The sequence below is a fragment of the Lepus europaeus genome, chromosome 7 (genome assembly GCF_033115175.1).
Source record: "Lepus europaeus isolate LE1 chromosome 7, mLepTim1.pri, whole genome shotgun sequence".
In the NCBI taxonomy this organism is placed as follows: Eukaryota; Metazoa; Chordata; class Mammalia; order Lagomorpha; family Leporidae; genus Lepus; species Lepus europaeus.
Genome location: NC_084833.1, coordinates 34,588,099 through 34,649,046, shown reverse-complemented (window position 1 = coordinate 34,649,046; position 60,948 = coordinate 34,588,099). Strand labels below are relative to the sequence as shown.

The 60,948-nt window shown below is 41.0% G+C and overlaps 1 pseudogene; it reads left to right on the top strand.

Annotated features, from left to right (window-relative positions):
* The first annotated feature begins 1,634 nt into the window (after positions 1 to 1,634).
* On the top strand, positions 1,635 to 45,583 carry LOC133763712 (pre-rRNA 2'-O-ribose RNA methyltransferase FTSJ3-like; annotated as a pseudogene).
* The last annotated feature ends 15,365 nt before the right edge of the window (positions 45,584 to 60,948 follow it).

Genomic DNA, 60,948 nt, shown 5'->3' with positions numbered 1-60,948 from the left:
GGGGGTGGGTGAATAAATGTGCAATAAATCAACCCTACTGGGACATCCCTGATTTATTTTCTCGCTGATGGATTCCAATCCCCTCTTGAACCTCCAGCAAGAAAAAAAAAAAAAAATGCCCCCTTCACCTCGTAGGCCGCAAAAAGCCGGAATCCAAAGGCTTTACAAAGATAACCTTGTTCCAGGCAAACAGCAAAGAAACTCCTGCCTCCGCAGAGAAGAAACCGGGCGGCAACGGTTACTTTTTCTGGCCGCCCGGCCCCGGCCGCAGCTCGGGTCGCCGGGTCGCTCCGCAGGCTGCGATCGCGGAGACCGGAGGCGGCAGCGGAGAGTGAGGTTGGGGCGCCGGGGATAGGGTGAGAAAAAGCCCCGTGCGGGAGCGGTGAGCGCGCGCGCGGGCGGCCCGGGGTGGCCACAGAGCGCAGCCGGAGCACAAAGCTGCGCGGCGCCTTCCCAGCCCCTGCACCTGGCCTCGGGCCGCCGCGGGCACCCGGGGCTCGGGCCAACACAATGCACCCGGGCCTAGGCCGGGGCGCCTCGAACACACAACCTCGGGACTTTCTAGTAAACAGCTCGCCCGGCCCTCGTCCCCACCCCCCATCCCCGCTGCCCGGCGGTCGCCGCTGCCTCTGGCGGCTACCCCCCTCCTTCCCTCCGAAGAAAGCCCAGCCGAGGAGGGGGCAGCGAGGTGCCGGACCCCAAGAGGTCGGGGGGCCGAGGGCTGCGGGGGAGGGGAGAAGAGAGAGCGGACAAAATGGGGAGTGGGAGGGAAGACAGCTCCGCCAAAAAGAATTCGCTTTCGCTCGGGGCTGGAAAATAAGCCCTCCCCAGGTCCCGAATCCGCCGCTGGGCGAATGTCAGGGGCAGCGGGGCAGCCGCGGTCCGCAGCCTCCGAGTCCGCCGCACGCGCCTCTGACAAGGCACCTCTCACCCGGGCTCCGCTTTGTGTGCGCATTTTTTTCCCTTCCTCTAGCGCTCGGCACCGGGCGCCCGGCCGCCTCCTCCCCCTCCCCCGCCCTCCGCCTCCCTTCCCGGGGCGGATTACCTTTCCCGGGCTGCGCTCCGGGTCCCGGGGATGCCTTCAGCGCCCGGCGAGCAGGCGATCCATCGCCGAGCGGCCCGAGCCGGCTGAAGGCGCGCGGGGGGCGCGCGGGGGCGGCGAGGGGCGCGGGCGGGCCAGCACCTTCGACCCCGGAGGTCCCGCCGCGGGCTGGGGCGGGGGCCGGGGGGCTCGGCGCAGAAGGGAGGCGGGGGCAGAAAGGACCCGAGCAGCCTCGCTGTGGGGAGAGAGCGAGCGAGGGGGCGAGGAGAAGGGAGCGAGGGCGCGGCGAGCCGGAGGGAGCGCGAGCGGTGCAGTGACAGGGACTGCCACTGGGGTCAAAGGAGCACAGCTCCAGGAAGCAGAGCGGCCGAGGCGCCGCTCCGTGCGCGCTCCCCGGCGGGACCCCGCGCCCCTGCACGCCCCTCCTGCGCTCCTGGCCCTCTCGAGCCCCCACTGGCTCCCCGAGGCCCCCCGAGCTTCGAGAGGAGGAGGGAGCCGAGGGCGAGGCCGGCAGCCTGCTGGTGCTCCCGGGTCAAGCAGGCGGCAGGAAGCTGAGCTGCAAGTTCATCATCGAGTGTGATCGGCGAAAAAAATGATAGGGGACGCGGAGGGTGGGGGGCGGGCCACGGAGTCCCCCGAGAATGAGGGAAATGTCCCCCCAGATGGGCGGATTCTGCAGAAGGAACACCCAGGCCCCCCACCCATCGACCTGCCAGGCGCTGTCAGTGGTCCTGGCACCGCTCCAGGGCGCAGAACTCGCTGCGGGGGCAAGGGAGAGGGCTGGGGCGCTTCGCCCAGACCTAGGAAGGCCACCCTAGGTTCCCTGCTGTCTGCTGAACGGAGGTTTTCGTTTTCCTAGGGGAGAGCTGTGCTCCCTTTCCCCCAGCCTTTCAGTGCAATCCATACCCAGACACACTCTCACCTCCTCTCTGCAATGTTGTTCCGAGAAAGAAAGGGCCGACCCAGCCGATGCTGTCTTGCACCTCCATGAATTAAGACAGGTTCAGGATAGGAAGGTGAGCCGAGGCCAAGACTCTCTAATTGTTTCATTTATTTATTTTTTTGTTTTGTTTTTTACACATTTTCCCCAAAAGACAAACACTTCAAAAACATTGAAAGAATCAAAGTTAGTCTGCATGTCACTGCTCCTTTGGAAAATAGAAGAATCGCATGCAAACAACATCAGGATAGGGAAAGCCGCTGTGAGGCTGGAAGAGGGAAAACAAGGGAGAGGAGGCTTTTGGAAAACTTGGTTGGCAGGGCTGTGTGTGAAGAATGAGATGGCTCTTGTGATGTTATGCCATTGTCAGAGCTGAAGGATTTGGACGGCACCCGGATCTAATTCCTATCCAGGAGTCAGACTTAGGGCTCTAGGCACTCTCCAGAGGGAAATCCAATGTGTGTGTGTGTGTGTGCACGCGCGAGCCCGTGCACCACAAGAGAAAAGTGTGCTAAGTGTACTGTGTGACAACTGACCAGACAGCCTGGCTGAAATTATATCCCCTAAAAATAAAAAAGGAGCCATTTCAAACTGGTCTGTGGCTCTCTCTGCTGAAACTAATTGGTTTCCCGGGTCTGGGGAGGAAGGGAAAGAGGCTGGTAGGAGCCCCTATAAAAAAAGATCAAACGGAATTCACTAGAAAATATTTCCCTTTTACAATGGGCTTTCCTGGCACTTGAATGTTAAGTAACCCATCTCTTAGGACTGGACTGAAATGAAGGGGAAGTAGTCTTCCTAATGTATTTATTTCATTGTGCACTGTGCCCAGAGTGTTCGTACTTGTCAAATACACTGGACTCTACAGGATGGGGCCTTTCCTTGCCCAGAACAAATCACAACAAGTCTGGATGTTAAAGGATGCCAAAGGTGGGGTGAAGGAGCACTTTCGTGTTTTGTTTTCTTTTGTTTTCCAGCCCAGGAGCGAGCGCTGACAGCAGTCAGGTTTTTGAAGATAAGCTTGGTTTTGTTTCCCTCGCCCTCTGTGCTAGCAGTACACTGCTCTTACCTAAATTCTTCGAGTTTTTACATTGGTTTGTGCTGATTTAATTAGTAGCCCCTCCAAATCATCACTAGACAAGTAATTTCTGTGATTTTCTTTCTTTAAAAAGCAAACTGATAAGCAGTCAAAACAGCACAACTAGTCTGAACTTGGTTTTAAATCTAATACATGCACATAGTGAATAATAATGCATTCTACTTTACTGACACATTTTACAGGGTATTTGGTGGCATAAAAAACCAAGTTGGTGATCCTTTACCAAGTTGATGAAAATTCACATACCATTTTACTGACAGGAGAAAATGTGGTAAAAGGCTTAAAATCATACAGTGTAGTGCAGAAAAAGTCAAATCCTACTGTGTCCCTTGCTGATAGATCAGTTATCCAGTGGTGACCAAGCTGGATTTGTGTTATAAATTTTTATTTCCATTAGGTTACTAAAATGAAAAGCAGAGGATTGTAAGTGAATTTAAATAGTAAATCAGTCATACAAACTCACTTTTCAAATAATTCTCATTATACGGATTTGAACATATTGCATTTTGTTAAATTGTATTCTCCACAAACACAGCTACCTACATTAAATCCTACTTTTTAATGATTGGCTGTGAACTGTCCCTTCATATTATCTTCGAAATATTGCCTTAGTATATCAAATTTTAAATGCTATTAATTGAAACTATTTTTTTAAATTTTAGGTGAGTGATTTTTAATACTTTTATTGTTTATCATGGATAAGACAAGAAAGACAAACATCAAACCGTGAGTTCATGATTGGCTTCAAACAAATGATGCAATTGTTTTCCTTTAATGGAATTGAAACTGGGCCCTTTCTCCAGTGATTTTGTTAAAGGAGCTGGCAAATATGCTTCCTGCTAGCCCACTGAAATACCTTTTAAAATGTGTTTTCAGAATACATTGTGGAAGAAACTGTGAAAGAGGGGTGGGGGACATCTTTGTGGAAGCCTGGAACGCGAATGATGCTTGCCTTGGAAGCGCGATATTTTATTTGGAGTTGGCTTTCATTTGCCATATGAGAACAGACTTTCCCATATTTCAAGGACATGCGTACAGCTTAAAATTTGGTTCAATCCTTGTGGTTCTTCTTCAAAAAAAAAATCATTGAAGTTACTGCATTCCATTCAATAATTTCATTGAAATTATGGACACCAATCTAATTCTAGGAATAAACAGCTATTTTACCTTTTTAAAGTTGCGGATATTTTTATTATTTTCCAGCAAAGGCTAAGATGTACACTATCAGAAATCATAGCTTCTTTTTTTTTTTTTTTTTTTTTGACAGGCAGAGTGATAGTGAGAGAGAGAGAGACAGAGAGAAAGGTCTTACTTTTTGCCGTTGGTTCACCCTCCAATGGCCGCTGTGGCCGGCGCATCTCGCTGATCTGAAGCCAGGAGCCAGGTGCTTCTCCTGGTCTCCCATGTGGGTGCAGGGCCCAAGCACTTGGGCCATCCTCCACTGTACTCCCTGGCCACAGCAGAGAGCTGGCCTGGAAGAGGGGCAACCGGGATAGAATCCGGCGCCCCAACCAGGGCTAGAACCCGGTGTGCCGGTGCCGCAAGGCAGAGGATTAGCCTGTTAAGCCACGGCGCCGGCCAACTTCTTTTTTTTTTTTATTAAACTTTTATTTAATGAATATAAATTTCCAAAGTATAGCTTATGGGTTACAATGGCTTCCCCCCTCCCATAACTTCCCTCCTGCCCGCAACCCTCCCCTTTCCCGCTCCCTTTCCCCTTCCATTCATGTAAAGATTCATTTTCAATTCTCTTTGTATACAGAAGATCAGTTTAGTATATATTAGGTAAAGATTTCAACATTTTGCCCATATAGCAACATAAAGTGAAAAAACTACCATTGGATTACTAATTATAGCATTAAATAGCAATGTACAGCACATTAAAGACAGAGATCCTACATAATTTTTTTTTCAAATTAATTAATTTTCTATGCCATTTCCATTTTAACACCAGGTTGTTTTTCTTTTTTTTTCATTTCCAATTCTTTTTATATACAGAAGATCACTTCAGTATATAATTAGTAAAGACCTCATCAGTTTGTGCCCACACAGAAACGCAAAGTATAAAAATACTGTTTCAGTACTAGTTATAGCATCACTTGGCTTTAGACGACACATTAGGGACAGATCCCACATGGGGTGTAAGTACACAGTGACTCCTGTTGCTGATTTAACAATTTGACACTCCTGTTCATGGCGTCAGTAATCTCCCTAGGCTTTAGTCATGAGTTGCCAGGGCTATGGAAGCCTTTAGAGTTCGCTGACTTTGATCTTATTCCGATAGGGTCATAGTCAAAGTGGAAGTTCTCTCCTCCCTTCAGAGAAGGGTACCTCCTTCTTTGATGGCCCCGTTCTTTCCACTGGGATCTCACTCACAGAGATCATTCATTTAGGTCTACTTCTTAATAGAACTATTATTATGATGCCATTTGGAAAAACCTCTGAGTCAATCAACTATTTTTTTATTTTAAATTTCCACAGTTCTTCTTCTTCTTCTTTTTTTTAACTTATTTCAAATATTTTCATCATAAACTCCTGCCCATATGGAAGAATTATGCCCTCTACGTTGTGTTTTCCTTCTTTCCATGCTATGCACATAGTAGAAACTTGGAAATATTTGCTAAGGGGCTCTATGGGTCAGTGAATGAGAAAGTAAGGAAGAGAACACATGGGTGAAGAAGACAAATCCATGCCAAAGCTGCACTGAAGGAAGTGATGTCGTGAGGCCAGCCTTGGAGGGGAAGAGCTAAGGACTTCCCATAGAGTTCTAAAACAGCACATTTTAATGGGTTTGCAAATGTCTGTAGGAACATAAAATAATACAGAAGGCTTTTCAAAACTTAATTTTCTCATAGAGAAACTGACATTATGTACCATGCCCATTTAAGGGTATTCTTCTTTTAAAATTCAGTAGAATGTCAAAATGGACGCTAAGAAAAATTTGTGACTAAGAATTTGCCAAGATGGTATATCAAGATATATTCTCAAAAGAAACGTATGTGACTAATCTGATCTTTGGCAGATCGTTTTTGAAGTTCTCAGAACAAACATATAAATAACGTGGGTGTTTTTTCTTTGTATTTAAAATTTCCTTTTAGTTAGCCAATAAAAATGTTTATGGCTAAAAAAAGATTCAGGAAATACTAGAACAGAAGAAATTTTGTTTCACAAAATAGATTTTATAGTCAATTGACTTAGAAAGGCTAAATTTAACCAGTTCTTCTGGAAACTTAATAAGCATAGAGGGCATAGAAATCTTAAAATTTTGCACTGATTCTTACCGTATTTACTAGTCAATATCTAATCTATGTCATTGAATCAAAGTGTTATGTATGTAGTAATTGATTTTAAAAATCTGAATAAGAAATGAAACAGATTAGTGTGCTTTTAGTTTTAATGTCCATCCAAACAGGCTTATATGATCTTTGTTATCAACTAACACTTTCTAAGTCTTTCCCTATGTCATGGACCCAACTTTGGAAAAGTAAAATTTAGGGTAACTGGGATAGACTTGTCATGGAGGAAGAGATGTTCTTGTTGAAATAAATGCCACAGTAATCTCTCTTGAACTATGGTAGAGAAAAGCAATAGAGAGGAGAGAGTGTTTCAAGTTTAATAATTCAATTTGACAAGCTAGCAAAAGATATGTCAATATTTTGAGAGTGCAATCTATAATGTTATTTTCTTTCTCAGCAAAAATAAATAAATGAATGGATACATTTGTTTAAAACTGAGTTTGAGAGACCAGTAGAATACAAATTGTTCTTTATAATTAATGCCATGATTTGATTACCCTATATTTATTTATTTGAAAAGTGGGAGTGCAGGGGCCAGCGCTGTGGCACAGCGGGTTAACCCCCTGTCCTGAAGCACCGGCATCCCATATGGGCACCAGTTTGAGACCTGGCTGCTCCACTTCTGATCCAGCTCTCTGCTATGACCTGGAAAAGCAGTGGAAGGTAGCCCAAGTCCTTGGACCCTTCCACCCACATGGGAGACCTGGAAGAAGCTCCTGGCTCCTGACTTCAGATAGGTGCAGCTCTGGCCGTTGTGGCCAATTGGGGAGTGAATCAGCGGATGGAAGACCTCTCTCTCTCTCTCTCTCTCTCCATGCCTCTCCTCTCTCTGTGTAACTCTGACTTTCAAATAAAATTAATTAATTAATTAATTAATAAAAAAAAAGAAAAGTTGGGGTGGGAGGAGAAAGAGTGGAGAGACAAGAGACCTTTCCTCCACTGGTTCACTCCAAAATGATCCCAGGGTTCAGGACTGGACCAGGCTGAATCCAGGATCCTGGAACTCAATCTGGATCTTTCACAGGGAAGGTAAAAGCACAGTTCTTGAGCCATCACCTGCTGCCTGCCAAGGTGTTCATTACCAGGAAACTGAATTGGAAATAGAGTGGGGACTTGAATTCAGATGCTCTGATGTGGGATGCAGGTGTCCCAAGTAGTTTAACTGCTGTGCCAAAATGCCTACCCCAACAAGTATTATTAAGCTCCACTCTGTGTCAAACACAGTTATTCAACCATACCAATGGTCTCATAATGTAAAAAGTAGGGAGCTCTTCCTCCTACTATGAATATATGACACTATTTTGGTCAATGAGAGACCACATATACTACAGTGGTCACATAAGATGACATCTCCTAGTGACTTTGGGGCTGTCTTAGTCTGTATAAGTACATTCTCTGATGTGCCAACAGCACATTTCTCAGAACACATCCTCACTGCTAAGCGATGTATAGCTGAATATAATCTCATAGGGATGGGGAGACACTGACTTAAAGCCATCACACAACTAAATGCAAAGTATAACTGTGAAAAGGAGAGGCATTTGGTGCAAAGAAAACAGGAAAAAAGGAGACCTCCTCTCTGGGGCTCAGTGAAGGCTTCTGGGGTGGAGGAAAGGAATTTAAAGATGTCTTCAGAAGAAGAAAAGCCACTTTGATCGGATACTGAGAACGAAGACTTGGTGCGAGCAGAGTCTGGAACTTATCTGGAATTGTGGATTGAGGCCAGAACTGAAGGGCCATGCCAAAGATACTTGAAGGTCACAGCTAAGAGCTTGTTCAAGGTGTTTGAGTTTATCCTGAGAGCCATTAGAAGCTATTTAAAGATCTTAAATAGAAAGTGTGGAATGCTGAGATTAGTGTTCTGAAAAGGTCCCTCTCCTCCCCAAATCAAAGAATGGATTTGGAGATCTAGAGTGAACATAGGGAGGGCAGTAGGAGCTACTAGAGTCATTGGGTTGGAGGTGATGGTAGCCTTTTACCAGGAGACTTTTGGAGGGGAAGATGAGCCAGGGACAGACATGAACGGACTTGAGATTTGAATAAATTTTACATTAAAAAAAAAAAAAAAAGACTACCAGATTCTTAAAGTGCTGGCTGAAGACCCTGTTAGTGCCCAGCCAGAAAGGGTGACAACCACATATACCTAATGACTTTCTTACCTCATCTCCTCTTCACACTCCCACGCCAGTGGTCCTGTGTCCCTGTCATCTCCATTCTATCTTTTATACATCTCTTTTCAGAAAGAACTGCAGCACTAAACACAACACTGGTATGAAATATCAATAACCTAACTTTCTTCAGATCCTAAAATTTCATCCATTCCATATCCCACACCTATTTTTGTCCCACATATGGGATGCAGGAGGTAAATGATTTCTGCTTTCCTTTGAAGTGTTTAGGAGCTACCTCAGTTCCATGACTGTCCCTATTCCCTTATACTTGACATTCAACACAATGTTCTAAGGAATTCCCAACAAGTTTTATTATTATTGAGATATTTAAAGAATCACATGTACTTTTGAGGAAACACATAGACATTAACTGCAAGTACGACCATTTTCTCGGTACTGGAATTGTTCCGTGTGTTTTCTATCAGCCTTGAAGCATCCACTGTATGGATGATGTTCCAGTTGTTTGCTTCCTTATTGATGTAAACGAAGTCACTATGGTCATGTTTAGCAACCCAGACTGCCCTGAAAAGATGCAAAGCAAATATAACAGATATTTTAGGACTAATAGAATTACAAAAACTCTACTCCTTTCTTGGCTTTTCTACATCCTGAAAATTCCATAGTTTCTTCTTTTCTTGTGAATCCTTAGAATGATCATCTATAAACAAAGTAAAACCTGCACACAGGAGAACATTTGAGATTAGGGCATGTGCTTTCACCATATATATAAAATGCAAGGAGGTTTTACTGGATGGTAGCTTTAAAAAAAAAAAAAAACACAGTACTATAACAAAATCCCTATTTCATGCTTAGGACAGAAAAAACTTAATTTTTTTCCTTTTAAAAAGTACTCTATTGATTGCTTTGTGAAAAATTGGAAAATACAAACAATATACAGAAAATACAGCAAAAAGAAAAAAATTAGAAACCAGATGTAATACCAGTGCTCCCAAATATCCCTTGCTATTAGTTTCTTATGTAATTTTTCAGTGACATATACTTTGCAAAAATTGAATAAAAATGAGAATGCACACAGCAGAGCAGTATTTGAATCCAACCTCTGCTTATAACTACTTGTGTGACCTTGGAAAAGTTGCTTAAGTCCCCTGTGTCTTGGTTTCCTTCTTCATAAAAAAGAGATAATAAAAATACCCATTTTATAGAGTTCATGTGAGGATTACTGAGTTACTTTAAAAAATTTTTATTTTCATTTATTTGAAAGGCAGAATGACAGAAAGAGAGAAATAAAGGGAGAAAGAAAGCCAGACCAAAGATAGGAGCCTGAAATTTCATCCTGGTCTCCCACGTGGGTGGCACAGACTCAAGTACTTGAGCCATCACCCACTGCCTACTAGAAGGTTGGATCAGAAATGGAGGCGGGACTTAAATCCAAGGCACTCTGATATGGGATGCAATACCACTAAACATACCCCCCGAAATATATTTTTAAAGAGCTTGGAATAACGCCTGATACATAACAAGAAGTTATTACAGTTTTATTATCTACCTTTAAATATTTTAATACAAAATTCATACATAGTCAATGTAAATAAATATGGAAGTATGTTAAGAAGAAAAAATTTCTTTCTTTCTCCCTCATATCCCATCACCTACATAGCCTGTTTTTTTACCTGAATAAAACCCTGTCTATGCCTTTCTCTGTTATTAAATGTCTTTCTATGACTCTAGAAGTGCTTCGGGTGTTGTTAAGTTCACAATAGCCAACAATTCCTTTTTGATTTCAGGATATTGCACCCATATTACAATTACACAGGTTACTTTCAAGAGATGCTGCCTTCAGAATTCAGTAGTTCTAAAACATAGTAAGAAAGTCCTTCTGATATTCATGTTTGGAGGATTGATTGACTGGATGTTTGAAAGACCAAAAGATGCCTATTTAGTTTGTCAGTTTAGCACTGATTATGTTAGTTCTCTCCCCCGACCCTTAGGTATGAGTAATGTTCTAAAAAGCCAATTAAGGATTTAATGTTATGCTAGCTGCAATCCTTTCTTATTTATGCTGTTTCAATTCATCAGCAAAATAAAGATCCTTGAAAATAGTGACTGATACTTAAGATTTGTCAACAATTGTTGCTATAAAACTTGTTTGCATACTTCAGAGTCATCTAGAGTATACAATGGACCTGAATCTGTAGCATTCATCTGACAAGAAGAAGTTCAAGATGTGACAGAGATAACATGGGAAAGCTGTTCAGAGAAGGGAAGGATTTCAGTATTCTTTAAACTTGGCAGTTCTTTGTCAAACGATATGGCTGCTACTTTTTTCACCAGCTGAAATATGAAATATATGGAAGCTTAGATGGCCAGTGTTGAACTTTTCATAAGATTTGCACATGAAAGTTAAGTACTCTGCAGTACTCTTCAATCTTCATAATAGACATTCGCTTATCAAGTTAAACAAATATGGTGTGTGTACATGTCAAAGCATTGGCCTGGTGAGTTGTAAAGTTTTCATTGGAGAAAAGGCTGTAGTAAGAGGAAAATGTGTTCTACAGCAGCTATTATCTGGTATCTGAATCTGCTGCTGGCAAACCGGTCCTTAGAGCTTCCCTCCAAATCATCAATTTGAGGCATATGGAAATTGATGATGAAAATGTCTAGTATAACTAGAAATAGAATTTGATGAAAACTGAAGCATTGAACTGTGAGAAACTGTTAAGCCAGTGTCATCAAACAATGCTTCAAAAATAATGAAACAGAAATACTAGGTCTTTAGGAGTAATATTGCTTGAAAATGAAGAAAGCACATGGTATGCACAAAAAGTTTAAATACATGAGGTAATGCTCTAAAATTTTTAATTACTATTATTACAAAGACCACTCCAAAATTCTACACCCAGACTCCTTTCCATTTATCTCTAAGTAGACAATGACATCACGTCTCCTCTAAATTATTCAGACTCAGGGGATGGAATTGGCTCGTTCAACAGGGAATGCCATGTTTGGTGTTGGCACAGTACTCACAGCTTCCCTCCACATTATCCCCTGACTGCGAAGCACATTTGATGGTGTCCAAATGATTAAAAATTTTCCCTCTAGACCCTAAGCACTCAGAAAAACGTGAAGAGCAAAAATAGAACTGCACCATAAGGTATAATCATAAAACGTCATAGAAGGAGAAAACTTAAGAAGTAAAAAATGCCGCAGTCATCTGAGGGCCAGCAGTTTGTGAAGTCATTAAAAGTCATTCCATACGGGCTGAGTTGGAGGAAAAGTCAGAGGTCGCTTTGTTCTTGACTCCGAGTGAAATCAAAACCTACCCAGACCCTACACAAAGGCACCGACGGGCCGCCTTTTTCTTGCTCGGGATATTCTACTAAACACACACCAATGACTTATGTTCAGAGAAGTCTGTGATTCTGTTCATATTAATCCATGTCTCAGGCTGGCAAAATGCCTAAACACAATCAAAGAGGGGGGTAGATGACTGCCTTTTCAAACAGGCCAGAAAATGTGTACCAGAAGATCACAAGGCGACAGGGACAGCTGGAAAAATTGGAGCTGGGGCTGATTTTTGTGCCAGTGTTACACCTAATGCAAAGGGAATGCAGCTGATAGACGGTTGTGTGTGTTGTTTAGGTCTGAAGCGCTGCACTCACACAGAGGCGAAAGTGTCACATTTTCAAAGTAATATCATAGTATAGCATAGCCGTTTTTCTGAAACTTTTCTGCAGCAGAGAATTAATACACCAGAATCCAGCAACAAGTTGTTAATAAATGAGACACATACAAAGAATAGTAAGTGAAGTAATAAGGGACATTACTGAAATATCTTTTTATGGGTTAATTTTGGAGCTATTACTTTTCATTTCTTTGGAAAAATAGTTCCTGCAAGTGTTTCTAGACACAGAATTGTCTGTCAGATGGCTTAACATGCGTAGGCCATAAAGGGTTTCCAAATCAGAGCTTTTAGGACATTGGATTCTGAAAAGAACATGTATGATTTTTCGTGGATTTTAGTAGTGGGTTTGTTCACAATGGATAATAAAAACCAGGGTATGAGATATAATGCTTTGTACCATTTATGTTTGGACAGACTTTTGTATGCAAAATGCTGTCTAATAATATTTTGTTCAGAGGAAAAGTAACACCCACAACTGAAATACTGTGTATAAAACAAAGCTCATTGCAAGTTTTACTGAGATGCTGTTGAGAGTCTCTGGGGCCCATGCTGGTTCAGGCTGTGTTTTCAGGCCTCAACACTCCATGGCCTTTGACAGGCAAGAAGAAAAGCAAGACCAAAACAGCTCTCACAACACAGCCGGTGGTCACAAAGAACAGCCCATGGAAATGTCTGTCACTGCAAAGGGTGGCCTCTGGAACATAACCAAAGAGGAAAAAAGGTGGAAATGGAGTTAGAGAAAGAAAGACAGAAAGTAGATGAAGTATGTGAACACTGGGTGGTAAAAATTCAACTGTGAAAACATCAATGGATAAAATCACAGGCATATATTTCTCTCTCTCTCTCTCTCTCTTTTATCACTAAGAGTTTGCTTAAAAACAGTTTAGAAGTATCAGTGGTCAATCACACAATTGCATTTTTAAAAGTTTTACTAAAACTTTCTGACATCTTAGGGGATATTGGTACAGTTCCAAAAGGAGGAATGGAAAATTCCTAGAAAGACAATCTTCTTTTTTTTTTCTTTTTTTTATATTTTTTTATTTTTTATTTTTATTTTTATTTTTTTTGACAGGCAGAGTGGACAGTGAGAGAGAGACAGAGAGAAAGGTCTTCCTTTTTGCCGTTGGTTCACCCTCCAATGGCCGCCGCGGTAGCGCGCTGCGGCCGGCGCAGCGCACTGTTCCGATGGCAGGAGCCAGGTGCTTATCCTGGTCTCCCATGGGGTGCAGAGCCCAAACACTTGGGCCATCCTCCACTGCACTCCCTGGCCACAGCAGAGAGCTGGCCTGGAAGAGGGGCAACCGGGACAGGATCGGTGCCCCGACCGGGACTAGAACCCGGTGTGCCGGCGCCGCAAGGCGGAGGATTAGCCTGTTGAGCCACGGTGCCAGCCGAAAGACAATCTTCTAATCCATTATCTATTTTTGTGTTAGTAAAGCAACATAATATTCTACATATTAACTATCTCATTTGCTATTTTTATAATATGCATTATTTATATTCATGTGCATTTATGTCAAAATTACTTTCTTTTGAAACTGTTACTTTGATGACATATTTATTGGAATTTTTTTTTTTTTTTTGACAGGCAGAGTGGACAGTGAGAGAGAGAGACAGAGAGAAAGGTCTTCCTTTTTGCCGTTGGTTCACCCTCCAATGGCCGCCGCGGTAGCGCGCTGCGGCCGGCGCAGCGCACTGTTCCGATGGCAGGAGCCAGGTGCTTATCCTGGTCTCCCATGGGGTGCAGAGCCCAAACACTTGGGCCATCCTCCACTGCACTCCCTGGCCACAGCAGAGAGCTGGCCTGGAAGAGGGGCAACCGGGACAGGATCGGTGCCCCGACCGGGACTAGAACCCGGTGTGCCGGCGCCGCAAGGCGGAGGATTAGCCTGTTGAGCCACGGTGCCAGCCGAAAGACAATCTTCTAATCCATTATCTATTTTTGTGTTAGTAAAGCAACATAATATTCTACATATTAACTATCTCATTTGCTATTTTTATAATATGCATTATTTATATTCATGTGCATTTATGTCAAAATTACTTTCTTTTGAAACTGTTACTTTGATGACATATTTATTGGAATTTTTTTTTTTTTTTTGACAGGCAGAGTGGACAGTGAGAGAGAGAGACAGAGAGAAAGGTCTTCCTTTTGCCGTTGGTTCACCCTCCAATGGCCGCCGCGGTAGCGCGCTGCGGCCGCCGCACCGCGCTGTTCCGATGGCAGGAGCCAGGTGCTTCTCCTGGTCTCCCATGGGGTGCAGAGCCCAAACACTTGGGCTATCCTCCACTGCACTCCCTGGCCACAGCAGAGAGCTGGCCTGGAAGAGGGGCAACTGGGACAGGATCGGTGCCCCGACCGGGAATATTATTTTTTTAAAGTTTGATCTTTTCTGTGTATGTTTTAACAGGCAGAGAGACTGAGACCAAGGGACACAGAGATGGAGACTGGTAGACAAACAGACACTCTATCTACTGGCTCACTTCTCAAATACTCGCAGTGGCTGGGACTGGTACTGGGTTGGAGCTGGGAGTCAGGTGCACAATCCAGGTTTTCCATGTGGGTGGAAGGAACTCAACTCCATCACCTGGTACCTCCCAGGGTCTGCATTGGTGGGAAGTTGTATTCGGGACTCAGAGCCAGGAATCAATCCAGGTGCTTCCATGTGCAACCCAGGCATCTTAACTACTAGGTTAAACTCCTGCTCTAGAACATACATTTTCATTTAAAATGTGTACCTGCATGCCATTAAGTATTTGAAAAAAAGGAGATTAAAAGAACCTAAGCACACACATAGGCACATATGTATACCTGAACTCGTGTACCTCTAATATGTAAATTCTTCAAGCAAGCCTGGTTAAGATAAAATCATAAGCTAATATGTAGCTAGGCTTCTATTCTGCCATGCTCTCACCACTTTTTTTTTCCTGGTTTTCCAAATAAACAGCAGGCCCTAAGGGCTCTTTGAACTCACTAGAGTGTTTAGTTTAGCAATCACTGGTTCATGTAGCTTATCTTTTTCTGGTATTTCTATGTGATTTAATAGTTCCAGCCTGACCCAGGGAATGAAAACTTCTGGACCTATTTCTAGAAGCATCACACTCCCCATTGCTATCTGTGATAAACAAATAACCTTTCTCTGCCTCAGCTGTTTTCTTATAACTGTTGATTTTACAGCAAAGGAGTGAAGCTTGACAAAATAGTTGGATTCGCTCACCAGGGAAGTACAGATTTTTTAGTTATGCAGGTGTGTCTAGTAATTAATTAATGAATAAGCACAGACCTCTTGATGGTGATATTAATTAAATATCCAGCATTAAAGTGACATTTAATTGCCAAGGGATTAATAAAACAGATCCTTACTCTATTAGATAGGGATTCTTTAATTTTAAGTAAGAGAATCTGACCCTCACCAAGGTCAACACAGGGAGTTTATTGAAAAGTAACAGGATTACATCAGTCAGGAGTCTGTGAGTGCTGGGTTAAATTTTCCAAAAATGATCATAACAGTAGATATTCTATCACACCTGCTTCTCTTGCGGTGTGATGGCTACTGTTGTAATTTCAGAGGTGAGCGGATCTGTATTCCTTCTTCTGCATCCTAGGTGGACTTCTTTAGTGCTTCAATGAAAAGGGCAGCAGCATTGACAGCCTATGACTCCAGAGGCGAGGTCACAAAAGGAGATAGGGTTTCAGTGTGCTGTCTCTTGGGGCATATATCTCTGGAACCTTGGCTACCACGCAAGAAATCCCTCTGACGAACAAGCTGGGGAAACCACATAAAGATTATGAGAAGTTTTCAAGGCACCCACCTGACCTGGTCCCCAGCTGATCAAGTCTTGCCTGACCAGGCACCAGACATGTGAGCAGGTTGAAGCTTCTCCGTTGACCCTTGCCATAAGGCAAATCAAGCTAACCCTGCTGAGCTGTCTCTGCTGATCCTTTTCCCATCCTACAGTCTTAAACAAAGTACATGTTTTTATTGCCATTTTAAGCCATTAAGTCAGGTTTATTATTATTATTATTATTATTATTATTATTATTATTATACAACCCTGGTAACTGGAACACCTGACAGAGTAGGGGGCAGGATATAGAGACAAAAGAAGAGAGACCAAGAGAAATGGGAACTAAGAACTAGAAAAATAACACATGTCACTACTGGTGTGGTGATGATGCTGCCACCAGGATTTCTCAACTCCAAAGGCCTCAATTCTTGAATCATTTGCTTAAAATTCAAAGTCCTAGTGAGCACATCCACACATCAAGCTGAGACTGTAGGTCTACCTCCTGCCTGGACATGAGTCACACAGGAAAGATTAGGTAGAAAGGTCTGTCATGACTCGGCTTCCCAGCAACACCCAAACTAGAGCATGGGAGGAAAAATTCTCTGAAAAGAAATGGGAGTGTTTTTCGGAAGGGCAAGTGGATGTCAGAAAGTCCAAAGCCAGCAAAGGTGTACTGAGACCACATTCTGTTTTTTACTTAAACACTTTTCTGTAGTTATACTGTCCTTGAATACAAATAAATTTTAAGTAGACTATGTGCCTTGTCTGCTAATAGTGTTGGTAAGTTATTGAAATAGTCTTCAAGATAAAGTAATTCACTAGGCATCGGAAGATATTAGACTTTATATCTTTAATTAGATATTAGTCTTTATATCTTTAATTCTTTTTAAAAATGCTCTTTGATAATCTTTAATAGTATTTAGTATACAATCTGTGAAATACTCACAAACATAAGAGAGGAGTCTGCAGATTTTAAAGACATTCAGAACCACCTTAAAGCTTGTATATGTCTGCTTTCTATGCTAGAACAAAATACCTGAGGCTGGATAATTTATAAAGAAAAAGGTTTCTTTTAGCTCATTCCAAAAGTTCAAGAGTGTGGTACCAGTGTCTGCTCAGCTTCTTGGAAGAACCACAGGCTGCATCGTATCATGGCCGTGAAGCAGAAAGGGGAAGCAGGTGCCTGGGGGAGGAGGTTGTGTACAAGAGGGGGTCAAGGAGAGGTACCAAGCTCCCTTTATAACAACTCACTCTCATGATAACTCACTCTTGTGGAAACTACATTAATCCTTTTATGAGAAGGAAGTTCCTATGACCTAATTACCTTTTAAAGGTACCATAACTGTTCAACACTACTACCGAATTAGTGAATTCTGGCTCGGACAAACAATATTCAAACTAATGTAAACCTCTTTGGAAGCAAGGTAGGGGAATAATAAATAACAAATTAATAAAATACCTGAAAGTTTCCCAATGCCATTTCTTCTCAAACTTTATTCTCTTTCATGTGCATTTAACCTGTATCAAACACCGTGGCCTAATACACACATGTACAATTGCCTCAATCATTTTCAATCAAATAAGCTGCTCACTTTCTTGAAAAGAGTTAGACTCACTCGTTGAACTGGATCAGGAGTTTATTTGGCTGAAATGAATTGCCATTGATTCAGTGACCTCATGGATAGAAAATGTAAAGGATAATTTTTCCTGTCATTGCTCATTCGAGTTTTAATTTGCTATAGGTATTTAGCAGGCAGTATCAGTCCTTTTAAAATGATGGTGGAAAATAATACTTGGTCACTGAGATTTCTCTGTAATATTAAACAGAAGAGATAAAAATATTTTTTTAAAAACCAGGATGCCTCCTTTTCTGAATAAAAACATAAGTAGAAGACATAATTTTCTCAGGGATTTCAATCAAATTACATATGTTTATGCATACTATGCACTGGAATGATACATGCTTACTAAGTACGTTTACTATCATTTCCTTAAACATGCATATAAAAACTTGGGAATACAACAAAATATGAATAATTCATGCCAAGCCTGGGAGTCTTATAGGTTCAAACTTTGTTGGTAAAATTTGTGTATTTATCAGAAATTGGGGATTCCAAACTTCTGTGAGGGCTCAAAAAATAAATGGAAAATGTGTACAAAAATATATATGGATTCAAACAATTTTACTCCGAAGTAAGCTTGGCTTTTAATTCTATTTTCCATGAACTTTTTGATGTGTCCTCATATTTTGAGGTTTAAGTGAGTTTTTCTCCTTTTCTTTTCTGCCACTTGTTCTTTTCATCTTAATTTGGAAAGTGAAATAGCATAAAATCAGGAAAGTAGCTTGAATATAGAAAAGCAGTATAAAAGTGAAAAGACCAATGTCATTGCATAGTTTCTTACAGTTGTTCTTAACGATATTTTTGTGAAAGCAAGATTTCCTAATCTCAGCACTACTGAAAATCCTTTTTTTTTTTTTTTTAAAGGAGAGGGACAAAAAGAGAGAGAGAAAAAGAAAGAGAGAGAGATCTTCCATCAGCTGATTTACTCTCCAAATGGCTACAAAAGCTAGGACTGGGCCAGGCAGAAGCCAGGAGTTAGGAGCTTCTTCAGGATCTCCCATGTGGGTTCAGGGGCCCAAGCACTTGGGCCATCTTCCACTGTTTTCCAAGTCCATTAGCAATTAGCTGGATTGGAGGTGGAACAGTGGGGACACAAACTGGCATCCATATGGGATGCTGGCATTGCAGGTAATGATTTAACCTCTTAGGACACAATGCTGGCCCCCTGAAGATTCTTTGTTGTAAGAACTGGCCTGTGCACTGTAGGATGGTTAGTAACACCCTGACCTTTATGCCCTACATGCTAGTAGCACCCTCAGCCTCTTTATTAACATAAAATTTATCATTTTAATAAATTCCATTAAATTTAAGTAGCATCAAATGCTTTTACATTATTGGGCAACCATTACCATTGTCGATCTTGAACACTTTCATCTTCCCAAACTGTAATGCCAAGTCCATTAAACAATAACTTCTTTTTTTCAATGATTTATTTATTTATTTGTAAGTCAGAGTTACACAGAGAGAGGAGAAGCAGAGAGGGAGAGAGAGAGAGAGAGAGAGAGAGAAAGGTCTTCCATCTGATGCTTCACTCCCCAATTTGCTGCAACAGCTGGAGCTGCGCCAATCCAAAGGCAGGAGCCAGGAGCTTCTTCTGGGTCTCCCACGTGGGTGCAGGGGCCCAAGCACTTGGGCCATCTTCTACTGCTTTCCCAGGCCATAGCAGAGAGCTGGATCAGAAGTGGAGCAGCCGGATCTCAAACTGGTGCCCATATGGGATGCCAGCACTCCAGGTCAGGACGTTAACCCATTGTGCCACAGCACCAGCCCCAAACAATAACTTCTTCCCTCCCCTGCTCCCATATGCTGGTATACACCCATCTACTTTGTATCTTAATGACTTTGAATGATTTAAGGATCTCATGTTTGTGTAAACGGGATCCCACAATATTTATCTTTTCATTCCATAAGGATTTCAAATTTCATCCATGTTGTAGTATGTGCCATTTCCCTTCCTTTTTTATGGATGAATAATACTCTATCATTTATGTATTCCATTTTGTTTATCCATTCATCTAATCTGGGTCATTTGGGTTTCTTCCACCATTTGGCTATTGTGAATAATGTTGCTGTGAACATGGCTGTATAAATATCTGCTTGAGGGGTGGGCATTCAGTACAGTGGTTGTGACACTGGGATGCCCACATCCCATGTTGGAGTGCTTGGCCTTGAGTCCCTGTGTTTGAGTCTTGGTTCTGTTCCAGATTCTAGCTTTCTGCAAATGTGTACACTGTGAGGCAACAGGTGATGGCTAAATGGTTGTATATCTGCCACTCACATGGGAAACCTAGATTAAGTTGGGCTTGTTGGCACTGGGGGACTGAAACAGCAGATGGGAGATCCCTTTGTCTCTCTGCCTTTCAAAATAAATAAAACAGAGGCCAGCACTGGGGCACAGTAGGGTAAGCCCCTGCCGGCATCCCATATGGGCACCAGTTTGTGTCCTGGCTGTTCCTATTCCAATCCACCTCTCTGCTATGGCCTGGGAAAGGTGGCCCCAAGTGTTTGAGCCCCTGTATCCATGGGGGAAACCTCCTGGCTCTTGGCTTTGGATCTGCCCAGCTCCAGTTGTTGAGGCCATTTGAGAAGTGAACCAGTTGATGGAAGATCTTTCTCTCTGTCTGCAACTCTACCTCTCAAAGAAATAAATAAAATCTTAAAAAAAATTAAGTAAATATCTTTCAAAATAGACCTCTTTTTATATAATATATAGAAAGAGAGAGAGTTCCTGTCTTCAGTTCATTTGGGTTATACGCCTAAAGGTAGAATTGCTAAATCTTATTGTTACAGGTGAAATGGTGGCAGAGAAAAGATTGCCTTGGTTCTTTGTCTTACATGGAAGAAGAATTTCCAAGCAGACAAGACAGAGAGAAAAGCAAGATATATGTTAAAGCCCGATTTATTTAAGTCAGAGTCTTCCTGGCGGAATGGCCAGGAAGGGGGTTCTAAGAAAGGCAAAACCTGAAGGACTGGTGGTAGTGGGGTTTTTAAGCGCAATCTTGGGGACTGTCAAACAGTGCAAGGAAGGGACAAACCCATCAAAAGACCTGATTTATAATCTTTTTACCATGTCTGGCTTGCTCCAGATAAAACAAAAAGGCCATCAGAAGGGTGGCATACCTAATTTGCTTTACAGTGAACTGGGAACTTGGAAGGAGGGAATCACACTCTCGTGCTATTCTCATAGTAAAATTGGAAATTCCTAAGGAGTGGGACAGGCATGTTTGACCTTGCTAAAGATAGCTTTGGGGGAGGCAAGCACTTTGCCCCCTCAATTTCCAATGAGACCAACCTAATTGCCTATTAACCTGTCTGACTCCTCACATTCCCTCCAGCAGGAGAATGGACTCTAACTTCTGTTAGGGGGTACAGGACAACAACTGAAATTGGACAAGACCCCCTAAAATTTACACTGAAATGTGGCTCCTTAAAGTTCCCCAAAAATGCTATCTGGGGTGCCACATGTGCTACTGGAATTTGGGGTGCCATACGATTTCACCACGGGCTTATTACTAAATCCCCAACATTAATAAGCCCAAGAAGGTTCTTGCCTAATATTTAGAGAAGAATTCTAAATACCGGCACAGATAAGCAAGGCAGCATGGTACGTTTTAAGCTTTTATTTAGTGAGAAAGATGCATAGGAGAGTGACAGCTTTATTTAAGAGAGAGAGGTGAATAGGGGTTCATACCAAGCACCAGGAACCAGCCACGTGGATGAGCATCTAGGTCTGTATCTGGGCCAGGAAGCCTAGAGCACATGGCCCGAAGGCCATGCACCCTGGAGGCACAGGGCTACAGCAAGCCCCCTCCTGACAAGAGGCCAGGGAAGAAGAGCTGCCCGGGGGCTGGCGCCGCGGCTCAATAGGCTAATCCTCTGCCTGCGGCATTGGCACCCTGGGTTCTAGTCCCGGTCGGGGCGCCAGATTCTGTCCCAGTTGCCCCTCTTCTAGTCCAGCTCTCTGCTGTGGCCCGGGAAGGCAGTGGAGAATGGCCCAAGTGCTTGGGCCCTGCACCCCATGGGAGAACAGGAGAAGCACCTGGCTCCTGCCTCCAGATCAGCGTGGTGAGCCGGCCGTGGCGGCCATTGGGGGGTGAACCAACGGCAAAGGAAGACCTTTCTCTCTGTCTCTCTCTCTCTCACTGTCCACTCTACCTGTCAAAAAATAAAAAAAATAAAAAAAAAAAGAAGAGCTGCCCGGGCCACACCGTGTCCGGCTTTTAACTGACTTCCAAAGGGGAGTGGTTAATTAACCTGATTGGCAGGTGGGTACCCAGGTGTGGCCAGGTAGGGGAATGAGGCCACACTGGGGCATGGCAAAGGCATCAGGTAGGGGCATGAGGTCACACAGGGGCGTGGCAAAGGCGTGGTCTTTCGGTTCACAAATCTAACAACTTTAACCTGTATGCCTGCCTACTTCATCAACCACTCTGGCTTCTTCAAGCTGAGTAAGAGCAGACTAGAGAACAGCAGTCAAGTCATGGTTCCAGCAAGAGGTAGTCTCTCCAGGGGACCAGTTTGCAGATATGGAACTAATCAGGGAGATAGGATTAGGCTAGAGGCCATACCCCCTTGCGCACTTGTTTCTACCCACCTGTCAATCAGACTCCCCTTTTGCTCATGTGCCCTCTCTCACTTGCAGTCTCTGGCCTGCTCCTTGGAAAAGGCTGGTATGGAACTCTCCATTTACTCTTCCTTTCTTTTTTTTATGATTTATTATTTTATTTATTTGAAAGAGTTACAGAGAGAGGTAGAGCCAGCAGGAGAGTCTTCCATCTGCTGATTCACTTCCCAAATGACCACAATGGCCGGAGCTGAGCTGAGCCGAAGCCAGGAGCCAGGAGCCTCTTCTGGTTCTCCCACTTGGGTACAGGGTTCCAAGGACTTGGGCCATCCTCTACTGCTTTCCCAGGCCACAGCAGAAGGCTGGATCGGAAGTGGAGAAGCAGGGACTCAAACCAGTGCCCATATGGAATGCCAGCTCTGCAGGCCAGGGCTATGGCCTGCTGTGCCACAGCACCAGCCCCCAGTACTTTCTGATCCACTCTCCCTTAATAAAGCTCTCATGTTCCTGTGTATTTCTCTCACTCTTTATTTTTTATTTATTTATTTTTATTTTTTGACAGGCAGAGTGGACAGTGAGAGAGAGAGACAGAGAGAAAGGTCTTCCTTTGCCGTTGGTTCACCCTCCAATGGCCGCCGTGGCCAGCGCGCTGTGACCGGCGCACCGTGCTGATCCAAAGGCAGGAGCCAGGTGCTTATCCTGGCCTATTTCTCTCACTCTTTAAATAAGTCGTAAACATTACCATGTTCATGTCTCGTTTGAGCTGGTGCTTAGAATTCTTACCTAAGCAAATGGCAAGGACTCTAAATTCTAAATTTTGGCTTCAGTAAACTCATAACAGTTTCATGTGCATGGCCATCTAGAATTTTTCACTGTTTCAAGTCTGGAGAAAATGAATCTTACAAACAGATTAAATTCACAGGGTTTGAACAAAGGACAGAGTCATTATTAGAGAACCTAAGAAAGGTGCTATCCAAACCACAAGAAAGTTTTCTTATTGAGAGGCATATAGAAATTGACAGAAGGGGGCTTGGTAATAATCAGGTGGCTGTTAAGACCTGGCCAGGTATGAGGCCCAGACCTATCTAGCTCTTCACATGGGGTACCAGAAGAGACATCATAAGGGAAGTGTGAACCTCTTCAGGGAACGTACTCTGTTGATTTCCATTACCTAGCTGACCTGGAGGAGAGCTGGCCTGAATAGAAGGTAGGTGGCATCTCTAAAAGGAAATTTATGGTTCTGCCTGCGATGTTACTGACCCAACTTGGCTGTCCCCTCAACAGCAGTGTTTGCTTTGGAAGCTGGGCCAAGTGAAGGCCTTTTTCAGCTTACAGCCAACAGGGTCTGCAGCTCTGACTTGGCAGTTCTTTGACTGCAGGGCAGTTCGGTCTCCAGTGACCCAGCTCTTGGCTGGCAGAGCTACCAGGGCTCTTGAGAAACTGATTTCTGTGTCCATCCAAAGCCTTGACTTTCCACATTGAAAACCAATGCAATTTGGGATGGACTGCCCTGTTGGGTCCCATTTTATTTAACTCAATCTAGTTACCCAGTGGATCACTTATTCCACAAGTATTTATTGTACCTGTCAATTGTCATTGTATAATAAAGAATGTGGCTGTTGTCTCTTGTTCCTGGAAGCTAACCTTTAAACTTTTGGAGTCTTGTGGTGACAGGAGTATCTTTGTTACTCATGGTGGACCCTTCAGATCACACTAAGTTCTACTAACAAGGGGAGTCAAAGTGGGATTATGTATAGTTTCAGCTAAGAAATAAGAAAGATAGAGAAGTAGCCATGCCAGAAAAGTAACCATGCATTTGGACTTTGGGGCTTTGAGTCACTGGATATTAGTCTGACCTCTGGGGAGGGGTGGAGGGCTAGAGGTTGAGTCACATGGGCAGCAATTCACCAATCATTGCTCTACAATGAAACCCCAATATAAACTCTGGACACTGAAGCTCAGATGAGCTTTCCTGGTTGGTTTATTCTGTGCATTGTTCCACACTGAAGTGCGGAGTGGATAACATTCATTCTAAGGGCAAAAAAGTTTCATTCTTGGGTGCCTCTCCCTTTGGCTGCTTCTGACTACAGTGAAGCTGTAATAGTTAAAAACAGTGAATTCATGAGTTTTGATAGCTGTTCTGGAGAGTTATTAATCTGAGGCAGTATTAGGAATTTTGATATTTGTATCCAGATAGTCAGAAGTGAAGGAGGTCTGGGAATCTGAAGGAAAGGCAGAACTATGTCCCTAATTTGTGAAGTTTGGCTTAACTCCAGATGGTATTAGATGTCATTACAGTCACTTGGAGGAGTTTTGTGATACCTAAGGGTTGGTTACAACAGAATTCATTCTTAAACTCAAGGAGCTTATTGCGGAAGGAGGGGAGGAGGAATTGAAAAATAACTACAAATATCACACAGAAACTCTCCTGAGTGCAAATGAGTTAATTTTACAGACTATTCAAAGGTCTTTTTGTTATAAAGGCCAATTTAATTCCATACAAATGATGAACGTATAGATAGAAAAAATGTTAGGACTCATAAAAAATGTTAAGTTTTGCTTTGTTTCTGTCACTGTCTTGTATCACTGACTAGTTTTCATCATTCTCTCTGTTGGTACATTTACTGGACATTATGAGATCAACAGTACTCATAAAGCATTGCAAAATTAAACACAAGCAAAGTAAGCACAAGAGAACAAACAAGGAGAAACAAGGATGAGCATTTGGCACAGCAGTTAAGTCAATGTTTGAGATGCCTGAATGTCATATTGGAGTCCATGGTTTGAGTTCTAGTATATAATTCTAGGATTTCAAGATGCATCTAAGAGTTGCCTATGTATTCTGTCATGTGGATACAACACATTCTATTTTCTTGTTGTAATAGTACAAGATAAGCGTATTTGTTTATGGAACTGGCATTTGGCCTAATGGATAATATGCTGGCTAAGACACCTAAATCCCATACCGGAATGTCTGGGTTCAATTATCAGCTCTGGTTCCTGACTCTATCTTCATGCTGATGTGCACCCTGGGAGGAAGTTTGATATAGCTCAAATTCTTGGATCCCTGCCACCCAAGTGGAATACCTAGACTGAGTTCCCACTTCCTGGCTTTGGCCTGGTGGAACTCTGGCTATTGAAGGTATTTGGGGAGTGGACTGGCAGATGAGAGATGTCTCTTGGTCTCTCTTATCTGTCTGTCTCCAGCTCTATCTTTTGCCTTCCAAATCAATCAATAAGCAATATTTTATAAAGGATAAAAAGAGCAAAATAACTAATAGTAAAGTGACTGTACACCACCATTATCTCTTTAGTCACTGGTGAACATGTTGGCTTGGATGTGTTCCAGGACAAAACTTTGTCTGTAGCTCTGGAATTTCTTAATCTGGACTTCACAGAGAAGACAGATAGGTAGTTGTATGACAGATAAATAGCTAGCTAGCTAGTCTTATTTAGATCAGAGTTTAGGGAAGGCTTCTCAATGATCTGAAGATTAAAGTTTAGCAAGGCAGAGTCGGAAGCGTACTGCTGATGGAAGAAGGTTTAACAGGTGCAAAGATCCTGAGGTAGGAAAGAGCAGTGCTACAACACTGGAGGCAAAGAATTGCTTCTGTAGACAGTATGTCTAGGAAAGGGGAGGCATTTAGGCAAAGGAGTCTGCTACAGAAAGCCAAAGCTGGCACCACGGCTCGTGAATCAGATGAGAATGATGACACATACTGGGAAACATGACAAACCAGTCACCCTGCTGGGATATGAGGCACCTGTGTGTGTGTGTGTGTGTATACCTACTTACTTTTGTGTCCCCTGACTTAAAAGAGTTATGCTAATTTGAGTCACTGTATGCCCATGTGTAAGGCACCAGTCATGAAAATGCAAAGGCTATGCCATTGGATTTCCACACATCCAGCCTGCAATCAGCAGTAGCTGTGTTTTGTTCCTACAACTAGCCTTGAGCCAAGGATCCAGACTTGGGTTTAGTAGGGCAGAGGGTGACACACAAGACCTCTGAAGAACTTTAAAAAAATATTCAGAAAATGAGATTCTTTAGAAGCCTGGACTTTGTTAGGCCAAGTTATGGAGATTTGGATAGTGAAGGGATATTGGAATATTACCAGAAAGACTAGATTTCAACTCAAAGTTAATAAATTCTAGAATATACTGGTTCTAGAATGATATCCACTTCACCATTGCTCTTCATTTCCCTGAGGGTATGAAAATAGGTCATCATCATGGACCAGTATTTAAGCTCCCATCTGCAATGCCAGCATCCCCTCCCAAAGCGCTGATGCTCCACTTCTGATCCAGCTCCCTACTGATGGGCCTAGGAAGGCAGAGGAAGATAGCTCAATGGCTTGGGCTCCTGCCACCACGTGAGAGAACCAGATACAGTTTTAGGTTCCTGGCTTCATCCTTGCCCAGCCCTGGTTATTCAGGGAATGAATCATTGGATGGAAGATCTCTGAGAGAGACAGAGAGAGAGAGAGAGAGAGAGAGAGAGATTTACTTATTTCTCTGTCACTCTACCTTTCAGATAAATTAAATAAAAAAATAAAACTATCATCTCCCACTCTGACCTTTCTCCGCAAAAGTTGAAGCTACTGCTTTAGACTGATTTGATTTCTCTGTGTATATTAATCTAGCATCAAAACTCTCCACATTGAGACCCACCAAAGTTATTTAGCTATACTTCCCAAGGCTTCCTGCGGTTCTGGTCTTGCTGATCATTTTACTGTTCCCAAAACTTTGGTGACAACAGAGAAATTTCAAATGGTTCTACAAAAATAGTAATGAATGCCACCATATCTCATTGAGAGATGCATTCAATTCTTTTTCAATGATTGGATATGGGACAAGTAAATGTATCTGTTTGACATTAGTCTATATTTAGCCCCCATAGAACGCACCAATATACCTGGATAATAATGAAAATCTCTTAGTTTCTGGTTACAGCGTTATAAAATATTTTGCTTTCATTGTATTTATTTTCATAAAATTTTTATAAGGTAAGTAATAGAGATGATAGTCATTACCGTACTATAAAATTTTAAATAAAAATTTAAATTTAAATGAGTAAATCTGTAAAATTAAGTGAGTGGTGGTATAATCTTTATGTGTATTGTTAAAATCATGAAGTAATACATGAATGCACAGTTTGGAAAATTGTTGTTTCATGAATAATTCACAAAGGGAGTTATATATATGTGTATGGGGGTATATAAATATATATATGTATATGTATATATAATATAGGTATATATACATATTTGAGAAGAAATTGTGGACAGTGGAAAGAACCTTGGTGTAGAAGTGAGGACATCTTGGTTTTGGCTGTGGTAAGAGGCCAAGTTGAGAAACCATGTCCTGAGATTTAAATCATGGCTCTACCTTGCGTTAGCTGTGAGAACTTGGATGAATACTTAAACTCTTAGGGCAATGTGAGCAAAATTTTTCAAAATGATGTTCTAGATTCTATAATTTGAGCAGAATAATACAGTTGTTCTATTTAATACTTCAATTTTGGTCTGTGTAATAGAGGGACAGAATTTTGAGCTGCATTTACATTAAGATAAATTGCATTAATACATAACTAGTCACATGTGGCTAGTGGCTACTCATTGGATAATGCAGGTATATCTATAAATTCTTATCTATAAATAAAAAATAATGATAATATTTGCCTCTAAGAATAGTTCCAGAATGCAGTAAGTTGATGTTTGTTAAGTACCTACCTTAGTATTGGCATAAATGCTAGTAACATATATGGCCAGCTTTACAGGCAGCTTCCTTCACCTCCCTGAAACTCAATTGTTACTTTTCTTTTAAAGATTTATTTTATTTATTTGAAAGGCAGAGTTACAAAGAGAGACACAGAGATAGAGGGAGGTCTTCCATCCGCTGGTTTACTCCCAAAATGGCTGCAATGGCCAGAGCTGAGTCGATCTGAAGCCAGAAGCCAGGAGCTTCCTCTAGGTCTCTTACATGGGTGTGGAGGCACAAGGAACTGGGCCATCCTCTGCTGCTTTTCAAAGAGCATTAACAGAGAGCTGGATCAAAAGTGGACCATTGAAAGTGGACCACCCAAGACTCGAACCACCACCCATATGGGATGTGGGCGCTGCAGGCTGAGGCTTTAACCTGCTGTGCCACAGAGCTGGCCCCCTGCTTTTGTTCTTTAAGATAATGAATTCTAACATTCTCTGAGCACTGAGGGGCCTGAGTCAGTTCTGTGGTAAGACCTGAGTGTAGAATGTGTAAGTAAAGGCTCAATAATGAGGACCACAGGGGTTGTTGGGGGTAGAATTTAAAAACTCTCATTTGAACTCAATTTCAACTTTCTTGGAGTTGTGAAAGTTTAAATTTCTAAGACAAAAAAGAAAATGCAGGTGGCACAAAGAAACTTTGAGTAAATTAAAAACATTACTTTATGCCAAAGGCTTTCTAAGGTTTGTTGAATTGATTATGCTATACGTTAATGTTTCTGATGTTCTGCTCTGACTGCATGAAATTGCTTACCTCCCTCCCTTAAAAATAATGAGTTGCCATTTGTTGAGTACCTATGGTATACTTAGTATTATCCAGGTTATTATTGCCTATTCTATAACAGTCTTGCAAGGGGGATGCTACTCCAATTGTAAAACGAGCCTTGGAAAAATTAGATGAATTGTTCAACATCACACACCTAATAGAAGAACCTGATTCTACTGACTCTGAAACTTGCCTTCCTTCTATTGCTACTACAGCAGAGTGCATGCTGCAGGTACATACAATGAAATTGTAACTGCTGCTCCACTGATATGTGGTCCCATTAGCTCATTAGATTGGTTTTATCTGATTCTTTACCATTCTTCAGGGTTCTTTCCCAAAGCTGTGGCCAAAGATCACAATTTGTTTGCATATTTGGGGGGAGTTCTGCTGTGAAGGCTACAAAAGAAAGTCCTAGGATATGGCTATCCTTTTCAAAGTTAACATTAGTTAGCAATTAATCACAACCAGGATCTAAGCACTTTGCTTGCAAGGTCACATTCAATTTTCTTAACTCAACCTCATACATGCTATTTTTATATCCATTTAATCAAGTAAACAGGGGTCCAGAGAGCAAACAACTAAGATCACCCAACTCAGCCAGCATTTGGACCCCAGCTGTGCCACCTCAGCATCCAAATCTCTCATGGACTATCTTGTGCTACTTGTGTTAGTTCTGGTCAGCGCTTACGGGTGTAATTTGGACCTATGGATTTCGCTGGCAGCTTCCCTAGCCTCACCTGAGTCTTCTGTTGCCTCTTTCACAATACTCCTGCTTCTTTATATCCCTCCTTCTCTAGATTACTTTTTCTTCAGTTCCTTTTCTTTTCTGCAACTTAGGAATTCTTAAGTAAGACTAGGAAGTGTGTGCATGTTCTCCCAAAACAAACAAACAAAAACTTTATTGATCAGAATAGTGAATTTTGAAGCACCTGAGATACAAATTATGATGTGAATTCCATAGGTAAACAAACCTTGATCCTAGTTGCTTCTTTATCTTGCCTGTACAGTTTTGAAGTGGTAAAGAAAGACTAGCTATGTTGTACTAAAGCTACAATATTTCTTGGTCTGTTAACAGAATTTTATTCCAAAAGAAAATCTATATAACTTGCTGCTGATAGAAAAACTACAATTCTTGGATATTAATGAGAAATAACTAAGGGAAACACTAATCATTTGATGGAGAAAATACATTTTCTATGTCAAGGAGAAGATTCCAGTGTTGTAAGTGGGCCAAATTATGAGAATTACTCACAGACTTTTTCTTTTATAGCACTTACCAGAGCAGTTTGGATAATCTATGCTCTATTGCATCATGCGGTATGTTCAGAGTTTGGCATTTAAGTATGATACATGCTAAATTGAAAATATCCACCTGTTAAAAAGAGTAAAAGAATTCAATGGGTGGTTTTTCACTTGTCAGAGGTTATCGGAAGCTGTAATTCAGGGGAAAAAATGAAATGAAAAGATATAGGTTTCCCAATAGATTATTACTGCTCTGTGAACTTTCAACCTTTTAGTGAGGTTTCCATTTGACAACTAAAGAAGTAACACACTCTGGCAATAGCAATCAGGGATCTACTTAAAGGTAATCAAATAGTTTTAGAATTTTTTCAGGTTAGCAAGATAATACAGAAAATATTGCAGCTAACTTTAATCAATAGTTTCTTTGATACAATGAATTCGTGTCTTTTGGGTATATATCCACTGGTGGGATTGCTAGATCATACGGCAAATCTAGTTCTAATTTTTAAAGAAATCTCATACTGTTTTCCACAGTGGCTGCACTAATTTACATTCCCACCAACACTGTGTAAGAGTTCCCCTTTCTCCACATTCTCCCCAACACTTGTTACCCTCTGTGTTTTGGAAAATAATCATTCTGACAAGGATGAGTTGATATTTCATTTTGGTGTTGTTTTGCATTTCCATGACAGCTAGCGATGCTGAATTTTTTTTTTTATATATTTGTCATTTATATTTCTTATTTTGAGAACTGTTGAAGTCCTTTGCCCATTTTTTAACTGGATTGGTTGTTTTTATATTGTTGAATTTTTTGAGTTGCTGATATATTCTGGATATTAGTCCTTTGTCGGATACAAAGCTTGGAAATATTTTTTTTTCACATTCTGTTTACTGTCTCTGCACTCCACTGATTGTTTCCTTGGATGTGTGGAAGCTTCTGAGTTGGATGTTATCTCATTTGTCTAGTTTTGCTTTTGTTGCCTATGGTTTGGGGATCTTATCCAAGAAGTTGTCACCTGCACCAATGTCTTAAAGTGCTTCCCTTACATTTTCTTCAAGACATTTCATAGTCTCAGGTCTTAAATTTAGGTCTTTAATCAACCTTGAATTAATTTTTGTATATGGTGAGAGGTGAACTCTGACTTCATTCTTCTACATATGTACCTCCAGTTTTGCCAGCACCATTTATTGAAGAGACTATCCTTTCTCCGGTGTGTGGTCTGTGCTCTTATGTCAAAAATTAGTTGGAGGGGCTGACACTGTGGTGAAATAGGTTAATCCTCCACCTGGGGCACCTGCATCCCATATGGACACCAGTTCTAGTCCCAGCTGCTCCTCTTCTGATCCAGCTCTCTGCTATGGCCTGGGAAAGCAGTAGAGGATAGCCCAGGTGCTTGGGCCCCTGCACCTGTGTGGGAGACCTGGAAGAATTCTGGCTCCTGGCTTCAGATCAGCCAGCTCTGGCTATTGCGGCGATTTGGGGAGTGAACCAGTGGATGGAAGACCTTTCTCTCTGTCTCTCCCTCTCACTGTCTGTAACTCTACCTCTCAAATAAATAAATAAAATATTTTTAAAAAATCAGTTGGCTGTATGTACCCAAAAGACATGAACACATTGTGTCAAAGAAATATGTATACCACCATGTTTATAGCAGTACTCTTCAACATAGCCAAAATATGGAATCAATTAAGGTGTCCATCAACAGATGAATGGATAAAGAAATGGATGTGTGTGTGTGTGTGTGTATATATATATATATATATATAGAGAGAGAGAGAGAGAGAGAGAGAGAGAAAGGGAGACAAACACATACACATGATATACGACATGTTGTCTCTTATTTGTGGGAGCTAAAATTAAAAAAAAAAATCAATACACCTGGGTGTATCAGTATTGCTGTAACTATAGTTTTTTTGAACTTTGTTTTATATTTTTCTTAAACAAATTGCTAAGAATAAAATGCTATTATAGTTTTAATGATCTGTGATCATTTTAAAATTTAATATATGCTAGTGAAATTGACATCTCTTTATTTGATTATTATTTATAACCTTTGCTCATATTCCTACTGAACTATGATCTTAAATTTGTAGAATAGTTTATCGGATCATTAAGCCTTTGACTAAAATGTAAATTTAAACTATGTTATCTCAAAAAAATAAAAAGTTTTCTGTTCTTCCAATACCTCTTGTCTAAAAATATTGAAACAAAATAATTAGTTGGAAGCTACATGTCAAATAGGTCATTTTTAAGGTTATGTGGGAGTTTACATAGAAACTGCTCTGGGCACATGCTCTGAGGTTCTATAAACAGTAATTCTTTATGTTTCTGTAAGCTATGAGCTTTCTTCATGGAGAAAATAATGTATAAAAAAAGAAAATAATGTATAATATGCAACATGAATCATATATTATCTGATATCAACATTGTAAGAAATACGTGAATCATATAAAATTGTCAACATTTGATTGTCTTTATCTACAAAATGTTGATTCTGTATTTTTCAACAAAATACTTTAAGATGTGGGTAAACCACAAAAATGATATTTTTGGACTTTTAACAATAACTGGATTTGTTCAAGTTTATAAAAGGTGTGAAAATTTGAAAATCTTTATGATTGCATTTTGGTGATGGATTGAAAAATAAATAGAATTTAAAATTTCCTCTGACTTTCTTAAATATTATACCACATTTGTTCGACACAGTAGTTGCTTTCAAAATTACTATAAATCCAAACAAAGAAATCACAAATAGATACCACAAAGTCTCCACTAATTGTTTTCTGGGTCTCAGTAACAATGAATGATAGAGAAGTATAGATGACTCTTCCTCCTTTGAAAACTCCACAGTCCTTTGTCCATGTAATAACAGGAGAATTAAAACAATCAAAAAAAGTCACTGTACATTAGGGAATACTTAACCAGTTTTTTTTTTTTCATTTAGAGATATTGGATTCGCTTTGTTATTTCACCTATAGAGAGACTTTTCAAAAGTGAAAGCAAAATGACTAATTAAAATTATCTCTACCAAAAGCTATGACCAGTCAGTTCCCAGGAAGAATGATTAGCAAATTATAAAATTATTTTTTCTATTTTTTATTTTGAAATTTCTTTAAACTACAGAAAGTTGTTAAAGAATTCAATGATCATCCTTAAATCCTTCACCTAAATTCAGTGTTTCAATAGTGTTTCTCTTTCTCTACCTCTACCTTTACCTCTACCTCTACCTTTATCCTCTATCTCTATTTCTCTTTCAGTTATACTGCTATTGTTTGAATGTCTCCACCAAAACTTATGTTGAAATTTTAAGATGTGGGACCCTTAAGAGTTGATTAGGTCACAAAAGCTGTGCCCTCCCAAATAGATCTGTGGATGGATCAATGGGTTCTCTCAAGAGTGGGTCTGTTTTAAAAGCCAGTTGGGTTGTATCTTTTGAATGTGTCACCTCAGCACTCTACAGAGAGTCCCTACCAGCTAACAATCTTTAACATGGACTCTTCATCTTGGACTTCTCAACCTATAGAAATGTAAGAAGTAAGTTTCTTTTCCCAGGTGTTCAGTTATAACAACAGAAAACAGGTGTGCTCTATTCTGGAAGTTAAAAAAAGCAGAAGTATATTTTAATGTTTTTAAAAAGGATTTTTAAATGCTCCTCACGTCAGGTATGAATGTCTCCTGTCCCCTTCCGGCCAAGTTAAGCAACATTCAAATATTCATAGGAAGATTCTGTCACTGAAAATTACCCAGTTACCTCATCAATTCACTCCTAATGTAGCCCATTCCATATCAGAGTTCTAAAGTATATTCCTTCAAGAGGATACAAGGATGGCAATTTTAGCATTTACCCACAGGGTGTGTAGGTGACAGTGATACATTCACTTGGTACCCTCAGTAGCAATACAAAGCTCCAACAAATTAGTCTAAAGGAGGAAGGGATTACATTATCTTTCTCCTATCAAGGCAGGGTCTAACTTTCACAGCAAAATCCTCTGGGCGGTTACTGTGTTTGTTCATCATATCTTGTGCCTGCTTTGGAATAACCTGCTAATTGATCTCTTTGCTTCCAGTTTCTCCCTCAACTCTAATTTATTCTGCACACTGAACCTTCTGGAAACCCGACTAATTCCTTCATTCCCCTGGCCAGAAATTTTCACCAGTGTTCTATGTCAAAAAGGATAAGTTTCAGACTCTTAGCCCAGGAATTACATTCATCTGGTGGAACCTGGTATGGCTGTCCCAGTTGTTAACAATGTTGAACTACTTCCACACCACTCAATAAAGAGAAACACTTTACTTATCGACTCTGTAAATGACCTTGGGGTCTATTGCAGCCACAGCTATGACAGAGAGTGATGAGGCTTGGGAATGTTGCTGGCATGAATGTGGTGGTTGGTGGTGATTGCTCAGCAGATGATGTAATTGAGGTGGTGCCAATGGTTTCAGCCTGTCCAACTGCTGGTAGCTCCAAACCAAGATAGCCCTGTTTGAAGTCTTGCTTCAGACTATACATCAAGTCTAATAGAAATAAAGACAGAATCTGCTATGTCTCTCTAATAGCCCTGCCACTCCCTAGTCCATCCCACCATCAACCAACCATTCACATCAGTAATCTTTCTCCTTCATTGACCTGCCAGGGTGCTCTTAATGTTTAAATCAGAACACACCAGGGACCTGCTGAAAGTAGTGGCTCCTTGAACATTGTAGGAAATTAGCCAAATTCATGACTCTGGTCTGCCATAGCATATGTGTCCTGCCTATGCCCCAAGCTCATCTACTTCTACTCTTCCTCTACTCACACTGCCTAATTCCCATCACCCAATGTTATCAAACTTGGAGCCCTCTTGGGATCTTGAACACTTGTTCTTCCTTCCTCTCAAACACACTTCATACATTTTACTTCGTGGTTTTCTTGGTCTCATAAGTCAGGTCTTCTTTCAAAGTCAGTTCCTCAGAGGACTTCCCTGACCAGCCTAAACAATCCTTGTCTCCTCTGATCAACTCTCTCTACCATATTATCCTATTTTCTTTATTATATCACAGAATATTTGAAATCGTCTCATATGTCTTTTTGTTTACATGTTTATTTTCTCTCTCTCTGACTCGAGCTTTCTAGGAGGTAGATGCTGTCTTCTTTTTTGCTTTATACCAGCACAAAGAACAGTGCCTGGCTTAACAAATGTTTGTTGACTGACTGTGTAACTGACGAAAGCACCCAGCACTGTGTCTGGCCCATGGTAGCTCAATACCTATGGGCTATCATATCATCCCAGTATTCTATTTAGTTACATATCTAATAGCCTCATTCATCTCTCTCATTTTATATCCCTGTATAGTGCTTAGCACTAAATTGATTTCATTCAATTGAATTTTTAAATTATAATAAATAACAATAGTCCTGTTACAGAATTTGGATTGAGACTTTTTGAAGTAGTTTTATCTTTTTCTTTCTCTTGCTTTTGAATTTGAGAATAGAAAGAATCAGATTTCTTACAAAGATTGGTTATAAATTTCTTAGGTTACATATTTCCTATAAAACCAGTGTTGTAAACCAGCAGCCCAGGGGTTCAATATATTGTTTGGGTGTGATTTGTTTTGCTCAACAGCACATTAAAGTGAATTTTTTTCAGGGAACATTTAAAAATCAAGACTTCATTGTTTTGCTTGGGAAAAGAAATCACATCTTCAGGTTCTCTTAAAAGAAAAAAAGAAGATCTGCAGGCAGTAAACTCAATTTCATGCAACAGCTAGCTCCTCTGAGTAACTGTTTCTCACTTCAACTTGGGCACAAGGCACCAGGGTTGTTCTGGTCACCATCTATCCTTTTACTTTCATTTGTTACCTGCCTGGATCCCAGGAAGAACTTTTTTTTAGATTTATTTATTTATTTATTTGAAAGTAAGAGTTACACACAGAGAGAAGGAGAGGCAGAGAGAGAAAGACCTTCCATCTTCTGGTTCACTCCCCAATTGGCTCCAATGGCTGGAGCTGCACCGATCCGAAGCCAGGAGCCAGGAGCTTCCTCCAGGTCTTCCCATGCAGGTGCAGGGGCCCAAGGACTTGGGCCATCTCCTACTGCTTTCCCAGGCCATAGCAGAGAGCTGGATTGAAAGTGGAGCAGCCAAGACTGGAACTGGCACCCATATGGATGTCTTGCCGGCACTGCAGGCAACAGCTTTACTGGTTACGCCATAGAGCTGCCACCCCCTTCCCTCCACCCCCGGAAGAATTTGAGTCTGTGGTTCCTATTGGAAAGAAAGTTTCCAGAGGGAAAATAATTCTTTTCACTCCTTGCTAGGTGGAATTCAAATCTATCCAAATCTTCTGATCCAGGATCCTGGTTTCACTTGATGAAGTAGGCATTAAGGGAGGAAATTTGGGGAAAGTATTAACTTAGATATAATGAGAGGATGTGAAGTGGTTAAGAAAAGGTTGAATTCAGGTTTTATGGGACAAGAAGCTTACAACCCTTGGGGTCTTCTTTTTACAAAGGAATATATAATTGAAACAATTGTTTTAAAGTTTAAAGGATCTTTCCCAGGGCCTTCCATGAGGCTGGAAAAGGCAGGGTCCCTAAGGTTTAAGAATCATTAGATCTGTTGTAAATCACCTCTGATGGGAGTAAAGATGTAGATGGAATACTCCATAAGCAGTTATTCAGACATTAAACATCTGTGCTTTGTGCAATGTCAAACATGAAACTAAAGAACTGAAGTTCAATAAGTTGATAGAAACTGGAGCATAAGGCTTTGTGCCAAAACATACTTTTTTTTTCTTTCATTGCCTACTTTATTCTGGACATAATCCTCTTCTTGGATCTAAGGATTCTTAAATTCCCTGCAATTCAAGTTTCCCAGGCTCCCATGTCAGCTAGCTTTGGCCAATGGGAGCCACTAGCTGGAGATGGGAGGGTGGGGAGAGGGACAAATCAGAGGGTTTTACACCCAGACCTCTCCATCTGAGCAGCATTTCCAGAACAGCTGCTTCTGCTCCTGTCTTCAGCTTGCACTGGATAAATCCTTTATGGATAAAACTTCCAAAAAGAGACATTAGCACCCAGGCTCTGTTTATGGGCCCTTTTCCCTTTGTCTCTCCTGCAGAGGGATGACAGACATTTCTGGTCGCTGTAAGTGCCTGCTTTACCTCAATATTCTTTCTTTGGCTCTTCTGCTCCTCTGTCACTTGTATCATCAACGTCTTGCCTTAAAGTCATCCTGTTTTAAATACTCACAGTGAGTTACTTTTCCTACTAGACTGACAATTTGATTGATACTGAAACTTTTAATTTTCTGATCTAGCTTTATTCATGCATTGTAGTGATGCTGAATTCTACGATCTATTCTTATAAACTGTGACCTCTAATGTAAAATCTTAATAGTTTTGCCATCATATACTTTAAGTCATAAAGTTTATTTGTTGGTTTGCTTGTTTGATTATTTGAAAGTATCTTTGAATTGTGAAGCCTATCATAAACTATGGTTGTATAAAAGCAATTTCTCTTATGCAGATATCATTATAGAGTATTTTTTTTTTTTTTGACAGGCAGAGTGGATAGTGAGAGGGAGAGAGAGAGAAAGGTCTTCCTTTTTTTGCCGTTGGTTCACCCTCCAATGGCTGCTGCGGCCAGCGCATCTCGCTGATCTGAAGCCAGGAGCCAGGTGCTTCTCCTGGTCTCCCATGCGGGTGCAGGGCCCAAGCACTTGGGCCATCCTCCACTGCACTCCCGGGCCACAGCAGAAAGCTGGACTGGAAGAGGAGCAACCAGGACAGAATCCGGTGCCCCGACCAGAACTAAAACCTGGGGTGCTCTGGCGCCACAGGCGGAGGATTAGCCTATTGAGGCGCGGCACCGGCCTAGAGTAATTCTTATGAATGGGATCTTGAAATGCCAAAGGAAGCCCCAAACATTATTCATATAAATTGTGTGTTTTCAGTATGGATCAAGGGTAAAAACATGAATTAGATAAGTTATAAATAATGTTGATTGTATGAAAATACTTCTAAAATATTTATTTATTTATTTGATAGTTACAGGGAGAGAGAGGGAGGGGGGAAGAGAGAGAGAGAGAAATCTTTTATCTGCTAGTTCATTCCCCAGGTGACCACAATGATTGCAGCTGGGCCAGGCAGAAGCTAGGAGCCAGGAGCTTCTTCTGGGTCTCCCACATGGGCTCAGGGACCCAAGCACTTGGGCCATCTTCCACTGTTTTTCCCAGGATATTAGCAAGGAGCTGGATCAAAAATGGGATGGCGACATCCCAGCTGACAGCTTATCCACTGTGCCACAATGCTGGTCCTGTGAAATATATTTTTGTTTTGGAGAATTTTTAACATATCCTAAGTAAATAGAAAAGTATAAAGTACTCTCATGTTACCAATACCCAGCTTCAACCATTATCAATATCCTGTCATTTTTATTAACATGTATACTTCATTTTTTTAAAAGATTTATTTATTTATTTGAAAGTCAGAGTTACACAGAGAGAGGAGAAGCAGAGAGAGAGAGAGAGAGAGGTCTTCCATCCGATGGTTCACTCCCCAACTGGCCGCAACGGCCAGAGTTGTGTTAATCCGAAGAAGGGAGCCAGGACCTTCTGGGTCTTCCACGTGGGTGCAGGGGCCCAAGGACTTGGGCTATCTTCTACTGCTTTCCCAGGCCATAGCAGAGAGCTGCATTGGAAGTGGAGCAGCTGGGTCTTGAACCAGCTCTCATATGGGATGCTGGCTCTTCAAGTCAGGGTGTTAACCTGCTGTACCACAGCGTCAGCCCCAACATGTACACTTCTATCAATTTCCCAAGTAAAATGTAATTTTTATTATAAAATTTAATATATTTAAATGTACATCTTAGCCATACAATTTTGAGTAATAAGTGGTTGTCCCTGAGTAATCACATTTGTATCAAAATACTTATATAGACTATTTTAATCTTCTAAAACAATTCCCTCCTTATCTTCCCAGTCAATCCTTACCCAACCCCTGAAGCAACCATATCTCTCATACTTTCTAAACTCTTGTATTAGTTTTGTCTATTCTAAAATGTAAGGGAATATAAAAATATTATAGCATGTAAATGTAATGTAATGTACAACATAGGCACTTACTTCTGACTTTCTTTATTCAGACATTGCTGTGCATATTAATAATTCACTTTTTTGTATTGCATTTTAAAGATATATAGAGACTTATTTGGGTTGTTTTCCATTTTGTATATTATGGATATGTCTTTTGTGAATATTCTTACTTATATCTTTTGAGGTCATGGGTTTTCACTTCTCTTAGATAAATAAATAGAAATGGAATTAGTGGGTCAAAGGTAGATACATGTTTGACTTGGTAATAAATTGCTGGAACTTTCCCCAAGGTATTCAGGCAGTTTTGCATTCTCACCAGCAATGTATAAAAGTTTCAACTCTATCACAGCCTAGCAAATATTTGATACTGTCATGGTTTTTAAAATTTGCAAATCTAATAGGCGTGGTGTGGCATTTCATTTTGATTTGAATTTGCATGTCTGTAAGGACTAGTGATATTGAATACCTTTTTTATGAGCTCCATTTTTTGAATAGTCTGTTAAACAATTTTCCCCAATTTTTAATTTGGGTTATCTTTTATTGTTGAGTGGCTGTGGAAGTTCTTTATATATTCAGAATATGTGTTTCATGAATATATTCTTCAAATCTGACTTTTTAATTTTATTTTAATGTTTATTTCATCTACCTGAATAATAGAGTGACAGAGGCATACCTTCCATGTGCTGGTTCACTCCCCAGATGACTGCACCAGCCAGGGCTTGGCCAGGCTGAAACCATGAGTCCAGAACTCACTCTGGGCCTCCCACATGTGTAGAAAGAACCCAACTACTTGAACCATTATCTACTGCCTCTCAAGATGCATTATCAGGAAGTTGGAATGGAAGCAGAGTAGCTGAGACTTGAACTGACACTCTGATACAAAATGTAGGCACCCCAAGCCATGGCTTAACCTGCTGCATCACACCACCACCTGTAGCCTATTTATTTTAAATAATAACTTTGGAAAAGCATGATTTTTAATTTAACATAATTCATCTAATTTTCTTTTACAGATACTGTTTTACATATCCTATCTAATAAATCTGCTAATTCTCCAGTTACCAAGATAATCTCTTATACTTTGTTCTAAAAGCTTTATAGTTTTACTTTTAGATTTATGGCTATATCTAAACTAGAATTAAGTTTTGGGTATGATGTGAGATAATATTTGCAGTATATTTTTTTAATGTACATACTGGTTGTTCAAAAACAACTTAATGAAAGTCTTTCTTTTCTCTATTGAATTGTTATGGAGGCTTTGGCAAAAATGAACTGTGTCATTGCAGGCTAGTTGCTAGACTCTATTTTGTTCCATTTATCTAATTCTTTGCCCTTAGGCCTATATGCCAAGATTACACAGTCTCTATTATTTTCTGAAATGCTTATTTTTATCTATTTGAAAGTCAGAACATGGAAGTGAGGGAGAGAAAAATCTTCCATTCATTGGTTCATTCCTCAAATACTGGCAACAGGTTGGTTGGGATTAGACCAAAACCAAGGGTCAGGAACTCCATCCATATCTTATACATGGATGGTAAATGCCCAAGCACTTGAGCCATCATCTGATGTTTCCCAGGGGAAACATTAGCAGGAAGCTGGATCAGAAGCAGCATAGCTGGGACTCAAACTGGCACTCAGTTATAGGATGCCCGTGTTGCAAGCTGCAGCTTAACTCACTACACAATAATGCCAGCTCCTCTAAATAAATTTTAGTATCAGCTTATAAAATTCTATCAAAGTGTCTGCTAAGATTATGATAGGGATGGTGGTGAATCTATAGATCAGAGAAAATTAGCACGTTAACTCTATTGATTCTACAAATCTATGAATATGGTATATCTTTTCTTTTATTTAGGGTTTCTTTATTAGTTTTCCCTAAGTCTTTAATCTTATTACATTAATTCTTAATTTACCTATTTTATGTCATATTTAAAATTTTTCTTTTAAATGATTTTCTGTTACACATCATAATTTAATTTTTATAATTTTTTGTTTTAACTATTTCTTTGGGGAATAGTACACCCCATTTCCATTTAAGTGAGAAATATTTTTAGTTCAGAGAATCCTTTTTTTAAAAAACATTTTTATGTCATTAATTCATGGGGAATTGGTTCCAGCAGCTCAGACTTGTTTTCATTTACTCTGACAAACTAGGCTTCTCTGGGCGGAGCAGGCTGGCACTTTAGTTAAACCCAGGTAACTTTTCTATGGCTTCCTTATTTTTGTGTTCATTTTCCTTCACATATTTCAGGAAAAAATCTCAGCTTTTAGAGTGCTTAAATATGCCCAATACTCACATTAATTCTCTTGGCAAGAATCTTGCCCTTAACTTGTTTGTTTACAACAATGCCAACAGCATGCTGGGTAATGCTGTAGAGCCTTCCAGTGTTTCCATAGTAACATTTATGGGACATTCCTTTTTGAACAGTTTGCATTCCCTTGATGTCTACAATGTCACCTTTCTTGAAGATTCATATGTGTTTTCACATAGGGACAATTCCATGTTTTCTAAAAGAGATTATTTATCAAACAAATTTCCTCTACATTCATTCTCAGCATTTTGTTGAACTATCAGAATATGACCATTCTGGAAAAAGCCTGTTTTTAAAAAACTGATCTCATATCTAACATCTTGCATTTTTGTTAATTTTTATATAAATACTCATATCATCTTCACACACAATTTTATTCTTTCTTTCATTTATCTATTCCAAAAATCTCCAGTCCTATGTTGAGCAAAAGAGTAAAATCAGTCTCTCTCTTTTTTTTTTTTTGAAGATTTATTTATTTACTTGAAAGAGTTACACAGAGAGAGAGAGAGAGAAGGAGAGGCAGAGAGAGAGAGAGAGAGAGAGAGAGAGAGGTCCTCCATCCACTGGTTCACTCCCCAGTTGGCTGCAATGTCTGGAGCTGTGCTGATCCAAAGCTAGGAGCCAGGAGCTTCTTCCAGGTCTCCCAAGCAGGTGCATGGGCACAAGGAGTTGGGCCATCTTCTTCTGCTTTCCCAGGCCACAGCAGAGAACTGGACTGGAAGAGGAGCAACTGGGATTAGAACCCGGTACCCATATGGGATGCCAACGCCGCAGGCGGAGGATTAGCCAAGTGAGCCACGGCTCTGGTCCCTGTAGGAATGTTTTGATAACAAATTATTTTACTTGACAGAGATATGGCTGTTCAAGTATCCCATTTTATCTAAAATGTCCAATATATCTATGTAATATTGTTCCTAAATTTCTGTATCTTCCTTTTGACATCTGCAAGACATATAGTGAAATGACTTTTTTTAAATTAAAAAATATATGGATTTTTTTGTTTATTCTCTTCTTTTCATGATCAGTTTTCCTAGACTTAAAAATCTTTCTTTTTCTTTTTTTCTTTTTTCTTTCTTTTTTTCTTTTTGACAGGCAGAGTGGACAGTGAGAGAGAGAGACAGGGAGAATGGTCTTCCTTTTTCCGTTGGTTTACCCTCCAATGGCTGCTGTGGTTGGCGCGCTTAGGCGGGTGCACTGCACTGATCTGAAGCCAGGAGCCAGGTGCTTCTCCTGGTCTCTCATGGGGTGCAGGGCCCAAGGACTTAGGCCATCCTCCACTGCACTCCCGGGCCATAGCAGAGAGCTGGCCTGGAAGAGGAGCAACCGGGACAGAAGCCAGCGCCCTGACCAGGACTAGAACCGGGTGTGCCAGCGCTGCAGGCGGAGGATTAGCTTATTGAGCCGCAGCGCCAGCTCAAAACTTTTTCTTAATACTCTCAAAGAACTAAGTGTTGGCGGGGAGGTAAGACTAAATAATGGGAGTTATGTTGGGAAGGGCAGTTGTTCAAGTTCAGGAGCTTGGGAAAGGCGTGAAGAGGGAATAGAATTTCTAAATGTTGTTCTCTTGTAACTTTTAATTTCTTGCAATCTGCCTTTCTTGTGCCAATGTTCAACTTATATGTCTGGGATAAGTAGCAGAGAAAAATTTATGGCCACTCCTGAAATGGCGGAACACTTGGCGCCAGGGCCGCAGGAGTTGCAAGTGGGAAGCGGAAGTATGCTTGCTGCTACGTTGTGGCTCCAAGTGGGGTGAACACGGTGCTGACTCCTCGAGAACGTGTGGCTCCCTTCTAGGAGGGTGATTGCTGCGGCCGGGGCTCCGAGGTAGACGGAATGCAGTGCCCCAGGAGGACGTGTTCCCAACAACTTGCTTCTCCTCAGCTTGAGTGACACTCCGCCATCCCACTGTGGGCACGAAGGGCAAAGTCAGCAAGAGCTGGCGAGACAAGTGCTATCTCTTGGTAAAGGAGACAGCTTACCATTCCTGCTCTGCTTTCAAGCTAATCCAGTTGAATCGCCGCTTTCAGTTCCTGCAGTCCTTGCTGGACCTCTGTGCCGTGCCAGGAGGATGGCTGCTGGTGACTGCCAAGTTTATGCCTGTATCCAGTCTCACTGCGGGAGTGGACCTGGTTCCAATCAAGCCTCTCCCCACTGTGGTGACACTGCAGGAGGACATCACAGCACAACGCTGTGGGCAGGCCCTGAGAAAGGAGCTGAACCTGGAAGGTTGATGTCGTACGCAATGATGGGCCCTCCTGGGTTCATGATGCTTACTCACAAGCCCACTTGACACTGATGGCTCCGCGTCTGGCTTGTGATTTTCTGGCCCGCGGTGGCTACTTCATCACAAAGGTCTTCCGTTCCTGTGACTCTCAGCCTCTGCTGTGGCTCTTCCAGCAGCCGTTCTGCCATTCCCAGGCTACCAAGCCCCATGCCTCTCGCTATGAATTTGCAGAGATCTTTGTTGTATACCAAGGATTCCTGGCTCCTGACAAGGCTGGCAGTAAATTCTTCGACCCTAAATTTGCCTTCAAGGAGGTTGAAGCTCAGGCTAAAACTGTTACTGGGTTACTGAAGGCTATGCTGAGGGCCACCTCACTCTATCACCGCACCTGAGGTGGCTGATTTCTTCTCCAAAGCCAGTGAGATCTCGCTAGATGATTAAAAAAAAAAAATGGCTCAGCATCTGGCTACCACTGAGGACATACGGGAATGCTGTCAAGACATCAGGGTGCTGGGGAACAAGGAACTCAGGTCCCTCCTGAACTGGCGAACAAGGCTTTGGCAATATGTAGCCAAGAATCTGAAAGTGCAAGCAAAGGCACTGGACGTCAGCCTCAGCTCAGGAGAGGAAGAAGGTGCTGCTGATGAGGAGGAGTCAGCAGCTGGGATCACAAGGCAGCCCTAAAAAGAGGAGGGGGAGGAGCAATTCAATCGGACCCTGGCAGAGATGAAAGCCCAGGGGGTGGCAGAATTAAAGAAGCAGAGAAAGCAACAGGGGCGAGTGGAGCTGAAGATGGATCTGCCTGGGGTTTCCATTGCAGATGACGGGGAGGCTGGCATGTTCTCACTGCCTACCATCCGGGGCCACCAGTTGTTAGAGGAAGTAACACAGGGGGACATGAGCACTGCAGACACTCTTCTGTCTGGCCTGCCAAGGGATGACATCTATGTATCAGATGAGGAAGAGGAGGATGCAACTCTGGACCTGGATCCAGAGGAGCTGGCTGGAGTCAGGGACCTCTGGGTCTCAAGGAACAAAAGCGTGTGCAGTGTGCTGAAGTAGCAGAAAATAAAGGAGAAGAGAATCTGCTGCTGGTATCACTGGAGGAGAAGACAGTACTGCAGGAAGAACAGGCTAACCTGTGGTTCTCAAAGGATGGCTTCAGTGGGGTCAAGGCTGATGCCGATGATGCCCCGCAGACTGGTCATGTTCAGCTGTGATACGAGAGCCGTCGGAAGGGGCAGCAGCAGCCACCACCACCACCAGCACCTTCCAATTTGAAGACTGAAGGACAGTGTTGGTGCCAGGACAAGGCCTCTGAAGTGAGGAAGGCTCCACTGGCTGCCCCTGGCAGGAGACAGTGATAGCAGTAGCAGTGAGGATGAAGAGAGTTGGGAACCGTCCCATGGTAAGTGAAGCTGGGGCCTGAAGTCAGATGATGCTGGGCTTGAGGTGGTGCCTATCGAGGACCCAGCGAAACATCGGATACTGGACCCTGAAGGCCTGCCTGGCTCCAGGTGCAGTGATCACCTATTCCACAAAGGCCAAGCGAGACCTCATAGATAACTCCTTCAACCGGTATGCCTTTAACGAGGATGAAGGGGGTCTTCCAGGGTGGCTTATGCAGGAGGAGAAACAACACCGGATCCAGCAGTTGCCTATTGACAAGAAGGAAGTGGAGCATTACTGGAAACGCTGGAGGGAGATCAAGGCACATCCCATCAAGAAAGTGGCTGAGGCCAAGGCTGGAAACGGAGGATGCTGAAGAAGCTGGAACAGACTAAGAAGGCACAAGCTGTGGAAATCTCAGAGCGAGAGAAAGTGGCACAGCTGCGAAGTCTCTTCAAGAAGTCAGGGCTTGGCTGGGAGACATGCCAAGTCACCTATGTTGTAGCCAAAAAAGGTGTGGGTCACAGGTGCTCCAGTCAGCTGGAGTCAGAGCCACTTCAAGGTGGTGGACTCAAGGACAGAGGGTAGAGAAGGACCAGAGAGCATGGAAGTGCAAGGAACAGAGGGAAAAGCACAAACAGAAGTGGGCGTGAGCACAGCCCCAGCCTGAGGACTAGAACAGAGTGTGGAGTGGCTCCCTTCTCCTTGCTGCCAGCCACGCCCCTGCTTGCATCACAGCCATCCGTGGAGGCACTGAGGGGGTTGCCTAGAGCTCGGCAGGGAGGACAATGACCCTGCAACCATTCCTTGAAGAATGTGGGGTGCTGGAAAAAATTAGTCAAAAATTTTAATATCCTAAGGTGGTTTCCCACATCTTCCCCCATCCTTCCACCGTGACATTCTGCTTCTATCAATAGGAATATTTTAGATTCCACATATAACTGAAATCACATGGTGTTTTTCTTTCTGTGTTTGGCTGACTTCACAGGTTATCCAAGTCCATTTGTATTGTCACAATGACAATATTAATTCTTTTTAAGGCTGAATAGTATCCCATTATGTATACCTATGCCACACTTTCTCTGTCCATCCATCCATTGATGGAGATTTCAGCGGCTTTTTTATCTTGGCTATTGTGTATAATCCTGCTGTGGCATGAAAATATAGGTATCTCTTTGAGATTGTGGTTTAAACTCCATTATATAATTTTTTTAAACTTTTATTTAATGAATATAAATTTCCAAAGTACACCTTATGGATTACAATGGCTCCCCCCCCAACTTCCATCCCACCCACAACCTTCCCCTCTCCTGCTCCCTCTCCCCTACCATTCACATCATAATTCATTTTCAATTCTCTTTATATACAGAAGATCTATTTAGTATATATTAAGTAAAGATTTCAACAGTTTGTACCCACATAGAAACACAAAGTGAAAAATACTGTTTGAGTACTAGTTATAGCATTAAATCACAATGTACAGCACATTAAGGACAGAGATCCTACATGAGGAGTAAGTGCACAGTGACTCGTTATATAAATATTAAGAAGTGGGAATGCTATAACATCTTGTAATTCCATTTTTTGAGGAGTATGATGATAAATGATTATCACCCTTTCATATACCTGTTAGTCATTTATATGTCGTCTTTGGAAAAATGTTTGTCATTTTTGCCTATGTTTAAGTTGGGCTATGTATGAATTTTTTTCTTGTATTTTAGGAGTTAATCTCATATGATTTCCAAATATTTTTCTCATTCTTTAGGTTGTCTTTTAATTTGTTGATTATTTTCTTTGCTATGTAGAATTTTTTTTAGTTATAATCCCATATATATATATATATATATATATATATATATATATTTGCTTTTCTTGCCTGTGCTTATGGTGTCATATCCAAAAATTCACTGCCAAAATTAATGCCAAGGATTGATTTTTCCCTGTTTTCCTTTAGCAGTTTTATGGGTTTTAGGTCTTTGTTGAAGTCTTTAATGTTTATTTTATTTTTTTTAAAGATGTATTTATTTATTCGAAAGGCAGAGTAATGGTGAGAGAGAGACAGAGAAAGAGAGAGATCCTCCATCCATTGATTGAGTCCTCTAATGGCTTTAATGGCCAGGGTTGGGCCAGGAGCCAAGAACTTCTTTCGGGTCTCCCACATGGGTTCAGGGGTCCAAGTACTTGGGCCATCTTCTGCTGCTTTTCTTTTTTTCTTTTTTATTTATTTTTGACAGGCAGAGTGGACAGTGAGAGAGACAGAGAGAAAGGTCTTCCTTTGCCGTTGGTTCACCCTCCAATGGCCGCTGCAGCCGGCGTGCTGCGGCCAGCGCACCGCGCTGATCTGATGGCAGGAGCCAGGTGCTTCTCCTGGTCTCCCATGGGGTGCAGGGCCCAAGCACTTGGACCATCCTCCACTGCACTCCCTGGCCACAGCAGAGAGCTGGACTGGAAGAGGAGCAACTGGGACAGAATCCGGCGCCCCAACCGGGACTAGAACCTGGTGTGCTGGCGCCGCTAGGCGGAGGATTAGCCTGTTGAGCCACTGTGCCGGCTTCTGCTGCTTTTCTCAGGCCATTAGCAAGGAGGTGGATTGGAAGTGGAGCATCTGGGACTCCAACCGGCACCCATATGGGATGCCAGAGTGGCAGGTGGTGGCTTTACCAGCTACACCACAGTGCTGTGTTGGATAGTAGTGATGAGAACTGACATTCAACTCCTTTTCCTGACATTAGATGGAAGATTTTTAGCTTTTTCTCTTGAAATTTATTAAGACTTATTTTGCAGCCAGTATGTGTTTTATTTTGAAATTATTCTGTGTACAAAACATCACATGAAATTCATATCCATTTCAGGGTTTTTAGACTTAGTATTCCATAAAATCAACTGGATGCTTATATTGTCATTAACATTTTATATATTATTTAAAATTTTAAATGTAGTTTTCCTATAGTTACTGCCAGTGGAGTGTTTAATACTGTAACTGTGATGCTTGGGATTTCATAAATTTAAAGCTGTTCTAGTCAGTGCATATACATTTATAGATTTTGTGTCTCCTAATGTGTCAGTAATTTTATGAGTATAAACTGTCCTCTTTGTGTCAGATAATACTCCACTAAGAGACTATTGAAACTCATAAAAGAATTTGGCAAAGAAGCAGGATATAAAATTAACACAAAAAAATCAATAGCCTTTGTATACACAAACAATGCCATGGCTGTGGAAAAATTTCTAAGGTCAATCACACACAATAGCTACAAAAAAATTAAATACCTTGGAATAAATTTAACCAAGGACATCAAAGATCTCTATGATGAGAATTACAAAACATTAAATAAAGACATAGAATAAGACATTTAAAAATGGGAAAATCTTCCGTGTTTATGGATTGGAAGATTCAATATCATCAAAGTATCCATACTACTGAAAGCAATTTATAGATTCAATGCTATTCCAAACAAAATAGCAAGGACATTCTGATATACAGAAAAAACGTTGCCGAAATTCTTATAGAAACACAGGAAACCCCAAATAGCTAAATCAATTTTTTTTAAAAAGATTCATTTATTTATTTGAGAGGTAGAGTTATAGAGAGGCAGAGGCAGAGGCAGAGAGAAAATGGTCTTTCATCCACTGGTTCACTCCCCAAATGGCCACAACAGCCAGAGCTGGGCTGATCCAAAGCCAGGAGCCAGGAGCCTCCTCCAGGTCTCCCACGTGGGTACAGGGGCCCAAGGACTTGGGCCATCTTCCACTGCTCTCTCAGTCCATAGCAGAGAGCTGAGTTAGAAATGAGGCAGCCAGGACTTGAACTGGCACCCATATATATCGCTTATCAGCACTGCAGGCAACAGCTTTACCCACTACACCACAGAGCCAGCCCTTAAAGCAATGTTATACAACAAAAACAAAGCCAGAGGCATCACAATGCCAGATTTCAGGACATACTACAGGGCAGGAATAATCAAAACAGGCTGGTACTGGCACAAAAACAGGTGGATAGACCAATGGAACAGAATAGAATCTCTATAAATCAACCTACTTATCTGCAATCAACTTATCTTTGACAAAGGAGCTAAAATCAATCCCTTAAGCAAGGACAATCTCTTCAACAAATGGTGCTGGGAAAACCAGATTTCCACATGTAGAATTTTGAAGCAAGGCCTCTACCTTATACCTTTTACAAAAATCCATTCAAAATGGATCAAAGACCCAAATTTACAGCCAAGATACTATCAAATTATTAGAGAACATTGGAGAAATTCTGCAAAATATTGGCATAGGCAAAGACTTCTTGGAAAATATCCCAGAAACACAGGCAGTCAAAGCCAGAATTGACAAATGGGATTTCTTCAAGCCGAGATGCTTCTGCACTGCAAAAGGAACACTCAGCAAAGTGAACAAGCAACTGACAGAATGGGAGAAAATATTTGCAAACTATGCAACTGATAAAGGATTAATAACCAGAATCTCTAAAAAGCTCAAGAAACTCAGCAACAACAAAACAAATAATCCAGTTAAGAAATGGGCAAAGGACTTAAAGAAGTATTTTTTAAGACAGGAAATTCAAATGGCCAACAGACATGTTCAGGATCACTAGCCATCAGGGAAATGAAAATCAAAAACACAATGAGGTCTCACCTCACCCCAGATAGAATGGCTCACATACAGAAATCAACAAACAACAAATGCTGGTGAGGATGTGGGGTAAAGGAACCCTAATTCACTGTTGGTGGGAATGTAAACTGGTACAGCCACTGTGGAAGACAGTATGAAGATACTTCAGAAACCTGAATATAGACCTACTTATGACCCAGCCATCCAACTCCTGGGAATTTACCCAAGCCAACAGAAATTAGCATCTGAAAGACTTATCTGTACCATGTTCATTGCAGCACAATTCATAATAGCTAGGTTATGGAATCAATCCAGATGTCCATCAACTCTTGACTGGATAAAGAAATGTGTGTATACACTACGGAGTACTACTCAGCTGTAAAAATAAATGCAATCATATCTTTGAAACAAGATGGACACAACTGGAAACCATTATACTTGGTGAAATAAACCAGCCCACAAAAGACAGGTATCATGTTTTCCTTGATTTGAAGTAATAGAGTACCTGAAATATAATGTAACATTTGAGATTCAATGATTATTTACAGCCCTGTCACTCCTGTTGAGGAACAGCGCTTTTTTTTTTTCTAAATCTTTTACTTAGTGTAGGGTTGACTATACAATCATTAAGTAAACTGAAAATATATCTTTGTAAAACTTAAGAGTGGTAATGTGAGAGGCAGGAGGAAGTGTTGGAGCTTGGGTAGGATGGAGGGTAGGGAGAGAAGTATCACTTTGTTTCTTAATTTGTATGTATGAAATACATGAAACTTGTATAACTTAAATAAAATAAAAAATAAATAAAACAAAAAAGCTATACTGTAACTTAATAAAAAACATAGAGGTATACAGATATCAAAGAAATTAATAAAACACCTTAATTCATTTTTAACATTTTTGTGAAGTATTTCATTACATTTTATTTAACTAAAATTTTCTGAACATTTACTTTGTGACTAACATGGTTCCAAACAGTAAGGAAAAAAAATTCTTAAGAAGCCACTCCAATATACCTAAGCAAAAAGGAGGAAAATTGACATTCTTTGAGAGTTTATAGTTTAGTAGGTTTTTTCCCACAAAAAATTATCTTCTCTAATCCTCATCATGACTCTGAAATTTTTTCCAATTCTCAGGTGAGAATACTGAATCTCAAAATTTAATAGCTTATATAATGTCACCTACTGTTAACTAGAAGAATCAAGACCAAAAGGCAAATGCATCTTTTACAAAACCTAGATTGTTTTGATGAATTTTATAAGACTGTATCAAGAAAAATTTTAGCTTAATTCATTTCTGTTTCATTCTCAGAAAATAAAAATGAATATATTGCATTTACATAGTTTTAAAAGTCAAATAAGTCTATATTTATATTTTTTTAGAAAAGCTTTAAAAAATGTTCAAGTTTTCTGCTACCAAGATGCATCAAAAATGGAAATTATATTCCAAAGAAAAACAATTTATCTAAGTATTCATCTAGTATCTATATCATGTTATACTTAATAAATGATATCATATACTAAGTACAACATAATACTGTATCAATTCTAGTTTAGGCCATTTGCCATGTTTTAACTTTCTGCTTTCAGGTTTTGTCCTGAGATTTTACTAGTTGATAACATACCATAAAATAAAGAAGTAAAAAATAACAATATGAAGTCACATAATTCTATATTAGATAACTTGGTAAAATATATGATTAACAATATATCCAATAATTTCTGACCACCCATCTAAAATTCTGAGAAATTACCATAAGCAGATTGGTACTCATTCATTTCCACATCAAAAACAATTAGAGTATTTGGATGATTTGAAATGACAGAACTCCAAGTCCTGGATTTACTTGATGAACTAAGCAAGATGTTACAGGTGTCATTGGAGCTACTAGCTGAATTCTGTGACAAGAAACCTAAATGCAGACCATATGACATACTTAAGACACCAACAATGCATCTTCTATGTGTCTCAAGAGAAAAACATAGCAAGTTTCAGATCATAAGGTGAATTTTGCTGTTTCCTTGGGGGAAAAGTACAACAAATCAAAATAAATGCATTTCAATAACAGAATAGCAAAGAGAAATAATGGAGTCAAAATGCATTGCCCAGACTTCCAGCATACATAGCATTGACCTTTCCTGGCAAGTGCTTGTATTTCAGATACTTGTTTCTTTCATTTTTTTTGAAAGAATTACAGAGAAGGACACACACACACACATGCATGCACACACACAGATATTCCATCTGCTAGTTCACTCCCCAAATGACCACAACAGGTGGGGCTGGGCCAGGCCTAAGCTTTATCCATGTCTCCCATGTAGATGGCAGGGGCCCAAAGACATGGGCCATTTCCACTGCTTTTTTTAGGCTACTAGCAGGTAGCTGGATTAAAAGTGGAGGAGTTGTGCCCAAACCAGTGTATATATGGGTTATCAGTATCACAGGTGGCAGCCTTACCTGCTATGCCCAAATGCCAGCACCCAGAAATTTGTTTCTGTAATAATTGTGAATAATTATAAAATAACTTTTCTAATATGAGCAGTTATAATTGATGTTTGAGTTATAAATTTAGGCCATAGAAATCCATTTAATAACTAATAACTTGACTATAACATATGAGGATGCTTTATAACGAAGAAATATTAATAAGTCTTTTTAAGAAAACACGTTCTAAGGCCAGCGCCGCAGCTCAGTAGGCTAATCCTCCGCCTTGCAGCGCCGGCACACCGGGTTCTAGTCCCGGTTGGGGCACCGATCCTGTCCCGGTTGCCCCTCTTCCAGGCCAGCTCTCTGCTGTGGCCCGGGAGTGCAGTGGAGGATGGCCCAAGTTCTTGGGCCCTGCACCCCATGGGAGACCAGGATAAGCACTGGCTCCTGCCATTGGAACAGCGCGGTGTGCCGGCTGCAGTGCGCCTACTGCAGCAGCCATTGGAGGGTGAACCAACGGCAAAAAGGAAGACCTTTCTCTCTGTCTCCCTCTACTGTCCACTCTGCCTGTCAAAAAAAAAAAAAAAAAAAAGAAAACACATTCTATTTTCTTTCTCCAAAGTCCAGAAATACACTTTTCATTATTGAAGAAATGGCTCTAGTAGTCTGTTAGTGGTTTGGAGAGAGGCAGGACATGTCTCAAACTGGGAGTACAGATGGAAGTATACAGAGAGGAAATTGCTATGGACTGGGCTCTGGTAGGGACAGTTAGAAGCTACAGCCATGGATGTGATCAACATTTATTGAGTGGGGTTTTTCGAAAAACATTTTAACAGGGGTTAACTTAGCTGAGAGCAACATGTTCTTTGTTCTTTGTTTTTCCTGTTGTAAGTGTTGATGTGATGGTTGGGCGGTAGTGGCCATTTTGTAGTCGTTAGCTGACTTTAAGTATGGAAGCCAAGTTCTTTTTTTTTTTTTTAATATTTATTTATTTGAAAGGCAGAGTTACACACAGAGAGGAAGAGAGGCACAGAGAGAGAGAGAGAGAGAGAGAGGCTTCCATCTGCTGGTTCACTTCCCAAATGGCCACAATGGCCGGAGCTGTGCCAATCTGAAGCCAGGAGCCGGGAGCCTCCTCCGGGTCTCCCACATGGGTGCAAGGACTTGGGCCATCTTCCACTGCTCTCCCAGACCACCAACACAGAGTTGGATCAGAAGTGGAGCAGCTAGGACTTGAACCGGCACCCATATGGGGTGCCGGCACTGCAGGTGGTGGCTTTAACCACTACGCTATAGCGCTGGCCCCTGAAAGCCAAGTTCTAAAGATGAGGAAGAAGAAAAACTGTACTTGGAAAACTGATGAAAATTCTATTCTATTCTATTCTATTCTATTCTATTCTATTCTATTCTATTCTATTCTCCTGATACTGCCTACTTTTTACCTTCACTTACGTGAGGTCAAATAAACATGAATCTTGTCCCTCTTAGTCTGGACCTTTCTTCCTAGCAACCAAATATTAGTTCTAAGTGCTACCAGACATAATGAAAATTTATTGTGGATATTCTCTTTGTCAGGCACTGTTCTGAAGATAGCAAGATGGAAGATATTATTTTTACTTTCAAAGTGCTCAGTCTATAGCAAGCAAACAAATGACTGTAATAATGTGTGATGAATGGTTCCTGTAAGGAAAGCACTTAGGAAGAAAATCTCACTTGACGAATTCTTTTAATTAAAAATAAAGCGTTGTGCTGTTTGGCCACAATCCTGATTTAGCTAATGAATTTCGCTATGTTCCATCTGCATCATACTTATAGTATTGGATTCTTAACTCCAATTTCTCTTATCCCATTTTGCTTCATCCCAGTCAATGGCATTCATTCCGCATGATTTTGTCTTTGGTGATGTGTCTAATTATGAAGTATTTTCATTTTTCCTTTTAGTATTAGTTGAAGTTTTTGACTCTGTGGATTGATATCTTTCAGCAGATTTTAAAAACTCTTACCCCATTTTCTCTTCAAATGTTGTTTCTGCTTATTAACTCTTTGCTGTTCTCTAAGACTGGTATTCAATATATATTAAACCTCTCCCTGTCTACTCTAGCCCACTTATGAATTTTCTTTTTTAAAGATTTATTTATTTATTTGAGAGGTAGAGTTACAGACACAGAGAGAGACAGAGAGAGGTCTTCCATCCACTGGTTCACTTCCCAGAATAGCCACCACGGCCACAGCTGGGTCAATCTGAAGCTAAGAGCCAAAAGTTTCTTCTTGGTGTCCCATGTGGGTGCAGGGGCCCAAGCACTTGGGCCATATTCCACTGCTTCCCCAGGCCATTAGCAGGTAGCTGGATCAGAAGTGGAGCAGCCAGGATTTGAACCAGCACCCATGTGGGATGCCGGCACCACAGGTAGAGGGTTAACCTACACTGCCACAGTGCCATCCCACTTAAGACTTTTCTATCCATTTGTCTTTCCATGCTTTATCCTAGCTATTACCTTCTGGTTCAGTAATTGCCCCATTCAGCTTTATCAGCCATCCATTGGATCTTTAGTTGTAGTTTTACATTTTTTCATTGTTGAATTTCTATTGGATTTCTTCTGCCACCCATTTTGTCCACTTTTTAAGAGCTTCTAGGTCTTGGCTCCAAACTAGCAGAACTGAATTTTTCTCTTTGAATATAATTCTTTTGCAGACTGTAGCTGAGCCTTCCAGGATTTGGAGTGTTTCCTGGTCTCTTTTTATTGGTTGTATATTTGCTGTACCTCTTTACATCTGCATTCACCTTGTCTTCTCAGGTATCTAATTAGACTTAGTTTTACATTGGATTTGGAAAATATTTGTAGAAAAATTAGTACAGAATATGATCTTTCTCTAGAGTTTTCTTTTGTCTCAGACAGGGACCTGAGAACTAGCAATCAAATATCATCCTGATCCAGTTTCCACACCTGCAACTGGATCACCCAGATGACTGCAAGCTGGGTAGCACCTGTGTAAGGACTGGTTTGCCCCTAGTTCTTCTATCTCTATTACATAGCCCTTCTGGTTCCCAGCTGATGTGGCTCAGCAGAGTTTCCAGTCTTGCCAAACTCTGAACTCTAGATTTATTCCCTAAATCTCTTGAGGATGTTCAAAGCACATATTAATCTCTGTGTCACCGCCTCTCCTGGTTGGGAAAATACAGGGTGATAATAACCTCAATATTTGGCTCATGTCTCTGAATTTCCGTCCGCTTTTGGATGTTAGTCTATTGATTTCTTATTTGCTAGGGCTTTGCATATATTTATAGAATCTTCAAAAACACACTTCTCCTTTATTAGGGGTCTTCAACAGTAATCTGAATGATGGAATCTGCTATTAGTTAAAGGAGAAGTTCCATCAGTTCTCTCAACTGTAGGTGGGCTCTATCTACTTTCCATTTAACTACCATTTCTCACTGAGTAAACACCATCATTTCTTATCTAAATGCTGCAGTAATTGCTTAATTTCCCTTTGTCACTGGTGGCCTCAGGGTTTTCCAGCCTCAGGGATATGGACATTCTGGGGCAAGATAATCTTTTGTTGTGGAAGGGGGCTAGTGGGCTGCCTTGTGCTACCTTGTAGAGTGTTAGCATCCCTGATCTCTATCCACTATATGTTCCCACCCAAGAAATGACAGGTAAAAAGGCCACCTCAGTGGAGAAACTGTCAAATGCCCCAAGGGAACAACAATGATCCTTTATTGAGAACTACTGTCCTTATCCATCCATTAACAAAAATAAAGAAAAAAATTTTTTTTAAAAAGTAAGTTGTAGGCTGTTATTATTGAAATTCTAAATGGCTTTAAGAAAATTGAAATTCCTTGTAAAGCTTTTCAAGGTCTTATGTAAGAGGGATTCAGTTAACATTATTTTATTTTTATTTATTTGATGGTCAGAGAGACAGACAGAAAGAAAGAGGGCTCCAACCCAATGGAGGAATTCTCCCAAAATGGGTCAGGGCTAGCCCAGCCTGAAGATAGGAGCTGACTACTCAATCCAGTACTCCCATGTGGGTAACAGAGACTCAATTGCTTGTGCCATTATCTGCCATCTCTCAGGATGTGAATTATCAGGAATTGGAATCAGGAGCCAGAGCTGGGAGTCAAATCCATGCTTACCAATGAGGATGTGGGTGTCCTAATTAGTGGTTTACCTACTAGGACAACTGCCCACCCTGTGTTTACATTCTTAATTACATCTCACATCAGACTTTTATACATATTTTGTCCTGCAGCTACATTGGTCTTCCTTTCTTTCTTTCTTTTTTCTTATTCCCACTCTTATTTTTTACTGAGATCTATTTTCAACTGACTTTACACACATATACTTAATCAATATTAAGTAATGAGTTCAACAAACACTATGAAGAAGAAAAAAAACCTGTTCCTCAACAATCAAGACAAAGGTTGTTCAAGTCATTGCTTCTCAAAGTGTCAGTTTCACTTCTACAGATTACCTTTTAAGTGCTCTATTAGTTATCACAGATCAAGGAGAATATATGGTACTTATCCCTTTGGGGCTGGCTTATTTCATGAAGTATGATGTTTTCCAGATTCATCCATTTTATTGCAAATGACTGGATTTCTTTCTTTCTTTTTACAGCTGAGTAGTACTCCATAGTGTATATATATAATAATTTCTAGGGAGCGGCAAGATGGCGGAATAGGCAGGGAACACACTATTAGTCCGGGGGAGAGACAAGTTAATAAAAGTGGAGATACTGCAGGGTCAAGGAAGAGTAGCGGATGAAACAGCAGAGGAAACTCTTCCGGAACTAGTGATTCACAGTGGACCTGCGTGGAGAGTGTGGGAGCCCAAGTTCGGGACACCAGCGGCAGACTCAACACACCAGCGCTGGAACGCGAGGTGAGCCGAACCGCAATAGCCCGAGACACCAGCGGGCAAGCGGAAAGAGGAGGCTAGAGGGAACGAGGCTTGAAACTCCGTGGGGAAAAGTTCACCAGGCTAACTAGAAGAGAGATAGGAAAAAAATTAAAAAAAAAAAAGTGACCGATACAGACACAAGTTTCTCTCTCTCCGCTCACCTCTCAAAGGCGAGCAAGACAGAGCAGGCGCCATTTTGGACATACGTCATAAGCAGGGCGACCTCAGGTCTGCACCAGCCCTGAGCCTAGCAGAAAAACCTGACTCTGGGGGGAGGGGTGAAATAACAGGAGATTAGCATCTAACTTGGCAACCCAGTGGGAGACTGCAGGAGAATTGGAGCCCACACTGAGGGCAGCAGAGATTCCCTGTGTGGTCCTTGGGAAAGAGCTTCCGATCTCTGGCTCCTGTGGGTATATCATTTGCCTGCTAACTACCTCCAATTATGTTCAGCTGTGCAGAATTACTTCCCTTTTGAATCAAAAAAAGAAAGATTTACCACACCTAACCTGGGAGTGTCATCTTTGACACACCCTCAACCCTGAGGAACCAAACACAGCTCTCAGTCCACACTCATCTCAAGCCTCTAAGGCTCCACTGAAAGCAGACAGTCCACTTAATATAGAGCCATAGTGTAACAAGAAAAAACACCACAGTGAAGAAACCAAATATCTCCAACATGCCATACAACAAACGCAAAAACCGAGGTAACAAGAAAAAGGAAGACACTATGACGCCCCCAAATGAAAAAGACACCCCAATTCAAGATTATGAAGATGATGAGATAGAAGAAATGCAAGAAGCGGATCTCAAAAAATTGATAAGAACATTAAGAAGTTCTCAAAAACAAATTCTTGAACTACAGAAATCCTTAATGGACAAGATAGAAAATCTCTCTCGTGAAAATGAAATATTAAGGAGGAATCAAAATGAAATGAAACAACTAGTGGAACAAGAAACTGGGATAGTGACGAGAAATCATAATGAAATGAAGAATTCAATAGATCAAATGACAAACACATTAGAGAGCCTTAAAAACAGAATGGGCGAAGCAGAAGAGAGAATATCAGACTTAGAAGACAGAGAACAGGAAAGGAAACAGGCAAACCAAAGAAAAGAAGAAGAAATTAGAAACCTAAAAAATATTGTCGGGAATCTACAGGATACTATTAAAAAACCCAACATTCGGGTTCTAGGAGTTCCTGAAGGCATGGAGAGGGAGAAAGGATTAGAAGGCATTTTCAGTGAGATACTAGCAGAAAATTTCCCAGGTTTGGAGAAGGACAGAGGCATCTTAGTACAGGAAGCTTATAGAACCCCTAATAAACATGACCAAAAGAGATCCTCACCACGACATGTTGTAATCAAACTCACCACAGTGAAACATAAAGGAAAGATCCTAAAAGGTGCAAGAGAGAAACGTCAGATCACTCTTAGAGGATCTCCAATTAGACTCACAGCAGACTTCTCATCAGAAACCCTACAAGCTAGAAGGGAATGGCGAGACATAGCCCAGGTACTAAGAGAGAAAAACTGCCAGCCCAGAATACTATATCCTGCAAAGCTCTCATTTGTGAATGAAGGTGAAATTAAGACCTTTCATAGCAAACAGAAACTGAAAGAATTTGTTGCCACTCATCCTGCCCTGCAAAAGATGCTTAAAGATGTGTTACACACAGAAACACAGAAACATGGTCACCAATATGAAAGAAGGTAAAGGAAGGAAACCTCACAGCAAAAGATCACAGGAAGCTCAACTTCTCTTTGACATAGAATTAAACTCTGATGCTCTGTTAAAGCAATGTGTTAAAGTAATCTATTATGTTCTCTTGATGTCTGGTAAATTCTAATTGTTCAAAAACAGCTGAATTTTTATTAAGAGCTATGGGTTATTTAAATATGTGCTTATTTTCAAAGATTTGAATAATCACCTTGTAACAATGATCAAATTTGGTCTATGTTATGTCATGATTTTAAGGAATCTTATTTCAACCAGATATTTTGGATTTTGAGCCTTCTTGGCATTCTTGACAGGCATTCAAAAAATCAAAGTTCCAAACAATCTGGTCTCTAAAATTTCCAGTAAATCCTGGACTTCAGTTTGGGCCCAACTGAAAAAATCGAAGGACCTATGTCTCATCTTATAGAGACACCAACTAATCAGTCTATTTGGATTATATTAGAAGGACTGTCAAGATGTGATGTGGTACCAGACTTTAAGTTTCTATAATGGAAAATGCTATTAATACAAATGTTTGAGAATTAAAAAGTCTAATGATCTTGTGTTACTAGACATGATAGTTATCTTAATGAGAAAGCCCCAGAGGCCTAAAGGGTTAAATACTTGTAAAATCCTACAGGTGCTTTCAAAAATACTGTGAAGTAAGCAAGTGCCTCTTGTTGGTTGATGAGTTTATAATTTTAAACATGGCAACTTAAAGTCTTTTGTCATCCATAGTTATATATGATGTGCTGCTCATAAAACTAAAGCGTTGTTGGTTCGGTGTTTAGCTGTCCTCCTATAGGTTCCTATGGACTTTTTCCAGCCACTTTTATAGTATTCAGTACTTTGGGATGGCTCTGTAAACAGACGAAGCCAATAATGTATTAACAGTACCAACTGAGAGAAAGTATGGTTAACTGAGGTTACTAAAAACAGAAAGCAATTCAAATCAATTGGCAATCTACAAAAAGAGTTAAAGATTTTAAAAGCTATTATTAAAATTGCTATATTGGTCTATTATGCTATGTTATATGTGTGTACATATTGTATGTCCACATGGAGAAATTTTATTAAGAGTTTTATTTTAAATGGCTTATAGATAAGATTATCCATAAATTTAAGCTGCTAAAATCAATCAAAGATACATTTTAATTTGTGTGACCTGAATCTGTGTATCATATGTTTTAAACGTGTTGGTAGAAAGAAACTAAAAACATTTTATATGGTTGTGCTTAAGTTTACTGGCTAAACAAACTACACCATGTTAGATATTTAAGAGGTGTTTGCAAATAAATGATTCTTAAAATTTATAGAAGGCATTGGACCTTCTGGTAAATGTTTTCTTAAGTTGTTATCTAATGGTTGAAACGGTTTGCTAAGTATTCATGTAATATTGCTATTGTCAGCAAGTGATCTAGGACTTGCTCCCTCATTTCTCTATTCTAAGCCCAACTTGTTCTTTCATTTCTCTATTCTCTTCAAGGTAGGAAACTAATTCTATTATAAAGGAATCTGTAGGACGCACAATTTAATCTTTAGACCTTATAAAAGAGATGGCTAACATTTTTCTGTAATAGCATAGCCAAAATAAGAACTTAAATAATAATCTCATAGCTAGATTCACTTCACCATCAGCCAAGTATACAGTAAGCAGAAAAAAACCTCCCTTTCAGACCAAAGGGAAAGAAAGTTTTAAAGTGAGAATATAATTTTCCTCATGGGCATTGTCTACCTTAGAAAAACTACTACAGAACATGCCTGTGACTATAGACTTGTAGTTCAGGCCACCGAAGATTAGAGATGGGACTTGGGCACTCCCTTGACTGGCATCCTCTGGTCTGCTTTAACACAAACCAGGAGGAAAAGAAAGCTCGGCATCAGAAGCAATGGGTGGCAGGCCTATTAATGTCTGATCTGTTTTGTGATCTGCCCTCAAGGAGACCCAACAGGCCAGTCCACTGCAGTGGCTTTCAATGTGGTAAGCCTGGGCTTCAGCAGAAGTCAGCTTGTGAAGAGCTCTGGCAGCTCTGCCAAGAGTTGGATCACTGGAAATGGACCTGCCCTGGAGTCGAAGGATGCCCAGGTCAGAGCCACGGATCTTATTGGCTCTAAGCTGAAAAGCCCTTCACTCAGCCCAACTTCCAAAGTGACCACTGCAGCTGAGGGGATGGCCAAGTAGGGTCAGCAACATTGCAGGCAGAACTGTGAATTTCTTGTTGGAGATGCCCCCTGCCTTTACCTGGCCAGCTCTCCTCCCAGGCCAGCCAAGTAATGAAAGTCAACAGAGTGCCTTCCCCTAGGAGGTTCATACCTCCCTTAGGATATACCCCATGTGAAGACATAGATAGGCCTGGGC